This window comes from Pollachius pollachius, assembly GCF_949987615.1.
Source record: "Pollachius pollachius genome assembly, chromosome: 4".
Taxonomy (NCBI): Eukaryota; Metazoa; Chordata; class Actinopteri; order Gadiformes; family Gadidae; genus Pollachius; species Pollachius pollachius.
This window is the reverse complement of record NC_136937.1, coordinates 2,710,856-2,765,855: the sequence shown is the minus strand read 5'-3', so window position 1 is coordinate 2,765,855 and position 55,000 is coordinate 2,710,856. Positions and strand designations below refer to the sequence as shown.

General features: G+C 47.7%; 3 protein-coding genes across 3 annotated transcripts in view; all 3 read left to right on the top strand.

Moving 5' to 3' along the window:
* Positions 1 to 9,020, top strand: part of wif1 (wnt inhibitory factor 1) — a gene marked incomplete at both ends in the record, with an annotated part of 13,072 nt that extends 4,052 nt beyond the window's left edge. The window contains 7 exons of the mRNA XM_079734081.1: positions 2,090 to 2,230; positions 4,539 to 4,634; positions 4,927 to 5,022; positions 5,183 to 5,278; positions 7,724 to 7,819; positions 8,272 to 8,367; positions 8,890 to 9,020. Coding sequence (XP_079590207.1) covers positions 2,090 to 2,230; positions 4,539 to 4,634; positions 4,927 to 5,022; positions 5,183 to 5,278; positions 7,724 to 7,819; positions 8,272 to 8,367; positions 8,890 to 9,020 — 752 coding nt within the window. The remainder of the gene's footprint in view (positions 1 to 2,089; positions 2,231 to 4,538; positions 4,635 to 4,926; positions 5,023 to 5,182; positions 5,279 to 7,723; positions 7,820 to 8,271; positions 8,368 to 8,889) is intronic.
* A 3,650-nt stretch (positions 9,021 to 12,670) lies between these two features.
* dera (deoxyribose-phosphate aldolase (putative)) lies at positions 12,671 to 21,808 on the top strand. The gene is made up of 9 exons (XM_079735994.1): positions 12,671 to 12,823; positions 13,361 to 13,458; positions 13,804 to 13,951; positions 14,570 to 14,665; positions 15,626 to 15,760; positions 16,804 to 16,932; positions 18,497 to 18,609; positions 20,319 to 20,468; positions 21,143 to 21,808. The coding sequence occupies exons 1-9, from the start codon at positions 12,793 to 12,795 to the stop codon at positions 21,197 to 21,199; spliced, it is 957 nt and encodes a 318-aa protein (XP_079592120.1). The 5' UTR covers positions 12,671 to 12,792; the 3' UTR covers positions 21,200 to 21,808.
* Positions 21,809 to 36,386: 14,578 nt separating this feature from the next.
* On the top strand, positions 36,387 to 43,090 carry LOC307075118 (uncharacterized protein). The gene is made up of 8 exons (XM_079735623.1): positions 36,387 to 36,656; positions 37,217 to 37,350; positions 38,245 to 38,336; positions 39,084 to 39,327; positions 40,343 to 40,437; positions 40,883 to 41,033; positions 41,136 to 41,227; positions 41,910 to 43,090. Coding segments are annotated over exons 1-8 (1,056 nt in total). The 5' UTR covers positions 36,387 to 36,655; the 3' UTR covers positions 42,157 to 43,090.
* Positions 43,091 to 55,000: the final 11,910 nt, after the last annotated feature.

The window sequence follows — 55,000 nt, the reverse complement described above, 5'->3', positions numbered from 1 at the left end:
GTGTGTGTGTGTGTGTGTGTGTGAGGTTCAGGCTGCTGATGTCACATCAATATCAGCCTGGTGGAAACGAATGGCAAACTGTCGTTGTGACGGTTATATGTATGTAGGCCCATTATGTATATGTGATGGTTATATGTATGTAGGCCCATTATGTATATGTGATGGTTCCTCCAGTGTTTATTACTGGCAGTCAATATTGTCAAATGATCAATAATTCGGTATGAATTAGGTGACAGTGGCACCCAGCTCTCTATTTTCAGTGGTTGAGGTTGAAGCTGTGTATGTGTGTGTGTGTGTGTGCATGTGTATGTGTACGTGTGTACGTGCATGTGTGTGTATGTGTGTGTGTATATATCTATATATTTGTGTATGTGTATATATATGTTTGTGTTTAAAAAATATAGGTGTGTTTGTGTATATCTATATGTGTGTGTATATATGTATATCTATATGTGTGTGTGTGTGTGTTTATTTATATATCTATACAGTGTGTGTGTACATCTTTGTGTTTGTATATCTGTGTGTATATATATATATATATGTGTGTATACATCTATATATATATATGTGTGTATATATGTGTGTGTGTGTACCTCTATGTGTATATTTATATATCTATGTGTGTGTGTTTATCTACTGTATCTCCATGTGTGTGTGTGTATATCTATGTGTGTATATCTATATACTGTATCTCTATGTGTGTGTATATATATGTATGTGTATATCTATATTTGTGTATCTATATACTGTATCTGTGTGTGTGTGTGTATCTCTGTGTATATCTATATGTATGTGTGTCTCTATGTTTGTATATATCTATGTTTATATCTATATACTGTATCCGTGTGTGTGTGTGTGTATGTATATCTATTTGTATGTGTATATATCTCTGTGTGTATATCTATATATCTATGTGTGTGTATCTATATACTGTATCTCTATGTGTGTGTATCTATATACTGTATCTCTGTGTGTGTATCTATATACTGTATCTCTATGTGTGTGTATCTCTATGTGTGTGTATCTATATACTGTATCTGTGTGTGTGTATCTATATACCGTATCTCTATGTGTGTGTATCTATATACTGTATCTGTGTGTGTGTATCTATATACTGTATCTCTGTGTGTGTATCTATATACTGTATCTCTGTGTGTGTATCTATATACTGTATCTCTGTGTGTGTGTATCTATATACTGTATCTGTGTGTGTGTGTGTGTCTATATACTGTATCTGTGTGTGTATCTATATACTGTATCTCTGTGTGTGTATCTATATACTGTATCTGTGTGTGTGTGTATCTATATACTGTATCTCTCTGTGTATGTATCTATATACTGTATCTCTATGTGTGTGTATCTCTATACTGTATCTGTGTGTGTGTATCTATATACTGTATCTCTATGTGTGTATCTATATACTGTATCTCTATGTGTGTGTATCTATATACTGTATCTGTGTGTGTGTATCTATATACTGTATGTGTGTGTGTATCTATATACTGTATCTGTGTGTGTATCTATATACTGTATCTGTGTGTGTATCTATATACTGTATCTCTATGTGTGTGTATCTATATACTGTATCTGTGTGTGTGTATCTATATACTATATCTCTATGTGTGTGTATCTATATACTGTATCTCTATGTGTGTGTATCTTTATACTGTATCTGTGTGTGTGTGTATCTATATACTGTATCTGTGTGTGTGTATCTTTATACTGTATCTGTGTGTGTGTGTGTATCTATATACTGTATCTTTGTGTGTGTATCTATATACTGTATCTGTGTGTGTGTGTATCTATATACTGTATCTGTGTGTGTGTATCTATATACTGTATCTGTGTGTGTGTATCTATATACTGTATCTCTATGTGTGTGTATCTTTATACTGTATCTGTGTGTGTGTATCTATATACTGTACCTCTATGTGTGTGTATCTTTATACTGTATCTCTATGTGTGTGTATCTATATACTGTATCTCTATGTGTGTGTATCTATATACTGTATCTGTGTGTGTGTATCTATATACTGTATCTCTATGTGTGTGTATCTTTATACTGTATCTGTGTGTGTGTGTGTGTCAGTGGTGCAGGTGGGCTTCCCGTGTCTGGGGGAGCAGGACGGCGTGGCGGCCTTCGAGGTCACCATCCTGGTGATGGATGCCGGCGGGAACGTCATCCTCCGGACGCCCCACAACGCCATCTTCTTCAAGACCTGCCAGAGGGGTACGTGCCCCCGGCCCCCAGCCCGGGGGGGGGTTCTGGGTTCAATCCCCCGGTATCACCTCCCACAGCAAGTCCTTGAGCTAAGCGCCCGACGTCTCCGCTCCAGACGGGCCGAGCTCACTGGACGGCGTTTAGCCGTCCTCCTCATCCTCCCCCTCCTCTTCCTCCTCCTCCTCCTCCTCTTCATCCTCCTCCTCCTCCTCTTCATCCTCCTCCTCTTCCTCCTCCTCCTCTTCATCCTCCTCCTCCTCCTCTTCCTCCTCCTCTTCATCCTCTTCCTCCTCCACTTCATCCTCCTCCTCCTCCTCTTCATCCTCGTCCTCTTCCTCCTCCTCCTCCTCTTCATCCTCTTCCTCCTCCTCCTCCTCTTCATCCTCCTCCTCCTCCTCTTCATCCTCCTCCTCTTCCTCCTCCTCCTCCCCTTCATCCTCTTCCTCCTCCTCTTCATCCTCCTCCTCCTCCTCTTCATCCTCGTCCTCTTCATCCTCCTCCTCTTCCTCCTCCTCTTCCTTTCAGCGGGGGGAGGGGCGTGCGTCCGGCTGTTGTTGTTGGGGGGGGATTGAGGGGAGGGGGCCGGCCGCTGTTGGGCAGCAGGCTGGCGTTTGTAATCACGGGGGGGGGGGGGGGGTCGTTGTGTTGGCTCCGTGTTCTCCGGGTCAGAGGGGGGGGGGGGGGGGGGCGATTGTGTCATGTGAACACTATGATGACAGGGCAGGAGGATACAGGGGGGGGGGTCTGTGTTCATGTTTTCATAGCCAGATTCACTGCAGCACCAATGAACACACACACGAACACACACACATGAACACACACACACACACACACACACACGAACAGAAACACATGAACAGACGGACACATGACCACACACACACACACACACACACACACAAGCAGGCACACATGAGCACACACGCACATATGAACACACACAACACACACATGAACACACACACGAACAGAAACACATGAACAGACGGACACATGACCACACACACACACACACACACACACACAAGCAGGCACACATGAGCACACACGCACATATGAACACACACAACACACACACAGACACGCACACACACACACAGGAACACACAAAGACACACACACATACACGCAAACACTATGAATGTATGGGCAGTGGGCACACATGCAAATAGTAAAGCTTATGCATAAAACACCCCCCCCCCCCCCCCCCCCCACAGACCCGAGAGAGGTCTTGTAAAAGGCATTCCTCCCGTCCCTCCTGGGGAGATAACAAGGCGCTGGAAACCGCCATGACGGGGAAAACAAAAATAAACCACATTCTCGTCATAAAGCAACAGGAAGGAATATCTCAGCCCCATCACAAACCCCGCCCCCCCCCCCCTTTTAACACACCCCTCGCTATCTCAGACACGCACACACACAGATCCTGATGGGCAGGGTGTGTGTGGGGGTGTGTGTGTGTGTGTGGGGGGGGGGGGAGGGGGGATGGAGGGTGGGTGAGGATGGGGGGGTGAGAGGGTGTGTGTAAACATACCCCCAGAGCCACCCCCCTCCCCCCCTGACAGGAAGCAGGTTGTCAGTGGCCTTCATAGCGGGGCGACAGCTGGCCCACGGCCCCCCCGACACCCAGGGGCTACGGCGGGGGCCCCGAGTGGGGCCGGAGGAGCCAGGGGCCGCGGGCTCCTAGGCTATCACTTACCGGATGCCCTGTAACACAATCACACTTCAAACACACGCACAACTGCTGGGAGTGGTGGTGGGTGTGTGGGGTGTGTGTGTGTGTATGTATGTGTGTGTGTGTGTGTGTGTGTGTGTGTGTAGAGTGTGGGATTGTGTGTGTGTGTGTGTGTGTGTGTGTGTGTGTGTGTGTGTGTTCGAGAGAGATTGTGTGAGAGAGATTGTGTATGTGGGTGATTGTGTGTGTGAGATTGTGTGTGTGTGTGTGTGTTTGAGCGAGAGAAAGAGAGAGTGAGTGAGTGAGTGAGTGAGTGATGTTTAGGTTTGTGTTAATGGCCGCTTTCAAACTTCCAACAGATTCCGTCGTGAATTCTCACACTGCGCACATATAGATAATTGAATGAACCAAAAAAAGTTGTCTTTCTACATTATATGCTTTAATTAAAACACAAAATGTACTCCAGGGGTTAGCACTTTAGCATCGCCATGCTATGCTCACACGCCGTGCTACGCTAGAACGCCGCAAGACGCTACCAATCAACGTCCAAGGAGAACATACGCATATAAGGGGGTGAAATGGGGGAGCCTCCTCTCCCCCATTTCACCCCCTCGACCCTCATCCTCCCATCTGTCTCCCCAGCCAAGTGTCCCGGGGGCTGCCGGAATGGGGGCTACTGCAACGAGAGACAGGTGTGTGAGTGCCAGGACGGCTTTTACGGGCCCCACTGCGAGAAGGGTAAAGTTTAACTTTCTCTCACCTTTCCCCAAAGTTCCTCCTCCTCACCAAATGTCGGGACAAAAAGGATAGGCCTGACATGTTACTTTTGTTATTGACCGTACATGACGTATGTATTTTAATTTTGCAAAACGTTGCGTCAAATCTTACTGCTAGTGTCATTTTATTTATCGGGTCCTCGGTTCAGAGGTGAACTCTTTGTCTCTCTATTCTTTGTATCTATTTGATCTATTCATATGTTTTCATTTTAATAAAGTCATCCGAACTTTCAATTTTTTTTTTGCGGAAACAGCTCTTTGCTCGCCGCGGTGCTCCAACGGCGGGCTGTGCATGAGCCCCGGGGTGTGTATCTGTCCACCTGGTTACCATGGCAACAGCTGCGAGAAAGGTACACACACATTCACTCACTCACTCACTCACTCACTCGCGCACGCACGCACACACTCACACACTCTCACACACACGCACACACAGACACGCACACAGTCAATTGAGTGCTGGGGCTTCTTTCCTTGAGTGTGATCTCGTACCGACTGTCTCCTCTGCAGCCAACTGCAGCGCCACCTGTCTGCACGGAGGAACCTGTTTCCACCCCGGGAAGTGCATCTGCGCCGCGGGCTACGAGGGCAGCCGCTGTGAGCTCAGTGAGTGCTGTCGCTCAAACATATGTGAATGTGATTGGTAGACTGGGTAGCCCCGCCCATTCTGCCGGTGATTTGAGTTCGCCCTGCACAAGGGTCTGGAGAAGAGCAATACTTTTCTTTCTGCTTCTGATGCGTTTTGGAGGGAGCCAATCACCAAGCTGGCTTTTCCCCCTGGCGCGCTATTGGCTGGTTTAACACAATGACGACAGGGAAGCGACGGCAAGCAGCCAACAGTCAGTTGAACTAGGCCCATTGATCACGCCTCTTGTGCTGAAGAAAATGACAGCAGCTTCCCCAGACCAACGTCCAATCTACGATTGAGCTTGGTCTGGCGATAGCCAGGCTAGGTGATTGGTTCAGTGGCGTCATTCCCCCAAACGCCAAAGGAAAGGATTGTCAGCGGACCGCTTTATCTCCAGTACTTCCATATTGTCTTTGTTTATTTTGTACTTTACTTTTATACAGGCATCTCCAACAGGGATTTCGTGTACATTTAATTTACAAGCAGGTCAGGGTTTAGGAGCCTTGCTCAAGTCAGGCTGCACACAGCGGGGATTGAACCCAGCAACTTTAACGACGCGTTCACAATGAAACCCATCCGTCGACGGATCTCATTGACCTTGCACGGGGCGCTCTCGAAATGCATTGTGGGTCCGTCCGTTCCATCGGCTCCGTTGCCTGCGTCAAAAAGTTGGGAAATGTTCAACTTCTCAGGCAGCGACGGATCCGTCGGCCAATCCGATCGCGTACCCCCATACGTCAGACCCGCCCTCCGTCATCCGTCGACGGACGTGCGCAGTGTGACCGCGGCGTAACACCCAGCCCTCTGTGGTCCCCCCCATGAGTCACACAGGAAGTGACCTGGGACAGGTCACCCACAGAGGAACACAGGTTACCTCATGCTGTTTCCAATACGGCCAGTGTAGCTGGTGTCAAACAGGCAGCTGGCACGCCTAAGGCAATACCAACGCGATTAGCCGAAGCAATTAATCACAAACACACACACACACACACAAACACACACACACAGTGTTCACTTTTTTTAATCCACACAATAAGGGCATCTTTAAAAATCCGATCGGATGCTTTAAACTAATTACAAGCCCAGGCAGGAACTTGTAATTTCCAGGTTATGAAGTCATGATAATGCAACATGTTGTTGTTGTGTACAGCGCAGGGATTCTCCCACAATTGGCCCGCAGAGTTTGAGCTCACCGATATATATATATATATATATATATATATATATATATATATATACATAAATAACACGCAGCCCTGTGTTTAAAAAGTTAATCACATCTTGTGAAACCAAAACGGCGCCTGTGCTCCGGAGAGATCAAACAAGGATGTTTAGTACGTTTTGTTTTTTTCCCTTCCCGTCGCGATTCATCGTGCGGTTAGAAGCACAGCGGCCGACCTAGCAGGCACACATCTGAAGCACCAATATGCAAAGCTTTCCATCAAAGGACTTTTTCGTATTTTTTTTTACAAAACCTGAAGCCGTAATGTAAAGCAAAAAAAAAACAAAAAGCCGAAACCAAAAACTCTCTTCTTCTTCTTCTTCTTCTTCTTCTCTCTCCGAGCATTCCTAATCATCTCTTTTTTTTCCCAACGCCTATGAATTCCGCAAATCCCGTCCGCCCGAGCAGAAAGGCTCCACTGGGATCCAGGAGACGTTCATCAAATAAACGCGTGCAACCGAATCCCTTCGGAAACATCTCCCTCCCGCGGTCGGAACGCTTCGGGGGATTTTCCCTTCGTTCCCCCCCCCCCCCCCTTGGCGTTCCTTTGTGGTTTTCATCGTGTCGGTTATCTCTCCGAAACCGCGGAGACAAAAGGGGGGGAGAAGATATGAGGGTCGCCATGGCGACGGCTAAGAAGGGTAAAGGCGTTTTTTTGGGGGGGGGGGGGGGGGGTGTTGACATTTCATTATGCACGGCTGTCCACATCTAAGAGGCTGGACCGCCCCCCCTGTGGACCGACACTTGGAATTTAGGGGGTTTTGTGATGTGGAAACCTGGATATGAATAACATTCTCTCCCGAGTTCCCCCTTTGCGTTTAACTGATCGGGGCTGCTCAGCCGTTTCACCCACACCCGATCTCGTGCCAAGAAGGAGTTTCAGCAGCAGGCGACGCGGGCGGTATATGTCGGTGTCGTATATGGGTTCAAGATGGTGCTTTGCCACGAGCGCTAATCACGGTATTCACCCACACGGCCGACCGGTGTAGCGCAGAGAGCGGGGCTGTTTGCTTGACTCGGAGCCAAAAGGTTATAGGTTCAATCCCTTTGCAGCCTTCCTTGAAGCATCCTCGAGCTGCTCGCTCAGGAATGACACGCATGGAAAACAATCACTGCGAGGTTCTTTGGATGGCGTTCAGCTCAGTCTCGCAGAACTGAACACAGAACACGTGGGAACCGATCTCATGAGTTGATTCTTTAGGTAAATGTCGCCAGCCCTGCAAGAACGGCGGGAGGTGTACCGGCGTGAACAAGTGCAAATGCAGCAAGGGATTCCACGGAGACCTCTGCTCCAAAGGTACACAACATGTCCTTCTGACCACCTGTAACACTTTCACACTGCATTTATAGTATAAAGGCTTTTCAAAATTGTACAGGCGGAATTGATGTGTGTGTGTGTGTGTGTGTGTGTGTGTGTGTGTGTGTGTGTGTGCATATTTGTGCATGTGTTTTTCAAATGTAACCTTTTTTTCACATGTAACTGTGTGTGTATGCCCGAGTGTGAGTGTGTGTGCATGAGTATGCATATGCACATGTGTGCATGTGTTTTTCACGTGTAACCATGTGTGTTTGTGCTATCCCACGTGTGTATCTCATTCCATGTGCGTGTTCTGTGTGCGTTTCTGTTTATGTGGGTTCCCACATGTTGTCTCACTGCGTATGTGTGTTCTGTGTGTGTGTGTGTGTGTGTGTGTGTGTGTGTGTGTGTGTGTGTGTGTGTGTGTGTGTGTGTGTGTGTGTGTTCCCCAGCTGTCTGCGAGCCCAGCTGTGGGGCCCACGGGATTTGCGTGGAACCCAACAAGTGCCAGTGTCGGGACGGCTGGCACGGACGCTACTGCAACAAGAGTGTGTAGAAACAACACCGAGACATCACCCGGCAAACACCACCAACCTAGCAACAGCTAACCCCCCCCCCCCCCCCCCCCCTCCCAGGGAGGAGTGTTGACAACCATCCATGACCATCTGCATAGACAGAGAGGCAAAGAACCATAGAGAAACGGTCAAAAGACCACTGGAGTCTCACTCACTCAAGAGATCGCTGTATTACTTTCGCAAGCAGTGAAGGAATTATCGAAGGCAAATGCACAGTGAAGCAAAAACAGTAGTGTAGCAAAAAGTTTTGCGCTACCTTTTTTAGGATTATAGTTCGGTTTCAGGTTTACGACAAATACGTTTTTCAGAAGATCAACTAATTATGAAATAAACCGATGGGCAAGATATTCATGAGAACACGCACGCACACAGCTCACCGTCACCATCCCCTTGCTGTTGCTGTCGTAATCCTGTCCACATCCCCGACAACGGAACACCTGGATCCAGCGGGCGCCCCCTCTGACCAGACTCCTCCTCTTCCTGTCCTTCTCTCAGGGTACCGGGCCAGCGTCGCCATTGGCCACCGTCCGGCGGCGGCCAAGTTCAAGCAGCCGTCAACCGCCAGCAAGGGCACCAAGGACACGGTGGAAGGCGCCCGCGACGCCGACACTAACTACGTGGTCTGAGGCGATGAGAGAGAGAGAGAGAGAGAGAGAGAGAGAGAGAGAGAGAGAGAGAGAGAGAGAGAGAGAGAGAGAGAGAGAGAGAGAGAGAGAGTCCCTCAGGGTTAGAGTTGTGATGGAGGTGAAGGCGACCCCTGACCTCTCTTCCAGTGCCACCCCCAGAAACCTTCTGGTGATTAGCGGTGGTGATGCCTATGACGACCGCGCCCTTTGACCCCCAGGTTATTTTGTGTTTTGTTTCCTTAACAATCTCTACCGTTGAATTATTGCCGATAGTCTTTCGGATCAAAACATTCTCAGGCCAGAACGTGTGTTTTTCCTCTCGTCTCATGGGCGGAGGTGTCGGGTTTGAAGAGTAGCTACGTGCACAAGTGTTGTGAGACCTCTAGAGGATAGAACATGCTCAAGGTTAAACCTGTGCTTGGTTGATATCTTCGAACCCAGACACTCGTTCACCTTTTAGGATAAACACAGTTTTCCTTACCTCACAAAGTACTCAGATTAAGCTTGGACTACGAATAAATATACTTTGTTTAAACCTTTCCCTCATACATGACTTTGTAGCAGATTATCGGATATTACCTGAATGGGAGCAAACTCCCCCATTTATACACGCAATCGCAAAGCAGCGGTTATATAAATAGAAGAGCAGAAACAAAATGGCGATCCATACATTTGTTTACACTTTGCGTGTTGCAACAAGAAAAGTATTAGTTGACAGTGAATTAGAATATAGGAATTTATTCAATTAGTGCAGATATGTATTATTTTCGTATAATGTAAATAAAAATATGTAAGTATAAACAATACGAGACTATGTCCGGAAATGGCAACGTTTGTTATAAAAAAAATGACACGCCAATTTGAAAAGAATCTTGATATATTCCCTCGCCAAGTCGTTTCTTTCAAGAGAACCGAACGAGATTCATTCTGACACTTAAAAGAACCACTGTCGTATTTATCTTGCCGTTTATAATAGTTAACTTTCTGATGTAGAGTCTATATATACATTTACTGTTTGATATTCTGTATGTTACAGGCCAGTGCGAACTGGCTGAAACTTTTAATTTAGCCTACTTGAAAGTAATCCTAAATTGTTTTGGTTTGGGATTTTATGTACGTAATGTATTGAATTGAATAAATGGTTATAAATGCTATTACTTTTTTTTTTGCATCTATGCGTGTGTGCTGTGTTGTCTGTCTGTATGCGTGTGTGTAGTCTGTCTGTATGCGTGTGTGCTGTGCTGTGTAGTCTGTATGTGTGTGTGTGCTGTGGTGTGTAGTCTGTATGTGTGTGTGTGTGTGTGTGTGTGTGTGTGTGTGTGTGTGGTGCGCTATATGACTTCCTGACAATTGAACTTAATTGCTACAACGGTTTGGGGAAAGCAAGGGGGGAAAGTGAGGACACACACACACACACACACACACACACACAAACACACACACACACACACACAGCTAGACCAGACAGACAGAGAGACCGACAGAAAGAAAGAGTCAAAACACAGGACAGTGTGGATCAAAATAAACTCTGAAGAAACATGTTTTATTTTGGCGACCGAGCACAGTCCTGGTTTGTTCGGAGACGCCATGAATACTGGGAAGTCTGAATCTGATTATATATATCCATACACATATATATATATAATTTGTATTTCTTAGTATGAGGCAGGGCCATGCGGTGCAGCCTTTTGACGTCCTAGGGCTATGCAATCATAGATCATTTGCTACATTTGCTTTATTTTGCAATATAAAAGCTGCAGAGCGCAGCGGCAAAGTCTTCAGGAACACATGGCTCCCTCTATGGGGGGCTAGGCTCTCCATAAAAAAATTGTATCAGCGGTCCTGACTCGACTGTGAGTAGGAGCTATGTACCACAACCTTCCACAACAAGACACTTTAATGTGCACTTCATTGAGATACCTGTGGCCTGGTTAAGACCCTCAGAACCTGTCTAATGAGCAGACCGGCCTCTCTTCTGAATCCAGTCCAGCCAAAGATTGAATCTGTAGTTAGAATGTGGGTTTAGCCCTTGACACATGGTGTGTATGTGTGTGTGTGTGGGGGGGGTGTGCGCAGATGTGTGCGCGTGTGTCTTCACTCTTTTAGGGACTTTGACGAGTGCAATTGTTGATCCTATAAGAAGATAAGTGTACTGCAGAAGTCAAAAAAAAAATAAACGACAGATTGCACTGTCTGCATCACGTCGAGAGACACACACCGCACACACACACATGCGCGCGCACACACACACACACACGCACACACACACACACACACACACATAACCCCAGCACACCAGATGACCTAATTCCATTTCTCTATTTACCTGACCCGCAACCACACAATATTTTGGGATTCAAAAGACTTATTATGTGTGTGGGGGCCGTGTTCTGAAACGTGCGCAGGCCAGGCGCGTGTACCTGAACACACGGCCCTCGGGACGCGGAGCACGCGGTACAAAGCGAGCCACTATGTGTGGCATCTGGAGGGAAAGCAGAGGCTGTTCGCCAGACCGACCCTCTGATTGCTTCATTTTCCGGCTATTAACCCCGACCCTGACCCACGGCAGTGCAGGGGACCCCCCACGCAACACACGTGTGCGCGTGCAGAAACACACGCCAAACGCACACACTGAAGCACACACACGCGCAAACACGCATAGCACGCAAACAGAGGGAAATAAAACAGCCCCTGCTTATTTTAACTACGCAAGGAGCGCAGTAAATTACAGCGTCCGCCGTGTGTGGCGCAGAGGCTCAAGGTAGCAGACAATAGCAGGGCAGACACGCCGACACGTCAACTATGTACCGGCGAAAAGAAGGAAAAAGAAGGAATGTGCGTGGTCTCCGCGGAGACCGTCTCGACGGGAGGGCGTCAGCTCGCTGCCTCCTTGTCATCTCACGCGCCTTGCGGGGAACGCAGCAACTGCGCCGCACGGATGATGAGGTTGAGATACTCGGCCGACCTTGGAGTTGACAAAGAGAACGCGGGACTGACGCGCCGGAATGCCGGGGAAAGCACATGAAAGTAGGGCGCACGCTGTGTGTAAGAGATATTGTCGCACACGACAGGTTTTTTTTTTTGCAGTTTGGTATTATGGCGTAGTAGGCCTAGGCTACTGCTGTTATAGCCTATGGACGTATTACCGCTCAGAACGTGATGAAACAATACAATGGGAAGTATACAATATGCACTTGAAAATAATAACAATAACAACATGAAAAGATGCCATGTTCATTTAAAAGAGAAATGGTAATATTCAATTTTAGTCTTTTTACTAAAATGGAACATTTGAAGCAAAGAAGATCAAATATAGTAGCCTACCAATGTTTTACTTGAAATAATGTATATACATAACTGTGATTGGTTGATAGAGAGGGGCGGGGCAAGGTGAATGATAGTTTGTCAAGCGTCACGCACACAGAAAAAGCAGTTATAGAATCACGATTTTGTACTTCTAATTAAAAGTACTCGACTACGATTTTTTTTCAATATAATAAATCACTGTTATAGAGTAAAGGGTTAGCAATGACACCATCACACACTATCAAATGGTTTAAAATGCTCGTCGTATTTTTCGTCTTGGCCGCAGCTTTTACATTGAAAACGTTGCCCGGAAGTGACGTCTGTTATGACCCCGCACAACTTGACGAAAGCGGTTGTTGTACAGTAGACCTCCACTGAAGACCTGCTGTCAGATCCCCTCATTCGACTAAATATTACTAACTAACACATCATCACCTCGTCGATCGAAACGTCGACGCATGCAAACATGTCTGCAAGAAACCCCGGAATGGACCTTGGTAAGATTCGCCCCATTCTCAAACAGTTACGCTCGCATCATCATAACTTAAATAACATCTGCAAAGTGCGGTCACACTTTCACATTTGTATTAGTATTAGTAGTGAAAAGCTGCACTAGTGGCGAACTAAACTCCAATGGTGGACGATGATTTTAGGAAATGCACCTTTGTACCAGAGTTCATCGCCTTGCCTACCCATACGTTTCTATCTAGATCTTTAGAGAACTGACCTGTCTAAAACATTCAGTACTACATGCATCTAGCTCTATGTAGTGGAACCATCGCCGTGTTTGTCAGTAGGGAAGTGTAGTGCAAATAGTTTACATCCAACATCCAACATCCACATGACCGCTTTTAATTCTGTACGCGTGACGGCCTGGTCTTCCCCAGGGTCGTGTGATCAAGTCATGTTGTCTCAGCGTGTGTCCCGCTGGCCCGACCGGAGCAGAGTTCAACTCCTACACCCGAGTGTCTCATTCGTGGTTCAAAGTCACGTTCGGCTGTTTTCATAGTTTAACCAACCTACCTCTGTCATAGATCTGGAATGGGTGTCCAAGGTGAGGGTCAACACCCAGGCGGTTCTGAAGAGAGCCCAGCAAATTCAGTCCGTCAAGCTGGCTAAGAAACAATGGCAGGTATGTTACAAAAATGTTGTCTAATATTATATAGTAATATATATATATATATATATATATATATATATAGGTTATGAAACCATCAACGCAAAATCGGAGATGAATAAATACAGACGTCTAGCGGCTGGGGGGGGGGGTCTGCCTCCCAGTCCAAAGGTTTCTGGGTTCGATCCCCAGTATCGCCGGTCCGCCCCCTAGTGGTCATCCCCGAGCGGGACGCCCTCTAACCCCTACCTACCTGATGATCGCGCGCGCGTCTTAAAAAGTCGACAAAGTCGGCTTCGAATATAGACATATGTCAACGGCGGTGAAATGCGGCTGTTCTGATTGGCTCCCGCCCGCTAGGCTGCCTGGCTGTTGAAGGCTGTGACGTGCATCGACCTGACCACCCTGGCGGGCGACGACACCCCCTCCAACGTGCACCGCCTGTGCCTGAAGGCGGTGCAGCCGGTGCCCTACGACCTGCTCAAGAGCATGGGCATGCACGACCGAGGTAGGGGAGCCGTGGTGAACTGGGGAGGGGTAGGGTGTGTCATGGGTGGGTGGTGTATCACTCCTGGTTTGGGGGATGTTGATGATGGGTATTGGGGATTGATTACCGTTCATCTCTCTTTTTTTTTTTATCTTCAAGACATTTTTATCCATCCCTAAAGGCGATTTTTAAAATTATTTTTTAAGGTACTCGATAATTACTTGCTTGTCACCTTTTTAAATGATATAGATCACATGAATCATTCTTGATGATTATTGGAAAATATATCAATGACTCTATTCATTATTATGTGTATTGGCAATTCATAGAGCTGGCCCAAGGGATTGGTCTCCTAACAGCCAGCCGGTCTGACAGGATGCAGTACTTCATGTGAACACTAGATGGCAGCGTTTACTCACGTTTCAGTTTTATCTGGAAACTCGTCTAGGACTTCGCTAAAGATTATACAGAGTGTAAGACAATAATTACCAAATAGATTATATTACATATGAAAAAACATGTATGATGTTGTGTATACTTTCAGTTATAAATTATTAGGTTTTAATTATATTATTTAACATGGATGGTTTCGATGTGACCCTCTAAATGTGTGTGCGTGTATATCTCCTATTCCGACAGGTTTGACCACCGGGGCCGTTTGTGTGTACCCCTCTCGCGTTGCGGACGCGGTCAAGACTCTGAAAGCCGCCAACTCCAGCCTCCCTGTGGCGTCAGGTGAGAACCTGCTGGAAAGTGGAGGAAAAGCGCTCGGATAAATCAGTTAGTCCCCTGAGAGAGGCGCATCAAAGACCCGATTAAACAGCCTAGATAAGAGACTTAAGATCTATTTTTGCTCTTTAAAACAAGACTTGTGATGGCGAGGCCATTGTCTGTGTCTTTGAGTGTTGTCTGAGCGTCTCTGCTCAGTTCACGCCGATATCAGAAGGAATATTTAAAAGACAACTAATAATACTTTTAGAGTTGGATTGTGCTTTTCTTAGCACGACCGCAGACGCCTCACGAGTAAACATGAAACAACGAAACAAACTGAGACGAAAACACGTTAAAACCAGAATTGCACAGCGCTCTACGTTGGGTGTGTGTTGGTTCGGCGGTGTTGTTTGTGCTCTTAAATACTGTATGTGCGTGTTTGTTTGTGTGCGTGTGTACAGAATGATAACGAAGGGATCAGAAACAGAGCACTCTTACCGTTTCTGTCATTTATATTCTCACCGTCGCCTGCAGCAACTCAGATCTCCTCTCTCCTCTCCCTTCCTTCCCTCCTTCCTTACCCCTCCCTCTCTCCTCGCCCTCCTCCCTCGCCCTCCTCCCTCTCTTCGCTTTCTTCCATGTCTGTCCTCCCCACTTCTTTCCCTCCCTCCCTTGCTTCCTTCCTCCCTCTCTCTCTCCTCCCCTTCCTTCCTCCCCCCCTCTCTCTCCTCCATTTCCTCAATGTCTGTCCTCCCCACCTTCCTCCCTCCCCCTCTGCCCCCCCTCTCTCTCCTCCTCCCTCCCTCTCTCTCTCCCCTCTCTCTCCTCCTTCCCCCCCTCCCTCTCTCTCCTCCCTTTCCTCAATGTCTGTCCTCCCTCCCTCCTCTCTCCCCCTCCCCTCCCTCCCCCCCTCTCTCTCCTCCTTCTCCCCCTCCCTCCCTCTCTCTCCTCCCTTTCTTCAATGTCCTCCCCCCCCCCCTCCAGTGGCGACGGGCTTCCCGGCAGGTCAGACCCCGCTCCGGATCCGCCTGGAGGAGGTCCGGGGCGCGGTGGCGGACGGCGCCGCGGAGATCGACATCGTCATCAACCGCACGCTGGCGCTGACCGGCCAATGGGAAGGTCGGTTCTGGTCACGTGACACCCGCCCGGTCACATGACCCACCACACGGACTCGTGGCTGTGTCTCGGATGGGAATGTTTGACGCAAAGATAGATTGGGATTTCCCGAGATTGTGTTTCCAAACAAGTTCCCAAACAGAATTCCAGAGTTAAATCGCGCTTTTCAAACCATTGGCCACTCAAAGTGCTTTACAATACTGCCCAACATTCACCCATTCACATACATAAACTTAGCACAAAAAGTAAAGAAATTTGTTGTTTGGTAGATTATTTCTCTGTGGTAACAATGCTTCTTGGCAATAAATCTTATATCGTTGGAAAGCCTGTTTAGTTCAAATTTTTCATGGGCACAACCCACATACTCAGCTCTGCTGCTCATCCCACAAGTGCATGTTCCTTACAAATGGGGCACCATTTGAAAGGGAACTACACAGGCTTTCCAACGGTATAAGATTTATTGCCAAAAAGCATTGTTACCACAGAGAAATAATCAACCAAACACAAATTTCCTTACTTTTTGTGCTAAGTTTGTTAACACAACGACGGGGAGTCAACCCTGCAGTATGATGAGCTGGCTGAGCAGTCAGGGTGAGGCGTCTCGCTCAGGGGGCACCCCAACACTCAGCTAGGACGAGCCGGGGATCGAACCGGCAACCCTCCGGTCACCAGCCGACCCGCTCTGCCTCCTGAGCCACACGCCGTGTTCTGGGCTGAATATTAGTTTGCATCATAAACAAAATGGTTCTTGTATCGTTGTATCCTCACTGTATCCTCCGCCAGGAGCAGAGGATACAGTGTTCTGATCTGTTTACATTTTCTTTATTAGAACCGTTTTTATTTTATACAATGTGAATGTGTTCATAACATAATCGACAACAATAAATCACTTTTTGTCAATGGCGGCTCTATAAACGATTCTGTTCTCTCTCTCTCTCTCTCTCTCTCTCTCTCTCTCTCTCTCTCTCTCTCTCTCTCTCTCTCTCTCTCTCTCTCTCTCTCTCTCTCTCTCTCTCTCTCTCTCTCTCTCTCTCTCTCTCTCTCAGCCATGTACGATGAGATCCGGCAGTTCCGGGAGGCCTGTGGCGACGCCCACATGAAGACCATCCTGGCCATCGGAGAGCTGGGCACCTTCACCAACGTCTACAAGGCCAGCCTGGTGTCCATGATGGCTGGTAGGACAGACAGACACACACACACACACATTTTCCCTCTCTTTACCTCACTTCTACTACACATAAATTCAGGGGAGACTTTTAATTTGAAAATAACCATAAACAGGCGAACTAGTCGATCTCTCGACGCTGACCTGAGATTTTGGTTTTTAACAGTGCAGTCTCCCCATTTGGCCACCAAGCGGCGCTGTTGCTTAAATATGAACAAACTGCCGCTCGGAAAACAGTTGAACCTGATGTACTGAATAGGCGCTCGCGTGCACACGCACGTGCGCACCCAGCCACCTTGCGCTTAACTAGCCATCCCATAATAAGCCGATTACAGAGCCAAATTGTCAGGGGGCCGCGATAGAGATCATTATTAAAATGCATTGCTTTTGTCGCCGGCGTTCGCTCCTTAATCTCCCCTTGTTCCTATGAATTGCGTATGAGACTCCTGAAATTGAATGATAATTTCAGCCATTAATCTGCGACGCGGGCTATTTTACCCTCGCTACGGTGCCGCAGTAACCGGGCTGTCCGACGCGGGAATGAATAGAGCTTCATTACCGCCCGCGTTTAATAACCATTATCCATTATCTGGTAATTAAGACTCGCCCATAACGAATCTTAAGGATTATGCCAGTTTGAGGAAGAGAGAGAGTGAGAGAGACAGAAGGGGGGAGGGGGGAGAATACATAGAACATGTATTTAATGAACTGTAAAATGTTCGTCTTGTTCCTTGTAGTAATGAACCGTCATTACGGTGCAGAGTGAGGCTGAAGGGAAGGACACTTTCCTTCTTTCCTTCTTTCAATATCTCTTCTTTCTTATTAAACCCCCAGTCCACAGTTTGGGGTTAATCTATGATAAGAACACGGTTTCATCTTCTATTTTTATCAGAAAAGCTGATCGAACATAATTGCCTCTGAATGAAAAAAGGGGAAAGGAGACATTGATTTTAATTTTATTTTAACTTTCTGTATTTCTTATCTTCTTCCTGATGGGCTGGATGATCTGCCCCTCTGTAAGCCTGCTAGCCATTAGCGCCTGCTAGCCGTTAGCACCTGCTAACCGTTAGCGCCTGCTAGACGTTAGCGCCTGCTAGCCGTTAGCGCCTGCTAGCCGTTAGCGCCTGCTAGCCGTTAGCGCCTAGCATGGCCTAGCTCAGAGACATTCTGAGACACAACTCAGAAAGAAAGAATGTAGTTATATAATGTTTGGCTGCCTTTATTTACCTTTTGATAAAGGGTTTTATAATTTCCAAAACTAAACTCCTTCTTTCCTGCTGCCGTTAGCATCCGTAACAAAAAAGTAACACTAAAGTAAGACAAAAAAGTAAGAGCTTTATGTCCGACCATCGTTGACGGACAAAAAGGCTTTCTCATTAAATCATGTCGATCTCCGGCTTCAGAATATTCCCCCTAGCCTGCAGAAGGCTAGCTGCTAGCGTTAGCAATGTCAGAACATTGACACCAACAGTTTATTTTTCTTCGGTTTGTACATTTTTCGGCAAACTGCGCCTGTTTGAGTCCACGCTCTTACTGTGAAGGTTCACTCGGGTCGTTTCTCGTTCTCCCGACAGGCTCGGACTTCATCAAGACCTCCACGGGGAAAGAGTCGGTGAACGCCACCTACCCCGTTGCCATAGTGATGGTGAGGGCCATCCGTGACTACTTCCTGCGTACGGGTCACAAGGTGAGCTGAGTTGAGAGGGTTCTCTGACTCACTGTCAGGGGCCGCTTAAAGCTCTCCCAGGAAGAGATGATTATGCAGATTAATGACCTGAGACCCCCAAAACCCCCACGCTGTTTCACACAAGCGCGCGCACACACACACACACACACACACACATTGTAAAGTGTACAACACACACACACATTTTAAAGTGTACAACACATACATAGTGTGAAGTGAACAAGACACACACACACAGAAACACACAGACACACAGTTTAAGGTGTCCAACGCAAACACACAGTGTAAATTGAAACAATGCGCGCACACACACACACACACTCACACAGACACACACACACACAGTATAAAGTGTACAATACACGGCAGTTGTTAAATCTCATCCCCGGTTGTATCTTCTCCTCTACAGTTTAACCCCTGGCTGTGGTTTATATATTTGGTTAATTCTCTCTACGTTCGCGGTCCATTCTTTATTTATTTGCGCCGCGTACATTGGCTCCCTTTCATTGCGCCGGTGGTTGATGGTTTCAGCAAGACGGCTTTTAAAGGCCACCGTCATCATTCTGAATAGAGATCGGTTTAGGGAGAAGACAAATGTCATGGATGACAGCCAAATAATACACTTTACTCAACGTGGCGTTTTGATTTTTTTTGCTTTTCTCTCTCTGAAAGAAACAAGTTGTGTCGGTTGCTTACGGCCAAATCCCAACCGCTAGTGTCAGACCTCGACCAAACAAATCCTCCATTTTGAATCCTATTTATTTTGTCCGTATCGCTCTATTTATATATCTTATATCTTATCTTTACCTTTATCCAAAAAAGTGCTAGGGTTCAGATTCAGACTACTTTAGAAAACAATTGTGGAAAGTAAAGCTTTTATGAGTTATTATATCGAATGGAAAATGTAGCACGAAGAATATGTAGACATCAAATACAAGGATTAAGAGTATTACATGAATAAAATGTATTATTGTTGTGGACGAATAACATTACCACGTTACCAGATTATATTCTACATCATATTTGCTAACACGAGTCTTTTATGTCGTGGCTTTTTACTGATAACTACATACACCATATACACAAGTAAGATTGACTTAGACACCCTCCAAACACTAAAGTGGCTAGACTTGCTAGCAGCAGAACCTCTCTCCCTGCACAAGCTCTCTGTTCTTCCACACAGATATCTCACAGACACTTGGCATAAACAATAAGATATTATCAACTTCCGATTCCCTCGCAAAACCACAGATTAGCCGAAATTAATTATCTTTGTTTACAAATTGATCTAATAATTGCGGGCTCCGCAATATCTTATTTACATCTTCCTAAATCCTTGTAGCTGCTTTTAATTGTTTTTGTGGTTGTTTATTATTGTTATTATCATGAATGCATGTCCCGCCCCCTCCACCCCCCTTATCCAATCCCCTCTGTCCCCCTCACTGTTCATCCCGCCCCCCTTACCCCACTAAACCAATCACCTCTGTCCCCCTCACTGTTCATCCCGCCCCCTTTACCCCACTAAACCAATCACCTCTGTCCCCCTCACTGTTCATCCCGCCCCCTTTACCCCACTAAACCAATCACCTCTGTCCCCCTCACTGTTCATCCCGCCCCCGGCCCCCTTATCCAATCACCTCTGTCCCCCTTACTGGTCATCCCGCCCCCTCCACTGACCTCATCCAATCACTGCTCTCCTCTGGTCCCAGGTGGGCTTCAAGCCGGCGGGGGGGATCCGCACGGCGCAGGAGTCCCTGGTGTGGCTGGCCCTGATGAAGGAGGAGCTGGGGGACGAGTGGCTCAGCCCCCACCTCTTCCGCCTCGGAGCCAGCTCCCTATTGGCCGACATCGAGAGACAGGTCCGCCCGGTGGCACACGCACATATTACAGGCACACGCCTGTTTATGTACACCCCCACACACACAAACGCATACGTTCACGCACGCACTTGCATGCGTGCACACACACACGCATGCGTGCACACACACACGCATGCATACATACACACACGCACGCACATTTACACGGGCACACACGCATATGTACACGCACACTCATAAACGCATGCATATGTTCACAGGAAAGCACACCCGGATTCGTGCCCGCACACTCATGCACGCATATCTACACACACACACATGCATGCATACGTTCAAGTGCTACGTGCTTGCACACGCACGCATACATACACACATACCTACAACCACAAACATGCATGCATACGTACAGGCACACACACATGTATATAGTTAATTAATAATTAACGTTTGCTGTGGGAAAAGCCATCCCTAACCAAACCAAACCCAACTGGAGGTGGCTGTTCATCTGAGGCGTTAACAGCCTTGGGCCTTAGCTGGGAACATATGAACCTCAGCCGTCGGCCTTTCGGAGAGCTTACCATCCCGTAGCGTGAGAAACAATGTTCTGCATAAATACTTTCGCATTACTGCGTCGCAGAACAAGTCAGGGTTCTGAATCAATCCAACGATTCACGTGTTGAAAGTGGTTCATGTCGTTCTTCCTCTTCCTGCAGATCTTTCACTATGTAACGGGCCGGTACCCTGCCCTTCACGAGCTTCCCATGGCATGAGACGTACAGCAGACGCAACAGCAACAACAACAACAACAACCACAACAGCAACTACGATGACCTCTGAACTCCGACCTGGAACTTCTAACAAAACCAGGAATCCTCCGTCTCTGATATTCAACAAGCAAAGTTGCGTTGGCCGAAGATCGGAACGACATCCTCGGCGAATAAGTGGCCTTGTCATTTCATACACCGATCAGAACCGCGGAACAATCACAACTACCAACCAATCAGAATCACAGAAAACGCTGAGCATTCCAATTTGTATTTTTTTTCACATTTGCCATAGTGCAAACACGCAGGAATACACTGTGAAGTATGAAAGTGTCTGTGGAATCAATGTGATCACACTCTGTCTTACAGTTTGTTTCAGTTAGATTTGCCAGCAGCTATTGGCAAGCAGGATGAATTAAAAATGCCTCGATGCTCTTGGCCTTCTACGTTCATTTCTGCTAAACAGAAGAGATATACATCTCCCGACAGCGATATGAAGTATAAATAATAGGGTGTGTTTACAGTGGGGACAGTTTTGGTTTCAACTCTGAACTCTGTTTAGAGTTGAAACGAGAGTACAATGCCAATGTAGCGTTTGAAGTATCGTTTATAGAGCCGCCATTGACAAAAAGTGATTTATTGTTGTCGATTATGTTATGAACACATTCACATTGTATAAAATAAAAACGGTTCTAATAAAGAAAATGTAAAAAAAACGAACATGGCTTTAGTACTGAAACGCAGAGCTCTGTGGAACTCCTTCACCTTGGAAGGTCTGGTTCCCCTTCAGCTGTCTCCCGACTCCTAGAGACGAAAACAACCGAGCAGAATCCTCTGAGAACGAGGAGTCAAACACGCAACAACCCCTCCACCGAGAAGTGTGAGAGAGAGAGAGAGAGAGCTTTGAAACGCAAGCACTCACTTGAGTCTCTGTGGTATGATACACAGGCAGCTTGTGTTTGAGTGTACGCTCTGAATATCTGATGCTGGGATTGAGGTGTAGGGAGAAGACTCCTCGGGTGTTAATTTCATTAGTGGGAAACGCAGATGAGTGTGGGGGGGATTAAAACAAAAGGGAGAGCGTGGGTGAGGGCGGGGATGAGGGATGATCCTAGCGCACGATTGAGGCGTGGCGCTTCATCTTAAGGAAGACGTAAGGTGAGGGGGGGTGAGAACAAACTTCCCGCTTCTTTAATTGAGACGTCGCTCGGGTCTCGACCTTCAGCGGAGAACGAAGGGTGAATGTGTAAATTCAGCAGAGCGGGGGGGAGGGAGAGGTAAGGGCGGGGAGAGGGTCGAGGGGGGCAGTTAAAGCTTGATCAGAGACATTAGGAGACTGTTAAAGACTGGGAACCAGGTCATCCTGCAAGTTCTCTCTCCTGGTCTGCGGTCGTTTGGATTGTTATTACAAACAACGGTTTCGTTGCTTTGGGAACGGAGGTTTTTTTTTTCGGTGCTGGAATGAGTTGAGGAAGATTCTTTAGTTTAGGGGTCAGGGAAATGGAAAACCATAGACGTTAGGGTGAACACTTTGTCCGTTTGTTAAGACATTTTGATCACCTGGATTTGAAATTTCACAGTTGGCTTATTAATAAGGGACTCACTGCAAATTATACTTATTTCATTTCTTGGTTCTGATCGGCTGAATTTGTTGTGACCATGACGTTTGACAAGCAAGGGTTAATGTGACAAAGGACTATCAAATAAAAATGACCTGACTTACCCGTGAAAACAGCACGGTTTCTGTTGCTCCATTTTGATCCAGCAGTTTGTTGTTTTTCATAATCAACCCTTAAAATACAAAAACAAAACCACAAAAAATAGCAGGACAAAGAAATGCTGTATTTTTGGACCCAAGGCTTTGTGAGTGCTGTTTTGGCAGAGATGTGACAGGCTGGCTCTTAATAATCCACTTCTGCTGCTAAAAACATCCTAGCCTCTACTGCTGCTGTCTGAGGAGGGCTGTGTGTGTGTGTGTGTGTGTGTGTGTGTGTGTCTGTGTGTGTCTGTGTGTGTGTGTGTGTGTGGGTCTGTGTGTGTCTGTGTGTGCGCACGCTCCCACACGTGCACGTAGACATGTGTGTGTATGTACTCCTGCGCAAGTGTGCCCCTGCGTGCATGTACACATGCGTGTGTGTGTGTGTGCTACCGCTTCTGTGCGAGCACCTACTCGTGTGTGCGTGTGTGCACCTGCTTGTGTGTGTTCACTCCTGCTTCTGTGCAAAATAACCTGCTTGTGTGTGTGTGTGTGCTCCTACTGTGTGTGTGTGTGTGTGTGTGTGTTCCTGCTTGTGTGTGTGCATTCACCCTCTTGTGTGTGTGTGTGTGCCCTTCGGCTTGTGTGTGTGAAATAAATTGTTTGTGTGTGTGAGAGAGAGAGTGAATGGAGTGTTGGCGGCGTCTCTGTGCCTCTGATGGATGAGCAGAACTTACATGAAGGCACGGAGATCAGAAGGAATCTGGACGGCCGGTCGTCACCTGCCGTCCAATCACACACACACACACAAACACACACACACAGGTCAGTAGTGGTGATCATTGACCACCATTCAGTTTTGCATGGTTTGGGTAAGGAATAGAAGTTCTGAAACTTGGGATATGGGTTTAAGTTACATCTTCAGTGTTTGGCAGCGACCCCAACGGGCCCCAAACAAATGCTGCTCTCAAACCGCACTCCGAGATTTTCTCAAAAACCTGGCAGCTCTGTAAGGCCTCAGGGGGGCTTTTACTTTGTGTTATTTCGTGACTTTTATTTTGTGCTATTCTTGTGTACAACAAAAACTCGCCAAGTACATGTCACAGTACTGTGCGCAATAACGTCTGTTCCAGCAAACCGTTCGACAAACTTCCCATCTTTAAAAGTTTGTTATTCTCGGCGCTGTTGCTTTTGCCTCCTGGTGGATTCCAAGGCTGCGTTACTGACAGAGAGTCGGCCGGCTCACCTGAGGAGGTAAACAGCTCACCAGCCCCCGACGAGAGAGACTCTGACACCGCCGCCGCGGCCGGGATTTGTCACCTCCGCGCTGAGCTCCTCGCTCACACCTGACAAATCGGCTCTCTCAGATTGATTGCGCTACTGTTGTTTAATTCATCAGTGTTTCTTTAAGCCTCAAGCAGATGTACCAGAGGGGGGGGGGGGGGGGGGGGGGGCAACAACAACACACAGACCTGGAAGGTGCTGGAGGCGGTTCATGATGATGATGATGATGAGGAGGATGAAGTAATGGGCAGCATTAGGACAAGAGTCTGAAAATCCCACACACACACACACACACACACACACACACACACACACACACACACACACACACACACACACACACACACACACACACACACACACACAAATAAGCAGCAGTAGGACAAGAGTCTGAAATGGTTTGACGATTTGTTTTTGAAGTCCCGCCCCCACCGAAGTCCTCATTTGTCATTGGCTATTGTTTAAAAAGGCTTCAATGACAGACACATCGTACATGCGGTTTTATAAATGGTCGAGTGCACGGAAAACGCGTCTCTCAACGTCCGCACAGCGGGTGGCAGGAGGCCCGCCCGCGGCGCGTGATGGATACTTTACACGTCCAACAAGTGAGGATGTCATTTATTTCACACCGCCGTGTTGAATGAGGGGGAAAGAAATATAGCCACCCGAAAATGAGTTTGGAGGAAAAATGTATTTAACATTACTTAACATTGCAGGTGTCTTTTTTCTCCGGTTTTATATCCTTGGCCTACGTACACAAGTGATTCATCTTTCAGAGCGCGTATACATTTTTCACGTCCCGCCCTGAATAAGTATTGAAATACACGGTATGTTAAGTCGGGTCAAAACCTGATACATTACCGTTAGGGGTGCGCATATATAACGGTTTTGGGATTCAGTTATCAGTTATATATATGCATCAAACATTTTGCGCGTTATTTTTTCAGATTAGATTTTTTTTAATACCATCTCTTAAGAAATACATGTCGGATTGAATTTTGTATTAAGTGACACATTCATCTGGGTGATTGATGATCGGAAAATAAATGTCTTCTCTGGTCAACTGATACGGGAGCAAGCCCGTATCGATCCGACCCCTCCCCCTCTCCGACTTGTAGCATTGATTGGTCGAGTCATTTGATAAATCCTGCAAGGGTCACGCCCCTTGCAGTAGCAGTTATATTAATCACAAATTAATAATACATAACTCATTTACACAACACAAATTAGGAAAGGGATTGATAATGGAATTAGTAGTCGGCTGACCCCACAACATTTTTCTAAATCTTTGTGGCAATGTTTTCCCGGTTATTGTTTATGTGAAGGTGCAGACTACAGAAAAGCACATATGACCCTTTATTAATAGTTTATTAATCATTTATATGTCTTAGGATTGTTTAACTTAATTTTTGTGAAGAGTGTTACAGTAATATGAATTGGTGCTCAATTCATGTAAAAATTTAGATCAATTATACTATTGTAGTTTTAAAAGTAATTTACAGTATTAATAATAGCATATACTAACTAGAAATTATTCTTATGTTCATGATGTCATGTGTCATTGCATTAATGCAAAAAATTATTAATGCATAGATTAAATGTAATAAGTAATCAAATTACAATGAACTAGATTGTCAATCTAAACACACTGACTGTAAAGTATCCTTATTTAAATCAAACAAACACAATAAAGCCCTAAACCAATGAACCGATGTACATTTGCTCAGATACATTCAGCACCTCGCCATAAACTTAACTCATTTGCAGAGTCCTGCTCACGCCTTGTCTGTTCACGGACCGCCAGGGTGTAGACTTACATAGAACCAATATTTAACTTCTCCTTCGCTTTGATCGCCTCCTCCCGGATCCTCCACCAAGCAGAGCTGTACATACTCAGGAGAAAGTGATCTGAAGGTTAATGCAGGAGAGAGAGAGAGAGAGAGAGAGAGAGAGAGAGAGAGAGACAGAACCCGAGAGAGAGGGAGAAGAAAGAGAGAAAGAGACACAGAGAGGAAAGAGGGGGAGAGAGACAGAGAGAGAGAGAGAAAGAGGAGAGAGAGAGAGATACACAGAGAGAGAGGCCAGGGGGGAGAGAGAGAGATAGAGAGAGAGGGAGATGAGAGGGTGAACGATGAGCACGATTGGCCCGTGAGTCTGAGACGATATTAAGGATATGATTAGAGCGTCCCTTTGGTTTCCTGTGTGTGAGGAACAGGTAGTGATGGGCAGTCGAGGGACCCCACCAGGGGCTAACCCACCAGGGCCAGGATCAGTCTTCTGATGCCATCCTGGAGCCTGGGGGGACGCACACACACTCTGACATACACCTACAGACACACAAACACACGCACACACACACACACACTCAGACACACACCCACACCCTCACTCAGACACATACATACACACACACACCTTCACTCAGACACACACACATACACACAAACGCACACCCTCACTCAAACACATACATACACACAAACACACACACCCTCACTCAGACACACACACAAACATACATAAGCACACAAACGCACGCATACATATACACAAACACTCACACACACACACACACACACATACATATACACGTAAACACGCACACGTACACACACTCTCACACATGCGTACACAAAGATATACACACACATCCCCACAGACACTCTCACACACACACACAGACAGCTCATTTCCCAGGGTGCACCTTGCCTTTGAGCACTGACCTTGGTTGCGAGCTCCCTGACGCCGGAGAGGGAGAAGAGACGGAATCCATGTTTGAGAGATCAAACCCGACCGGGCCTCACGCGCTCTGGGCGGACGCAGGGGGGGGACGGACGCGCCGCGTCTCCCAGGGAGAGCCTCGCACAACTCTTTATTCATAACACAAGTTGAACACACTGACGCTCCCCGCGAGGCCACGCCCCCCCCCAGGCTGCCGCGGGGGGGGGCGTGGCCTCGCGGCGGCGGCGTTTACAAGGCCGGCGGAGACGGACGGACGGGCGGACGGACGGACGGACAGACATGGTGGAGGCTGTGACGGTGGAGTTTCGGTTGCTGTAGTAAGTTTGGCTCGGTGGGTAGAAGTGAAGCCCAGGTTTTTTTTTTCTTTATGTTTTTTCCTTCCTTTCTTTACTTTGCTTGACACCTGCGCGCGGAAATAAATAAATAAAGTAATTTCCTCCAGCAGCGATCGAAACAAAACAAACACAGAAAGAAAGAAGACGACCAAAAGAAAAAATAACTTTGCGCTTTTACTTATTCATCCGTGTTTACGCCGGCCACAGACTTCCTATTGGACGCACGGCCGATGGGGGGGGGGGGGGGGCGTTTGTTCTCCGGGCTTTTGGTGTGGGTGGTTACCTGGAGAGGGGTGGGGTGCGGGGAGCGCGCGTTTCAGTCAGCGCCCGCTTTTCAAACGCACCTTTACCCCGCTGTGCTCAGGCCCTACCGGCGTCCGTGCGTGTGCATGTGTGGGGGGGGGAGAGAGAGAGAGAGAGAGAGAGCGAGAGAGAGAGAGAGAGAGAGAGAGAGGGCTGCACGATATAGGAGAGCCAGGTCGAACGGAGATCTCCGCAACATTCCCAGAGCAAGAGGAGAAGAGAGGGGGGAGAGAGAGAGAGAGAGAGAGAGAGAGAGAGAGAGAGAGAGAGAGGGGGGAGAGAAGAAGAGAGAGGTTCTGTTATTTATTTTGGATGATACAGCCGAACACCATGAAGCTCCCCCCACCCCCACCTCCTCCTCCTCCTCCTCCTCCTCCACCTCCCTCGGTCCTGACCCAGGTGAATATCTCAGGTACAGAGGCCAGATAGGTTCGTGTGCAGAGGGAGGGGAAACTGAAGACACAGTCAAAGAGAGACCGGAGAGGGAAGATGGAGATGGAGAGTGACACACACACACACAGAGGGAGAGAGGGAGAGAGACAAAGAGAGATGGAGAATGCAAGAAAGAGAGAGAAACAACATGAGAGTGAGCGAGTGATTTAGCGAGTGAGAGAGTGAGAGTCTGAAGACAACTAGTCAAAGAGAGAGAGAGCAGAACAGGGATTATTAAGTTGCGCTGTTGTTCAACCAAACAACTGTCTGAATACTTTTACGTTTTCAGTGCTGGCCGTGCCTCACACCCAACCATTCATTACTCACCGCACACACCCTTAGGGGTGTGTGAAACACACTGCACAGCGGTGACTAAACGCTGATGCAGAACTGCTGAATATCATGCAAATGTGCAAAAACATAAATAAAACAAAAGATGTGTTAATCATTTAAAAACAGCCGAGACGCGCACGTTCCCAAACCTGTCGGCGGAACCACAGCTAAAACTCAATCGGCTCGAAAGACAATCGTCTAACGGGAGATAAAGAGCCCGATGCTTAGGTCACGGTGAAAACACCAGAACCAGCCGCGGCCGGATGTGGTCGGGATGTGCGGTGGGAGACAGCGTGGAGACGGGAGATCAATCTGAAACCACGCCCCGGCGATAGATAAATCCTCAGGATTCTCCCGCCCTGTGGAAGGTACCCGCGGCCGGAATAATTGTTTGCAGTGGGAGCCCCTCTACGGGCCCCTCTGAGCTCTGCCTCGTGTTCCGGGGCCCTTTGAAGTGAGCTCTGACATTGGGGGGCGGGGGGGGGAACTCAAGGGCGGGCCGGCTCCACTGGGCCCCTCCGACGAGGAGTTCTGTGGCGCCGCGCAACGCTCAGAAATTATTGTTGAAGCGGTGGCAGTTAGGCGGCTGCCTTTCAAGACCCCCCCCTTCCAAGTTTAGTTTGTGAGAACAAATGAGAGAGGGTGTGTGTGTGTGTGTGTGTGTGTGTGTGTGTGTGTGTGTGTAGGTGAGGAGAATAAAAGACGGGAGGGTTTCAACTCTTGCAAACGGAGGGGGAGAAAGGGGGAGACGGGTGAGAGACGTTGCGTTGACCTTGGTTCTCCGGTCGCTCCTCGTCTTCCTTCTCCTGTCGAGGCTTCTCGTCTTGAAGACGGTCCCGTTGTTTCCCAAAGACTCGGAATCGTACACTTTATCCTTTGTAGCTAAAAAGGGGAGTGCGTGAGGAGAGAACAGTCTTCGCTTCAAACATAAGTTGCGAATTCTCTCGGGCGTCCCGCTCCAAACCGACCCCCTGAAACTAAACGTGGGATGGAGTGCAGTCAAAGAAACTAAAATCGTAAATACTGCGACTTTATATCCCAAAAACAAACAGAGAATTTCGCGAGCTAGCCGTAGCTGTGGAGCGACGCTCAAGGAAGAGGACAGCACATGAGATACCGATACCAGAGAGAGAGAGAGAGAGAGAGAGAGAGAGAGAGAGAGAGAGAGAGAGAGAGAGAGAGAGAGAGAGAGAGAGAGACAGAGAGAGACAGAGAGAGAGACAGAGAGAGAGAGAGAGAGAGAGAGACAGAGAGAGAGACAGAGAGAGAGAGAGAGAGAGAGAGAGAGAAACGATTAAACAAATGCAGACGAGATCTGGGAATACAGAGAGGAGGGAGAGAAGGGGAGGGAGGGAGGGGGGAGAAGAGGGCGGGGGGGCTTTTCTCTATCAATCAAGGGCGATGACAGAATAGTCACGCGGAATCTTTGAAGTTCTACGTCGAGAGGAGCACAAGTCTGGGACCCCCAGAACAAGTAAATAAAACATCCTGCTCTACGCACGGAGTCGTCTTCGACGGCGGTTAATAGGGCATCGGCGCTGATCAAAAGAACATTAGCTTTGATTAATCAATCAATTCCCCTGGTGCCGCCCCCCCCCAATCGATCTGGCGGGCGGGGGGATTGCCTGGTGGAGGTCAGGGCTTGGGTGGAGCTCTGCAGCTACATCCTCTTGTTCCGTTTCCACGGCGCCCGTCTCACTCAAACCATCAGCTCGCATTGATTTTATTTCCCCCTTTTTCTTCTTCTTCTTCTTTTTTGAAACGTAGCTCAGCGATTTCTTTCCGGATAAAACGTGGCCGGGAGGAACCTCGGCAAACAAGGGACCAACCGAAACAAGGGACACGCTTCAAAACTGCATGTGATGCAATGCAGCATGCGTCCCTCCACCACGTGTACTCCTGAAGTGCAGCTCACTCTTCACCCCCGCCTCCTCTCCCCCTAACTCCCCCCCACCTCAGGGTAATTGGTTTTTATCTGCCCCCCAACCCCTCTCCTCCTCCTCTCCCGTCGGCAAATGCAAATGAAGAGTAATTTCAATCGACAGCCAAAGTAAACTTTCTTTTCCTGAGTTGCACGGTGGTTTCCCTGTAGGGGTGTGGGGGGGGAAACAATGCTCTAATTCTGTCATTGTCAGAAGTTTGACGTAAGCGATTGTTCAACGGCCTTTGTTGCCGCGGATACTGCGGTAGTACGGCGGCAGCGGCAGTCCCAATTCCTCCACGTAACATTATTTTTGTTTTAAAGAAAAGAACGCGCGCGCCAGACATGTATTCCTTACAGGAATGTTTGCCGCTGCTTATGCTAAATATTATAACATCCAGGCGGTGATGTCTTTTGTTTTCCCCGCTTTTATGTGAAGCCGAGTCGCTGGAGGCCGCTACCTTCTCACGACGACGACGGCTCGGAAATTATTTAAGTAGCCCCTTTTTGAAAAACTAAGACAAGTCGAGAGGGTTTCGCATCGGAGATCAAAGTGTGCACGCTAGTCTCCACGGCAACGCGGTGTTGTGTGGCCGACTTCGTCTGCGTCTCTTGCCTCTCGTGATCGGGTGTGCCAACTTTGTTGAAAACTAAAAACTGGCGAAATGCCTGCATATGCATTGCATATGTATGCTAGGATTAAGTGTTGAATTGCAAGTTAAATTACATTAAAAGGTGTTGAAACATCCTGAACCTGGGGCTGATCAGAGGGCGGTTTCACGGTGGTCATTGTGACGGGACGCCGATACAGGTGAACCATGGTCGGGCTCTGACCTTTAAGGCTAGCGTTGACCTTTAAGCTGAGCTTGACTCTGCTCCCGAGGCCACGCATCGCATCCCTCGCCATCTCGGTTCGGCCTGGTCCGTCTGCCTGGCAGACCGTCTGTCTGGCAGTCTATCGGGCGGTTCCGGCCGTCGTGTCGTGAAGCTGGAGGGAGAGATGAAAGAGAAAAAGAGAACGTTTCTCACTTTCAGATTTCAGTTTCTATTCTGGGTTCTCCGTTTCCTAACGCATAAATCTGGGGAGGGAGAGATCTCAGCGTGCAGGACAACTTTAATGCCATCAGCACTCCTGACTGACAAGCATCATTACGGGTTAAAATTATCTCGCTAATTATCCCCCCCCACCCACCCGAAAAGGAGATTTATACCCTGCTTTTGTGAAACCAAAGAGCGAACAGGGAGAGAGTGCGATAAAGAGAGAGAGCGACAGAGCGAGAGCGAAAGAGAGAGAAAGAGAGAGCAAGAGAGTGTGATCAAGAGAGAGAAAGAGAGAGAACGCGAGTGCGCGAGCTAAGAGAGAGCAAAAGAGAGAGAGAGAGAGAATGAGCCAGAGAGAGGGAGGAAGAGAGAACGCAAGAGAGAGAGGGTGAGAGCGAGAGAGAGAGCGCAAGAGATTGGTGGGAGAGCAAGAGAGAGAGAGAGAGTGTGTGAAGCCGTGGGTACACGCCACTCTGTAGCGCGGGGGGGGGGGAGGTCTCTTGATTAAAATAGAGCCCCTAATGAGGCTCCCCCCCCCCCCCCCCCCCCCCCCCCCGTGCACTGGCTCTCTGAGAGTCCAGGGGCAAAATCTACTTCTCTGTCCACCGGCCAAATGGCTGGGGAATGTTGAAATTTGACCCTAAACAGATTACGCATTCGATTACTCATTAGATGACCATTTGTTTGTTGTTGGGGCAGGTGAGGGAAGAAAATCGACCAGCCACTTGCATATGGAACCAGCGTTTGACTGGTGGCTGGGGCTAGTTCTGTTCCCTGCCTGGCGTGTGGAGCTCTGTTATGCAGAGCCTGGTTAAAAAGGCAAAAACGCCACCTGCGACTGTTTTCCTGTTTCCCTGGACCTTCCTGGTGTCTCACCTTCTGGCCTGTTCAGCGGCCTTCACTCAACCATGCAGCTCAAACTGAACTTGCATTTCTTTTTGCATTTTTATGCTATATTATAGAGTGAGATAGAGAGGAAGGTATGGGCGATAGAGGGGAGCCCTTCTGTGAGATTGAGGTCCAGGTCCGGGTGAGGTTGTGGGTTCTCCTAAACCGTGAAGGTGAGGAGGACTCGATGCCGCGGACATCGGCCGATTCGCGAAAATGTTATGATTCTAAAATCCCTAAATGGCCCCACACCGCCCAGACTCAAACCAACGGCCAGCTGCTTTTATCAGACCACGCCGTTGCCTCTCGTCTGAGCCGTTCGGCAGAAAAGTTGCATTGAAACACACCGCAAAGAATACTGCCAACTACACAGTAGCCTGTACGTTCTGCGCTTTGAATGTTAAATCGGACTAGACACCTTCCACGCGGTTCCAAAAGCTTCCAACACAGCTGAACCCACGGAACAGATTTGTTTCCGATCTTGACGGAGTCTCCCCAAATGTTTCAGATGGCCAACGGTTTGGCCAGTGTGCTCCAAGCTTAAAACATCGAATCGACTCCAATCGGCTTCGATATTGAGCATTGTGGCCGCTGATGATGAGCTAATACTACACAGAAGAGCAGAATCCATCCATAAGCAGGATGTAACACACACTTTGATCCGATTACAAAAGGACACACGAGATCCAACATTATCCACCTTCCAATCATGGCGCTGACGTTATGTATGACTGCCACCAATTGGGTCAGGTCTCCGCCGTGATGGACCAATTATACGGATGCTTGCTCCTTGTCAGTTAAAAAGCAGCTCTGTCTCCCCCCCCCCCCCCCCCCCAAGCCTGGAGAGGAGCCAGTAATGATATGCTAGACGTCCTTATTATTCTCTAAGATGGGTTTGGCTGTGCAGATAAAAGGCCCAAAGTGAGAAAGAGTAAAGGGAGCGATTGATGACACATTCCTAATCACTCAGAGCTCAGCGAAGGCAGAAGGCGTTTAGCCTCTCTAACCACGTCCTCAGCCTTCTTCTAAAGGTTGAATGCTATGCATTCTGCCCCGGCTCTCATCAATGCACATATTTTACACCGTGTAGAGCAGCCAGGCTAGAAAGGAATGGAATAACACCAGCGTGTTACAATGGAGCTCGTCCAATCGTTTAGCTTCTTGTTCCCATCCTACAGGAAACCTAATGATGAGCGCCATCTCACTAATGTGTCCCTCGTGACAAACAATAGATTGCTTTTTCTTTTTTTAAGACTAGATATTGTGTTGTTAAAAACATGTTTGAACTGTTTTTCATGTTGGCTTGTAAACCAGGCCGTAAATAACTTTACAGCCCCAATCAAAATTGTTTCATTTTTGATTCTTCGGTTTCTTCGGCTACCTTAAAACACGGATGACCTTGACACACGATCCGACGACCTTGCTTTAATTTAAAACACAAAAAAACATCTGATGTGCTAAACCTGGTCAAACGACGCGGCGAGAGTGTGTCTTTTCAGCTCTCTTCAGAACTTCGCTGAAAAAGAAAAACGCTCTTTCGCAGTCGTTAAAAAACAAAACAAAACGTAGCTTTGGTCGCCTCACGTCGTGTTCGCGGCGGCGGCGGTGTTAGCGCGCCGGCTTGCTAACGAGGTGGCTGTGATGTGTTCAGGTGGCGCGCTGATGTGTTGTCAGGGGCTGGTGGCCAGACAAAGCCCAGAGCTCTGGGCCTAATGAGCAGATGTGTGGCCCTCATTAAGGGTGCAAAGCAAGCGCTGATCCTTAATGAGCTTCTTCATTAAGGGCCATTTGGAGGGGGAGAGGTCTGGGGCGGTGTAGTGCAGGGGACCCGAGGGCCGCCCGGGAACACGACGAGGAGAAGGGCAGGGCTCCATCGATGGGAGGAGGTAGGGAGGGCAGGAGGAGGTGGGGAAGAGGAGAGAGAAGGGGGAAGGGGAGGAGGTGCACTAAGTGCATTGGCGCGTTAGTGAAACGCTAATCTAAATAAACAATAAAGCATACTGCAATATATGGATTCACTTATTGCGATGTATCGTATTTATTTAAATCATTTATCCTGAATAGGATAAAATAAACACTTTGGTCTATAAGACATAATATATATTCTATGGCCGAGTTTGGCGGGTAGTTACAGTATCTTGCTCAAGGACACTTCAAGTAGCCCGGAGAAGCATCAAACTCCGTCTATAAGCAACCCGCTCAGTGGCTGCCTAGCTACCGCCGTACCCGACAACATCTAGCGGAACGGGGATAACAAGCCATTTAAATGGGGGGGGGAGCCGTGATGCAATTAGACGGAGAAAACCGTCACGTTGTGAGTGAGTGAGTGGGCGAGAAAGCAGTGCCGTGAGCGATCGAGTGAGTGACACAGTTAACTAAATGAGCCATTGTTTCGCAGCCGTAATAAGCAATGCCCTGCAGCCGCGACTGTGTGTTCGACATTGATGTCAAACTACTGGTGAATCCAACCAGTGCATTGCGGGGAAGACACACCGCACGCACTCAGTCATTCCTCCAATTCAGCCTCCGCAAAAAGATGGCTACCACCATGACGTCGATAGAGTCTTATCTCCACAGACGCCCGGAGACACAGCCGGGCTGATATCCCTTTGCCTTCCCTGCCCCGGGGCCAAAGCCGTGTGTCCGGCATCCACTGAACCCCAATTTGACGAGGTAATCACAAAACATCTCTTGTTTCATACCGCCGGGGTCGAAGGGAAATCATTCTCACTTATCAGGGCTGTCAATTGGGGTCACCTTCCGAAGCCCAGCTCTATAAATATATGTCTATAGAACGCGTAAAAAAAAATGAATAGCATTGCAGCGCTGTGTTCCTGTGTAATCCCATGTGCGGGGCATTCCGACGGCATTGATTGGTCGACTGCGGGGCATGTGACAGTGCTGAAAGTAATGTGGACACCGCGGTTGATCAATAAAAAAAATGTATGTGCCCAGAACCTCGGAGGCATTCTGTAATGAAATCGATAGCGTGCTTCGCTCCCGGTGTTCAGATCATTTGCCGAGCTGTTATTTAGACATCGCCGTCCCCCAACACCCAACCCCCACCCCCTTACGACCCCCCCGGCATAACCTGGCCACCATAAGAAATCAATGGCAGCATATCACCGCCGCCGGAGTCCCTATTACCAGCAGGAGGCTTGTGAGGAATTCGTGAGACTGTTTGCCATTACTTCTCCTGGCTGGGAAAATCTCGCTGCATTATTGTTATTTTTTTCCTCTTCTGTGGAATTTCCCAGGTTTCCATCTGAGACAGTAGTTTCCGTTTTATTTATGTTTTAGACACATTTATTTTGGGGTTGGCATTAGGATGTAGAGCATGGATGCAGGCTGGGAGATTCGGCCCCTGGCTGGAGTGGGGAGCAGGGTGTATGTTTAGTAATGTGGGGTCGGTGTAGGCCTTTATTTGTGGAGTCGTTATTGCTACAGCTGGGGCACATCTGTGTAAATGTGTTACGCTTAATGCTAATGAAGTGTTGAACCTTACTCAAATGCACTATATTATACAAATGATGTATCGTGGTCCCAAACAAAATTGGTACACCTGCTTTTTTGTTTAATAAAAGATAAGTGTGGCATTGGCTTCTGTGTCAAAACATTCACATTGACATTTAGCGGACGCTTTTATCCAAAGGCGACTTAAAATAAGTATATTTGTCCGAAGAAACATCAAAGTAAAAGTTGATTTGACAAATCCCGAATCTCCATTTGTTGTATGTCGTTTCTAAGTAGGCTATTATAGGCGTATGGATTATTCAACCACTATATAACGCTAAATGTTCACTCAAGTAGGGGCAGCGACCAACCGTCGCAGGACGCACAGGAGCAGGCCTGAGAAACGATTGGTATTTTGCTCTCAGCACGTCGTATGTCATTAGCGTCACGGCTGTAGGAGTATCAACATGTCAAGAAGTACATGAGTACATTACATGCCTTGGGCGATAACACTATTATTATTACATTTTATTAATGAGTTGTTTTTTCTATAGTCTTTGAACTCACTTTAACACGCCGGACTCCAATGCCATGGTTTATAACATTAGTGGTTTCATGACTTCGGGTCACTAGTTGACCTATTGTAACACAAATGCAATTACAGACAAAAAAACATTGTTTAGGCAAAAGTTGTCTGTGCCAAAAGGTGAACATGGGCAAACGCAGTGATGACGGAATGCAGACAGACAGGTTTACGCACGAAAACCAGAAGTCATGCGGTGCTTCAACGACTTCGATCGCTCAACTAGACTGAATTAATTCCCGGTTTTAAAGCACCGTTTTGCCACAAGGTAAAACAACAACACCGCATTAAACGCGTTTGTTTCGGGCCCGCCTTCACTGTGTCACAGTTCGCCTTATCTGTTGTGCAACAGCCTGTTGCCTGCTGTGTCCTGGCTCCAAAACACGACAGTAGGCTGTAACTTTGATCAGGACAGAATCAACCTCCCGTTCAGGACACTTCAGACTTCAGAAGTAAGTAGGCGCGGAAATATTATAATATTTTGTATGTGCATTTAGCGGTAAAGTCTGATAAAGCAAGCCTCCGCTGTATACTTTTTGAACTGCGTCTACCAGTGTGCGACTATTCTTCGGACAAGCGCGAGAAGCGACGATAGACGTGTGGCCTCTTTATCTTATTATTGACCGTGCAAAGTAAGCCAGGAATGTAGGATTCTGCAATGCATTTTCTGTAACTAAAGCACAGATTAGCCAGTTTGTTTTTATCCCCTTTTGCAGAATGCAATGCCCAGAGTTCATACAAAGGCAATAGTTAACACCCTTACCTGTAGATACTTCTGGTATGTCGTCTAAAATGTTTGACCTCTCTCTCTCTCACTCACAATAAGTATAACGTATGAATCTTTACAAATCTAATTTGATATATTGCATTATGAATGACCAAATATGAGCTGTCAGTAAGGTGTCCATCTTTGTGGTTCAGGTAGAAACCCTAACAGAACACACAGTTATGATAATGTAATGTTTTGATAGATTGCATTATGAATGCCACGTGTCTTATCTCTGTGGTTCAGTGGGAACCCGCGGCGCGACGACGTCGTTCCTCGAGGATGAGGTGTTCCTGGCCTTCTCCACCTACGCCACCATCGTGGTGCTGAAGACCATGCTTATGGCGCCCCTCACCGCGTACTACCGCTTCACCCGCGGGGTAGGCTAGGTCGTCTACGGCTCCTGCTTATTATTATTATTATTATTATTATTATTATTATTATTATTATTATTATTATTATTAGCTCTAGTATCACATGATTAGCTCTCACGATACTAAAGCTAACGTTAGCGCCACGTATTTGGAGCGCTAACACCAGTTCCGACCAGTTTCTGCTGCTGCACATGGGAGTGGTCAAGACAGCCACATATTAAGCTGTATTGGGTCTGAGATAGGTTTCTATAGGCGCTACTTTTTTTTAAACAATTCTGCCCAGGAACATACAGACTGAAAGTTTACCTGGGTGGATCAGAACCTGTGGGCGTGGCTTATTTAGCTTTCCTCCCATACCGATATCGACTGAATGTTTACCTGGATTCGGGAGGTGGTTCATGAAGCACCTCCCGAATCCAGGTGGACAGTTAATATTGGATTGGGCAGAGTGCTCGTCTGATCACCTTGTAGCTCTGAGTGAACCACGTGTTTAACCTTTGCCACTCTCAGAGTCATACCTGGCCCCGAAATGAGGATAGCAGAGGATTTAAATTACGCATTGTCACTCATATCAGGTGAACGTTAACTCTAAAAGACGACGAGACTACATATAAAGTACATATTGGGGAATGGATTTGTATGTTAAGGGCTGCTCGATTATGGGAAAAATCATAATCTTGATTATTTTGGTAAATTTTGAAATGACGATTATTCAAACAATTATTTTTGAGGTGAAAACATGATGCATTTAAATACAGTACAAATATGTATCCGGCTGTTCATTCTATAAAACTTTCAATGAATAAAATGAATATACTTATTAAAAAAAAAATCGTGATCAAAATTGGATGAATTGCACAGTCCTAATACATTTACACTTACACCTGTCTCGATGTTCAGGCCTTCTCCAACGAGGAAGACGTACGGGGCAAGAGCGAGGAGCAGAAGAAGAGGCTGCTGCGGAACCATCCTGACGTGGAACGCGTTCGCAGGTACCCAGCCTTCACAGTGCAGAACCAAAGCGTTGGAACCGAGAGCCTCGGTCCAAGAGCTTGGGACCTTTTCAATCCAGAATTCTCGAAATCCTGTTCACTGGCCTCACATGCACTTAGCATTGTGTAGCGTCTTATCCTAGCTGTCTTTAGCATTGTGTAGCATCTAATCCAAGCTATCATTAGCATGTATAGCATCTTATCCTAGCTTTCTTTAGCATCTGTAGCGTCTTATCCTAGATATCTTTAGCATTGTGTAGCATCTTATCCAAGCTATCTTTAGCATGTGTAGCATCTTAACCTATGTATCTTTGTTGTATACGGGGAATGGGTTGACCTAGTGATTGTTAGTGCTTGGCACTTGGTTCTATGAACATCCTTACTGTACCGACAGCGAATTATTGTTGTTTCTCTTTCTTCTGACAAATGTACTTATTGTAAGTTCCTTTGGATAAAAGCGTCTGCTAAATGCCCTAAATGTGAACGTAAATGTGCCACTTTATTTGGGAGTTCAAAGCAGACAATTGCATCTCAAGCAGTAAGAACATCTACTGATGCACTTCATTAATAAACAGGCTTGGGAATTAAGTCGCATTGCTCAAAGATGCTTACAGGTAGGCTAGGGCTTCGAACCCACAACCTTGCGTTTGGGCGTCAAACACCCTTTAACCACTACCAGACTTTCCTCTTCCCTGTGGCACCCTGTCCTCTTCCCTCCCCGTCATGGACTCTGTTGGTTCTGTCCAGGTGCCACCAGAACGACCTGGAGAATGTAGTTCCCTTCGTGCTCGTCGGGCTCCTCTACTCGCTGACGGGCCCCGACGCGGCCACGGCCCTCATCTACTTCAGGGTGTTCGCCGCCTCGCGCCTTTGCCACACCGTGGCCTACGTCCTGCCCCTGCCCCAGCCCAGCCGGGCGCTGTCCTGGCTGACCGGGCTGGTGGTCACCTTCTGTATGGCCTACAGCGTGCTCACTAACAAAAGGCTCCTGTAACGGTGGGGTTATGACAGAGGGGGACGGTGGGGCAGGTAGCAGAAACGGCCCGTAGGGTAGGGGCCTTTAGACACTAAAGACTGTGTTGACGCAATAAAAATGTCAAAATACATCAAGTGCTAGTGATCAGTGACGTTGTTCCTTGAAAGTGATGATTTTATAGGTCTACACGATAGTGTTTAATCTATAACTTTGGGTAAGATTGTTATATAAATGAACGCATGTGAATGGTTTATAAACGCACAATGTCACACTGAGTGAGAACATGGCATTAATTAAAACGGATCAAACTAAGGTTTTGTCAATAAAAATACCCTGAATCTTTGAATAGAATACCTGTCTTTCTGCTTCGGTCTCTGCCTGCGCCCCTTCAGGTGAAAAAAAAAAGACAATTAAAGCCAAGACTACAAGAAATGTCAGAATCAAAGCCTACTTCAGCCCTCTAAATGAGATCATGAGAAGCTATTTGCTTACCTCTTCCTTTGGTATTGTAGGGACATTTTAAATAAATAGCTAAACTACATCAACAGTTGGCACATTTGGGTTGGCCTCTTTTGACACTGAAAAACGAGGTAGGAGAGGGTTGGCTTATAAATCAAATAAATCAAGTGCTTGAACCAAAAACAAGTGCTTTTATAAGTTATACTTTATGGCTGAACGTCTTGTCTTATACACTATGAAACAAGCAAATTTTTCAAGTTTTGCAGTAATTCAAGTTAAGGGACCATTCGCTTTGAGACCATCACGTAATTATATTTTTGAATGTATACATTATTAAATATAAAACAGTAATGTACAAAGCTTACATTAATAATCAATGAATTGTAGCCTCTGCAAGTATCCACCTTTGGTTTTCTCTACTGTTGATCAAAGTTAAAAGTTAACGATTCATATAATCAGTATACTGTTAATCAGTATAGAGGCGATTGCAAAATGCGATTCAATAAATAAAAGCTTTGTTGAGATTATAGCGACATCTCTCTTTGCCAGGGAACGCCCACCAGCGAGTTGAACCCTGGACGGACACGCCCCCTTTTATGTCCAGTGTTTTTTTTTTTTTTTGATAGGTGCAGTGACAACGCAAAACGTATCGGATTCGGAGATAAGGTAAGAAAGCCGCACTTGTTCACTGTGATGAATAGTGCACAACATATATTTTGACTTGGTTACATGTATTTTTAGAATGCAGTTTAGTCGTAGCGCCGGTTTGCTTCCCCTGTTTCCTGATCGTGTTGCGACACACACGGAAGTCAGTTTCTGTTGAACTCTGACTGGTGCTGCGAACACTTCGAAAAGTATGCAAGGGAATACTAATTTTCTCAAAACAACTGATAAATATGCCTTCTACAAGATCCTTGATGAAGCAATCAGGATTTAGCCTTTTAATATCGCTATTGTCGGCTACCGATGGTCTATGTCATTCCTCTGTTGTTGTTGTTGTTGCACGGTTCGACTTATCTTAGCGTTAAGATACAAATGCATGACTTTTTCATTTGAGTGCATGGTAAAGATCACTATGCAAACATGATTCGTCTGATATACTGTACTTTAGAGCGACGTCCCGAGAGGCAAGCGCCATGGTCGAGCTGACCCATGTCGTGGAAAGCGAGGTGATCACAGCCTACGCCACCTACGTGGTGATCGTCGTCCTGAAGATGATGCTCATGGCACCGCTGACGTCATACTACCGGATTAAGAAGAAGGTACCCGGCTGCCACCACTCAAGTGGCGCACTGACTGACTCATGGTGATTTGTAGTCTGGCACACGTCATAAACACAACCTGATGTGTTTTGTGTTGCACAGGTGTTTGCAAACTTGGAAGACACCAAGTTAGTCCATCCGGTGGAGGAGCCAAATTTTGTGCGCTTGGATCCTGACGTCGAGCGCGTACGGAGGTACAGAGAGCTCTGCTGTTCATGTTCATGGGTCACACTCAGACTGGGATGAAACCAGTCCCGATGATGGGAAATAGGCCAACCCTTACCCAGGTTCAACACCTCATCCGTGTATAAAAAAGCCATCATCTTCTCTTATGTTAACCCTTACATGCACCAGTTGCACTTATATGTACATTTAGACATTTAGCAGACAAACTGTATTGAAGACATCTTAAAAGTGAGACTGAAAATAAACAAACAAAAATAGGCTACAATCAAAAATGAGAGAAAAAGGTTATGCTGATGCTCAGCCTAGTTTAGGCCTACAACTCAGGGAAGGGGGCAGATTATACAAGCAATAGCAATCAGACATACAAGGTTTTCATCCTCCTACTCATTGAAAATTGCTCTTAAAGAGGAGGAAGAGCAGGTAACCGGAGGGTTGCTAGTTCGCTCCCCGGCTCCTCCTAGCTGAGTGTCGAGGTGTCCCCGAGCGAGACGCCTCCCCCTTACTGCCCCCGACGAGCCGGCTGTCGCCCTGCGCTGTCGACACCGCCGTCGGTGTGTGAACGGGTGAATGTTAGGCCGTAGTGTAAAGCGCTTTGAGTGGCCGCTGGTTAGAACTGCAGTCCATCTACCATTTAACGTTTATTCCTAATGTTTCGTACATCGCGTGTTAAACCACGTCGTGTTTCTCCAGGTGCCACCAGAACGACCTGGAGAATGTGGTTCCCTTCGTGCTCGTCGGGCTCCTCTACTCGCTGACGGGCCCCGACGCGGCCACGGCCCTCATCTACTTCAGGGTGTTTGCCGCCTCGCGCCTCTGCCACACCGTGGCCTACGTCCTGCCCCTGCCCCAGCCCAGCCGGGCGCTGTCCTGGCTGACCGGGCTGGTGGTCACCTTCTGTATGGCCTACCGCGTGCTCCTACACAACTTCCGCTTGTAGGAATAAAAACATAGGATTATAAAAGAGGCTGGTGTTACGTCTGGAAAAGGGGTTATGATTGTTTTACATTTTTTCCTGGTGTGAACACTGAATTGCCGCAGCAGATCGTAAGAAAGTGTAAGTGGTCGTCCGTGTCTTTAATTTTGTGTCGTGATTATGACGTTCTCGTTCCAAGTGTGACCCCGCCTCCTTTATGAGGGCATTAAACAAACCCATTTAAAAATCATTTAAACTTTAAACAGTGCACTTGCCAAAGTCCTGTCTGAGTCGTTTTGAATCATTTATTTTCATGTATTAAATGTGGTCCCTGTTTTGTCGAGTGGTTTAGTAAATGAATTTGTAGTTTGTTTTTTGCACCACCGTCTGAATGTGCTTAGAATGAGTAACACAATCTCACTGGCAGAACATTAAAGGCCCAAACGATGGCCTTGGGATTTGGAGTACGGTTTTTGTTATTTCTGCAGCGGCCTTTCTACTAATTTGCAATCCGTTTATATGTGACAAAAGTTTTCGCAGGCTTTGACCTTTACTTTAAATTCGCAGAGGTCGACGCGAGGCGTTCCCCGACTCTCGGGCCCTGAAGGGAATTTATTCGGCCACTAGAGGGAGCCATTTTAAAAGTCAAATGGATGCGCCGTCATTACGGCTCCTTTATGGACCAGGTGCAGCTCATAAACACGCCTCGGATCCAGCAATTAACTTGATTAGTTTTGTAGGAAAACGTTCCTGGGCATATAGCACAATGCCGCTTTTACTCCATTACCGAGTAAGCCGAGCATATGTGGTTTTACAAAACACTGCAAAGCCCATTTTGTCTTTCAGGGGGGTTATGCTAATGCAGGATAGGCTTACGCTATATATTTATCCACTGTGAACCACATTGTTTGATCTAATTGTTTTATATTTAGAAATTAAACAAAGCGAAACACGTTCAGCAACGAGTTTTCTCTGTCTTTGCATTTTATTGTTACCTAGTATTTGCATATGTTTGTATATTATAAAGCCTATTTGTAGGCCAAAACAATCGTCCTTATAAACATTTTCATGTTTTGGTTAAATATATGTACCTAAGAGTTTCAATGTGGATCTGTAAATACTACTGAAAGATTGCATTAAGCACAACGTCAAATTCAATTCAACACGTTTTTAGTTGTTACCTAATTCCTGCATTGCAGTGGGGAATACTACGACCATAAGATGTGATGTCACTGGTCCATCTAACAGGCCAACCAACCCTAGCCCCCCCCCCCCCCCCCCCGGTGTAAACGGTTGAGGAGTGCTGCAGGGACCTGGGAACACAGCAGCCGAATAGACCCCTTGTGTCCCGCTGAGCACGGGGGCCTCGAGCCAGACACTGCATGACTAAATCCACACGTTGGGGAGGCAAATAGCTGACAAAACATACAATGTATGAGTCTTAGAGTCGTACGATCAGACTGCTGTTCATTACGGTAGATATAGGCCCAGTAGAATATATACAAGTTATATTTAATAAATAAAAGTCAGAATAGGCCAATATAAGTGGCGACACATTTTATAGAGCCTAACCATAATGCTGTATTTAAGACTTATTTTAGATTGCCTTCAGTATCTTTACCGTACATAAACCTACACTTGGCGTCGGTACATACCACGTCCTACGGTGTGGGTGATGTGCGCACACATGCCTGAATGCGCGTTGTTACGCAGCCCTCTCTCCCATGCTGGTAATTATCCTATTCGCGCAGACGATCAGATTTATGTCAATGCGGCGGACTCACAATGGCGTCTCCTCACGACGATGTCGCCGCCGCCGCCCTCGACTTGACGTCTGCGTTTCAAGCTGTCACGCGCAGGCTTTATAGACGCGCCGCGCGCCTCATTGTTTAGGGCTGGTTAACTTACACGCGCACTTCATTAGGCACGACTTCAAAGGCTTCAGCGCGCCGCCGCGGTGACGCTGCTGGTAGGCCCACCGGATCATTTTATATTCCTACAGCCGTTCATCCTATAGGCCCCCTGAAAAATTAATGAACGGTTGTTAGGGAAGGAAACTCGGGGCTGGTCGGAGAGAATTATGAATCAATCTATGCGATGCTTCCAGGTGGACGTTTTGAGGCCACGCGTTGCTGACCAGCCTTTATCTATTTTAAGTGCAAATATCTTTTTTGTTTTTTGCATGGGTAGGCAGATATCGCGTGCACGCACGCTGGGGCCTCCTGACTGTTATACGCACGACGGAGATCCGAACACACGTTCGCTTTGTACCTTAAAGGTCCCATATTATACCACCAGGTGTGAATGTGATTAGCCGTTCCAAGCCGCTTTGAAAATAAATCTGCCACTTCTGACATTACAAGTGGGCGTGTCCACCTAGATGTGTGACGGATAGATGAGCAACGTTTGCTACCGTCCACTCGGTAGGCTGGTAGACTGATCTATCCAGCACACATCTAGGTGGACATGCCCACTTGTGATGTCACTAAAACACAGCAAGCGGCAGATTTTCAAAATGGCTCGTAACGGCTAATCACCCTCACACCTGGTGGTGTAATATGGGACCTTTAAAAGACGTGGAAGAGAGTACATCGCTCGTGCAGGCTGCCTTTCTTGCCTTCTCACGCAGGTGGACGGATGCAGACGTCGACTCAAAGCCGGGAGGAAAGCGAGCGAGCGAGAACCCGGTTAACATAAGTGAGGACGTAGCGTCCCACAACGGCTTAAATACAGCGCTGGTGGTACATGAGGGATTATCAGAGAGGTGCGAGGCAAGCTCTTCTTTGAAAAGGTATATATTTATACACACGTGTGTGCAAACCTCTCAGAGCGTGAAGAAAGTGGGGACTTTGGGAAGAGTTTTGTGGATTATACAAGACGGGGCTCCGATGTAAAACGAAGATCAGGGAATGGACGGGCGTTGCTCCGATCAAGTGAAGCTATAGGTCTCCGGGTAGCGGTAAAAGGCACCGAAGATCGGAACAAACGCACGCTCATGCACACATGTCGGAAGAAGATTCTACATATGATTGAACTGTTACAATCAGACACACAGACAGACAGACACACACACACACACACACACACACACACGCACACGCACACGCACACAAACACAAACGTTAGCTTAGCACCATAGCAATCTCTCCTCGATGACCCGTTGTAGGCGAGTTGTCTGCTGCCCTCGTATGTTTCAGTCTCGTGGCAGGGGGGAGGCTGGGGTCAGCAGATTGTGTATGCTGATCTCAGTGATTGGAGCGCACTGTGATTACCATAAGCAATTTAAATGTTATTGATTTAACCTTCTGCATGGTGTAATTGAACACCTACAGGGCAAGCGTCCTACCTAGCCCGCGCTGCTAATGTGCTCTCTCTCGCCCTCTCTCTCTCTCTCGCCCTCTCTCTTAAACTTGCATGCACACACACACACACACACACACACACACACACACACACACACACACATACACACACACAGAGGCCTCTTAGCCCTTACTCTCTCTCTGCCTGTTTTTGATCATTCCATCGTCTTTTTTTCTCCTGCTCAATGTTTCACACTAATTTTGCAATCCATTCTCTCCGCCTCCACCATACTGCCCTGTGGGTATCCATCATTAATCTGCGGTTCTTTTTTTCGGGTTAATTTATTTATTTTTCCGCGTGTGTCCGACAGACTGAATCCCGGGGCTAACAGGAAGTGGTGGCGGGAGCGATTGCCGATCGATCGGCCGTTTGTCACTGTAACAATAGCATTGTTCAATTAACAACTGGCAGTGGATACTGGAGTTAGGCCATCATTACTTTCTCAGGTCTGTGTGTGTGTGTGTGTGTGTGTGTGTGTGTTCAGTGTGTGCGTGTGTGTGTTTGTGTGTGTATGTCTGTATGTGTTCAGTATGTGTGTTTATTTGTATTTGTATGTGTTTGTGTGCGTTTGTTTGTGTATGTGTGTGTATAAGTATAGAGCTGTATTTAGTCACAACCAGGGCAACATGTTTTCATCCTGTATTAATATGAATCATTTCCTGATAATTCTGCAGTTCAATAAGACATTAATGTAAACCCGCCAACACCCGCTTACACAAAAGGCCCAATTTCTTACTTAATTATAGTTATAATTTGCTGTTATAAGATAACAAAGACCGTGTGTGTGGCTGCACATCACCTATGTATCCGACAGCGAATAAAAAAATAAAAAGTGCATGAGGGAGAGAAGAAATGGAGGAAAACAGATACGGCAATACTTTCATTAGAACATTCCCAAATCAATTTCATATCTCCTTCATGAAACCGAAGCATAATGGAGGAGCAGATTCCATGCTCCGATCAATTAATAAATGGGAGGAAAAACTCCATCTGGGACACACAGACACACACACAACCACACACACACACACACACACACACACTCAGGATCCTCCATTTTTCATCGTGCTCACACCATCCCTCATGTGAAGGGAGGGGGGAGGGAGGGATGGGGTCGCAATTTCACGTTTTAATATTTTAACGCCGCCGACTTTAAGCCTTGCGAGCACCTCTCCAGGTAGCGCACTAGATCATCTTGACATTTCAAAGTACTTGAAACCTTTTGGAATAAAGTGTTTTTTATTAAATTCGATTAACATAATTTATGCTTGTCAGGCCACCCCTCCTCCACTTCCACCACCACCACCACCAACCCCCACCCCTCCCACCGGCACCACCATCAGCCCAGTGACAAGCCGAGCCAGGCCCCTGTAAGAGAAGAGTGTACCTCCATCTTTCATACCCCCCCCCCCCCAAGAGGACCCAGGGCCCTCTGGACTCGGTGCGGTGACAGAGTGCCGCTGATCAGCCTACCAGACGAGCGGCGTGGGCGGCGGTCTATCCCTCGTCATCACTCACCCGTCGCCCCCAACAAGGTGTAAACCGCCGGGGAGTGCCCCCCCCCCACCCCCCCAAAACACGCGCTAAACGATTATTAATTCAGCCGTCAGCCCGCTTCTCTTAAACTACCGCTCAGTTCTCCGCTAATATTTGGTGGACGGGGTGGTGGCTGGCAGGTAACCCTGAGCGGGAAGAGGAAGTGCGTCCTCCAGGGACGGTGAACGTGTGTGTGTGTGCGTGTGTGTGTGTGTGTGTGTGTGTGTGTGTGTGTGTGTGTGTGTGTGTGTGTGTGTGTACGGTGCCTGTCTTAAAGTGACAAGTCACGTGAAGGTAGAGAAGACAAGACAAGGACGTGCTCTGCTGGATCGGAATCAGAGAGAATCGTATGAGTCTTGCGACAATTATGATGAACACCGTAATCTTTCGGACTTTTGTCTTCGTAAAGCAATCTTTTCAAATCGTCATCGTCAACACATCCTCCCCAAGATGTTTAAATTCTACAGACACGATATCGAACACACCGGATCAACTCCTTGTGTATATGGTGTCCCGTTCCGATCCAGCAGTCCTATTTTGTTATCGTATAACTTCTTTAGGGAGGAAAGAGCAGAAGCTGGGCAGGAAACCAGAAACAGAAAGGGGCGGAGTTAGGCCCTGTTTCCTGTTTTGTAACGGAGATATTCTACTGGCCCCTGTAGTTTACTTCTACAGGGGCCAGTCTTACATGGTGTTAAATTGAAACCTTTACACACTTTCTGTTCACCATCGCTAGTCAAGTTTGTGCAAAATGTAAACAGCCAATAGCGCTTCCAGATCCCCGCTTCCAGCAACATGATTGGTTTAAACTAATACGAAGCAAAAAAAAAATTAAACCGCCCATATTTGAGCACGCCTGCTCATCTAACTTTAACATTTAGATTAAAATATAAGTCTGGTGTGTGGAGGACTACATTCAAGGTTACACAAAAGGCACAACAATTTTGCGGACCCCTTTCCATTCTTTTTAAGCTTTCGGAATAGTTTTTCGAAAACGGGAGCTCAGAGAACTATATGCCAAACAACAAGCCAAGCCTGAAATTAGTTTGAGTTTCTTTGGAAGGAAAAATCAATAACCAGCAGGCAAGCTAATTACCTTCTAATCATTCAGTCCCCGCCGCCACAGCCAAACATAAACGTCAGTGTTATGAGCAGCAGACTTAATAACAGATAAATCTGTCCCTTCTTTTTTTATTAAAGAAGTAAAATAAAATAAAAACCTCCTAGACTCGCTTATCAGTGGGGTCAGGGGTCGTCCCGGGGAACGGTGTTTAGCCACAGAAACGACGTTGTGTTTGAAAAGCCTATGCTAAAAAATAACGGACAAAAGCAGCTGATTACGTGAAGAACAATGGCGGTATCTTCCGGGCTACGTCGGGCCTTAATAGACACCGAGGGAAAAACGAGGAGGGAGGAAAAAATATGCGAGATAAGCACCAAGTAATTTCACTCGGATCAAAGTCCTGGCGTGTGGATTAAGAAAACGGACGACGTGTGTGTGTTCGTCTTTGTTCACTACACTTTATTCGCCAAGGCCATAATACCCAATACGAAGTAAAAAAAGGAGAGAGAATACTCTTCTGGGAAGGCAGTAAGACAGTGCCGGAGTGATGCCATTGTGCGGCTTGTGTTGCTTTCGCGTGTGAGAGGGGAAATATCCTCCAGTCAGAGAGTGGAGAAATACTTTACTCAGTTTTAGCTTATGTTTAGGAACAGGTGCATGAGAGAGAGAGAGAGAGAGAGAGAGAGAGAGAGAGAGAGAGGAGGAGGAGGAGAGGAGAAAGCTAAAAGGGGTGGAGAGGGATAGAGAGAGAAAAGAGGGGAGAGAGAGAAAATAAAGGGGGGGAGAGCGCCAGATAGAGAGAGCGAGAGAGAGAGAGAGAGAGAGAGAGGAGGAGAGGAGAAAGCTAAAAGGGGGGGAGAGGGATAGAGAGAGAATAGAGGGGAGAGAGAGAAAATAAAGGGGGGGAGAGAGCCAGATAGAGAGAGCGAGAGAGAGAGAGAGAGAGAGAGGGGGGGGGGGGGAGGGGATTAGACAGAGAAAAAAAGCGGAGAGGAGAAAGAGAGACCAACTCAGAGAGAGAGGGAGAAAGCGAAAGATAGACATGGTAGACCAGCCTGGAGAAGTGCAAACAGGGATTTACTTGGCCAGTGCACGGGGGCGTCTCTGGCGCTCGCCCCCGTGGCACTCACTAATCAATAATTGAACATACCGAGGGGATAATAGCCGCAACACACACACTGAAACACACAAACGCACACCATTATTTTCAGCCGAGAGCCTAAAACTAATTTGGTGCGGCTGCAATGAATTGCTGTGTGTATCCCAACATGTTCCTCACTTCACCTGCCTCCTCGTCTGTAGTCGCCGGGAAGAATCGAGGGCCGGTTGGCGCTGGGGTCTGGCTCAAGTGCAACTTTACCGTACCTCCCCCCAACCCCCAGAGAAAAACGTTCATCTGTTCCTTCCCCGCCGTCGCTGTCACAATAATTCCCGAGGATCGGACTCCAACGTCCTTCGTCTCGCAGATTGAAACGGCGCTCCGAGTGGGTGTCCCGGCCCCGGTCCTTTTGGGTGAAGTCCTCCGTTATTATCGAGGCTTTTCATCGGGTAATGGGATTGTGAAATACCGGCTCATAACTCGGATGTCCGACGCACTTGGCGACGCGTTTCGTTTTTTCCGTGAGGGAGATGGATGGTTGGGCTGGTCGTTTTTTGGGGCTGGGAAGACGGTTAGCCGTTGCAGCAGTGACTGACTGCCGATCAGGAGGCTTGAATGGAAAGTCGAGCCTTTTGGTTGGTGGTGTAAAACGGGTCTTTGGTTAATTAGAATTAGAATATATTTCCATCGCATCGGAGACTTTTGCACCTCAAGGACAGAGCCATTTGTAACCAAACATTGCTAAGTGCTGAATCAAACTGGTGCCAACAGAAAGTCAGTTTCCACACAATCTAGCTGTGGCTGTGTACACTAATTACAATCTGTGCTTTGCGGCATTCCTAGCCTTTTTATATTTATTTATTGAGTGCTATTTAAGGAGAGCAATTTTATCTCTCTCTTCAAGCATGGGTATTTGTTTGCCTTAAACTGTTCACTAAATATACAAGAACAACAAAAAGCTTTCAGTTGATGCCATGAAATCCGTAATTTTGGTGGGGCTCATGAGTCATGACCTTGCAAGACGGAACCAATGGGTGAAGAGATGCTCTGATTGGTCCATCAGGGTGGAGATGCTCTGATTGGCCATAATTAATCAGAGAGAGGTCGGAAATGTAAAATGGTTCATGCAGAGTCGCAGTCAACTCAAAACAAATCTTCTCACAGCGCATTTCACTCACTCACGGCAGACTGGGGTCCAGGCCATTCCTAACAAACAACACAAAAATATTACAGCTCTTGAATCTTACCCACAGCACCTTTAAAAAAAAACTTTAGCAGTTGTGAAAAACATAAAAGCGAAGCAGGAGGTTATGACAATAGAATCAAATCACACCGTGAGAAGTGAATAAAGTATCTTTGATGTGTTTCAACTTTAATCCTGAGATTGTAGATGCAACGAGTTTCGAGATTGTAGATGCAAATGTCATAAATATTTGACCTGTTAAGCCCTTTGAGACTGTAATGGTGATTATGGGCTATACAAATAAAATTGAATTTAATTGAATTGAACGATAGTGGTTTAAATGTGGTGTTCGCTCTAGCTGCAGGTTACCCTGCGATAGTATGTACAAAGCATAATTAAGAGATCTTCAAAACATTTGGTCAACAAACTGGGGGTAGCAAAGTACTAGAAAAGCTTTCATTACTCCAGAAAACTCTCTATGTTAGCCTCACATAGCGATACAAATCCAAACCAGAGATCAGTCTCCAGTACGACATTTCACACTTTCATCCCCATCCATTTTTCATGTGCAGCGGATATTTGTACAAATAAATAACCTCGTCAAGTCGGAGACGGCATGATTTGGGCGGGGTTGAATGGAGGCCCCTGAATAAAATATGGTCGAAGTAGAAGCCAGCGCTTGAAATACAAGGCCAACGTAGGCGCTATCAAAAATATATACATTCAAATGAAACTAAAGGAAAATATCAAAACAAGTTGGTACGGCATCGGTTTGGCCTCAGCCTGTGAGAACTTTAAGTTTCAAAACTTTTTCTATATTATGGTTTCAAATCCAGAAACAACCACGAGAAAAATCTACATTGATATTGAACTGTATTGCCCCAACGGAGTGTAGGGTTGTGTGTGTGTGTGAGTGTGTGTGTGTGTGTTTGTTTGTGTGTGTGTGTGGTTATGGATGTATGGGTGGGTGTGTGTGTGGGTGTGTGTTTGTGTGTGTGTGTGTATGGGTGTGCGTGTGTGGGTGTATGCATGTGCGTGAGAGTGTGTGTGTGCTGGTGCATGTGTCTTTGTGCATGTGAGTGTGTGTGAATGTGTGTGCGTGTTGTATCAACCCTCAATTATACATTAAGGTGGTGGAGTTTGAAGTAATTTTTTTGGGACGGTTTCAGAGAGGAAATAGGAAGTGGATTCTGAGGCTGAGGTGAAGAGGGGGAGAGGGGGGGAGGGGGGGAGGGCCTGAGTAACATATTCTATCTCTCCTTGCTGGGCGGTGTATTGTAGTGCCGGCAGGAAAGGCAGATTAATTTTTGACGATGGGATCAATAAAGAACCACTTCCACATCATCCCCTACCCCATGCACACACACTCACACAAACACACACATGCGCACAAGCAAACACACACACACACGCACACACATACACACACACACACACAAACACACACAAATATGCACCCACCCACACACACACAAACGTATGCACACATACACAGACACACACACACACACACACACACACACACACACACACACACACACACACGCACACACACGCACACACACACACACACAGACACACACACACTCACACACCCCTTTCCCAGTGTCCTAGTGGCCCATCTAATTAGTTGTTTATCCGGCTCTTATTGAGTTTTAAGCGTTGTTAAATCATACCTTTCAGCTGTTTGATTTGAAACAACCCAACCCTGCCTTTCCACCCCCACACCCCCAATCCCAGGTCTGCTTTAGCCTGTTTTTCGCAGGCTCCACACATGGAGGGGTGTGAGGAGGAGGCAGGAGAGGGGAGGAGAAGAGAGGAAAGAGGAGAGAGGAGGAGAGGAAGGAGAGATGAGGAGAGGAAGCGAGTGGGGAATGAAGGCGAGAAGGGGAGAGACACCCACAGTGTGCTCAAAAAGTATTTTCTATCCATTATTTTGGTTCACCCCCCCTCCCCCATCCCCCACCCCACAACTCCTCCTCCTCCTCCTCCTCCTCCTCCTCCTCCTGCACCTCCACTACTTCTTATGGCTTATAGGTGCTCTTCCCTGAAATGCTGATGTGGATCCTGTCTCTCTCACGGCCCCACTACTCCCTCCTACCCCCCAACCCTCCCTCTCTCCCTCCCTCTCCCTCTCCCTCCCTCTCTCTCCCTCCCTCCTCTCTCTCTCTCCCTCCTCTCTCTCTCCCTCTCTCCCTCCCTCCTCTTTCCCTCCCTCCCTCCCTCCCTCTCCCCCTCTCTCCCCCTCCCTCTCTCTCTCCCTCCCTCTCCCCCTCTCTCTCCCTCCCTCTCCCCCTCTCTCCCCTCCCTCTCTCTCTCTCCCTCCCTCCTCTCTCACTCCCTCTCTCCCTCCCTCTCTTCCTCCCTCCCTCCCTCTCCCCCTCTCTCCCCCTCCCTCCTCTCTCCCTCCCTCCCTCCCTCTCCCTCTCTCCCTCCCTCCCTCCCTCTCCCCCTCTCTCCCCCTCGCTCTCTCTCTCCCTCCCTCTCCCTCTCTCCCTCCCTCCCTCCCTCCCTCCCTCTCCCCCTCTCTCCCCCTCTCTCTCTCTCCCTCCCTCTCCCCCTCTCTCCCCCCCTCTCTCCCTCCCTCCCTCTCCCTCTCTCCCTCCCTCCCTCCCTCTCCCCCTCTCTCCCTCTCTCTCTCTCCCTCCCTCTCCCTCTCTCTCCCTCCCTCCCTCTCCCCCTCTCTCCCCCTCCCTCTCTCTCTCTCTCCCTCCCTCCTCTCTCACTCCCTCTCTCCCTCCCTCTCTCCCTCCCTCCCTCCCTCTCCCCTCTCTCCCCCTCTCTCTCCCTCCCTCTTCCTCTCTCCCTCCCTCTCTCCCTCCCTCCCCCCCTCTCTCTCCCTCCCTCTCCCCCTCTCTCCCCCCTCTCTCCCTCCCTCCCTCTCCCCCTCTCTCTCTCTCTCCCTCCCTCTCCCTCCCTCTCCCCCTCTCTCCCCCTCCCTCTCTCTCTCTCTCCCTCCCTCCTCTCTCACTCCCTCTCTCCCTCCCTCTCTCCCTCCCTCCCTCCCTCTCCCCTCTCTCCCCCCCTCTCTCTCTCTCTCCCTCCCTCTTCCTCTCTCCCTCCCTCCCTCCCTCCCTCTCCCCCTCTCTCTCCCTCCCTCTCCCCCTCTCTCCCCCCCTCTCTCCCTCCCTCCCTCTCCCTCCCTCCCTCTCCCCTCTCTCCCTCCTCTCTGGTCTTTTCTTCTCAGTCTACCTCTCTTCCCTGTGGCAATGGATCAGATTTTCCCCTCCAGGGAAATCATTACTTGGCATCATTACCATTCCCAACACTTTTATCTACCTCCACCCCGCCCTGTGCCTCGGCTAACCCCGACGCCCTCCCCCCCCCCCCCCCCCCCCCCCCCCCACCACACACCTCCACCACCACCACCACCACCACCACCACCACCACCACCACCACCTCCTCCCTGAATCCGACTCCCCACCCCACCTAGCCCTGGTTCTCCAGCCCTGAGCTGCACCTTGATTAGGGTGCAGGACGGGAGAGGCGAGGGGAGGAAGAGGAAGAGAGGGGAGGGGAGGAGAGGATGACGAGTGAGGGAGGAGGGTGGAGATGAGAGGAGAGGAGCAAGGGAGGAGGGGGAGGAGAGGGGAGGGGAGGAGGGAGAGAGGGGTAGGATTGGGATAGGGTGAGGAGGAAGGGAGGCGAAAGGGAGGAGGGAGAGAGGTACCAGAGGAGATGGTGGAGAGGAGAGGAGAGGGGAGAAGGGAGGAAAGCATGGGTGGAAAGAGGACAAGAAAGGGGGAGAGGAGAGGAAGGGTTTGGGAGGCTGGGGAAGGAGAGGGATAGGGAATAGAAGAGGTGGAGAGAGAGAACTGAACAGAGGAGAGCGCTTTAAGGTCAGCCTTAAAACGATCTGGCTCAGTTTGCTTTGATTGGGTCACCTTTGGGACATCCTATGTGTGTGCATCTGTGGATGTGCAAGGCTGTGTGTGTGTATGTGTGTGTGTGTGTGCACGCGCGTGTGTGTGTGTGTGTGTGTGTTTTTATGCATTTGACTGTATACACGTGTGTGTGTGTGTCTGTGAGTGGTGTATGTGTATGAATGTGTGTGGTTTTATGCATGTGGGTGAAAACTAATGTGTGTGTATGTGTGTGCAGTGAGTGAGTGTGTGTGTGTGTGTGTGTGTGTGTGTGTGTGTATGCAGGCAGGTATAAACCTGTGTGTGTGTGTGAGGGTCTGTCTGTGTGTGTGCGTGAGTGTCTGTCTGGGTGTGTGCGTGTGTGTATGCATGCATGTGTATATACTTGTGTTTGTGTGTGTGTGCATATGGGTGTATGCGTGTGTGTGTGTGTGTGCACGGTACACTCATGTGTTAAAATAGGAGCTGAACGAGAGGTGTGTGTAGCGAGCTGGGGTGAGGGGGCTTAGGTGGTGGAGGAGAGCGAGTGATGGCAGATGTTGAATCTCCAACTTTATTAGCAATGGTAATGAGTTTAACAGGCTGCTGAGTCGGCAGGTGGAGTTCGTTATGGCTGCCTGAAACGACGCGCCGCGAGGCACACACACACACACTTGCTGGGAGGGGGCGGCGACACTGCAGCCCTCTCCGCCAATCACGCGGCTCCGGTGAAAGCCCTCATTTTGGGAGAATTAGCCGGAACAAAATTGGCCCCCAACACA

Coding starts and splice junctions, on each gene's coding strand:
- LOC307075118 (XM_079735623.1), top strand. Junction 37,351..38,244: donor ACTACCGCTTCACCCGCGGG/GTAGGCTAGGTC, acceptor CTCGATGTTCAG/GCCTTCTCCAACGAGGAAGA. Junction 41,034..41,135: donor ACTACCGGATTAAGAAGAAG/GTACCCGGCTGC, acceptor TGTGTTGCACAG/GTGTTTGCAAACTTGGAAGA.
- dera (XM_079735994.1), top strand. CDS start 12,793: ATGTCTGCAAGAAACCCCGGAATGGACCTTG. Junction 14,666..15,625: donor CAGCCTCCCTGTGGCGTCAG/GTGAGAACCTGC, acceptor CCCCCCCTCCAG/TGGCGACGGGCTTCCCGGCA. Junction 16,933..18,496: donor CCTGGTGTCCATGATGGCTG/GTAGGACAGACA, acceptor TTCTCCCGACAG/GCTCGGACTTCATCAAGACC.